At 38.7% G+C, this 72,089-nt stretch overlaps 1 protein-coding gene across 1 annotated transcript; it reads left to right on the forward strand.

Moving 5' to 3' along the window:
• Window positions 1–15,046: 15,046 nt before the first annotated feature.
• On the forward strand, window positions 15,047–16,249 carry LOC145093174 (LOB domain-containing protein 37-like). The gene is made up of 2 exons (XM_079031246.1): window positions 15,047–15,428; window positions 15,517–16,249. The coding sequence occupies exons 1-2, from the start codon at window positions 15,245–15,247 to the stop codon at window positions 16,032–16,034; spliced, it is 702 nt and encodes a 233-aa protein (XP_078887372.1). The 5' UTR covers window positions 15,047–15,244; the 3' UTR covers window positions 16,035–16,249.
• The last annotated feature ends 55,840 nt before the right edge of the window (window positions 16,250–72,089 follow it).

Consider the following 72,089-nt stretch of genomic DNA (forward strand, 5'->3'; position numbering starts at 1 on the left):
GGGAAAGTTAAACCCAACCATGCAGGTATTTACACTATCATTTTTAATAACTCACCCCGTTCTAAATCTTGGGTCCTTGATACCGGTTGTGGTATTCATATTTGTTGTGACTTGCAGGGACTAAGAAGAAGTGAGAATGTGGAGCAAGGAAGAATAAACTTAATCATGGGGAATAGGAAAGCCTTACCTGTCACCAAGATTGGAGTTTATACTTTATCGCTAAGTAGTGGGTTTAGTTTAGATTTGAATAAGAGTTGTTATTCTCCAGAAATGGCAAGAAATATTATTTCCTTTCATGCATTGTATAAACAAGGTTTCACCTTTTCATTTGATAATGAAGTTGGTTCGATTAATGCTTTCTTTAATAATGTTCTTTATTTCAAAGCATTACCTTGTGATGGTGTGTATGAAATAGTATCTGTGGTTGATAACTTAGGATTTAATGTATTGTGTATTGATTCTGTTAATAATAATAACTTGGATAAAGCATCATTATGGCATTGTCGTCTTGGACATATAAGCAAGAAAAGCATAGGCCAACTCCAAAAGGATGGAGTCTTGGAGTCATTTGACCTAAAGTCAGATGATAGTTTCGAATCATGCTTACTTGGAAAAATGACAAAGTCACCCTTCAGAGGCTCGTGTGAGAGGGGTGAAGGTTTGTTGGACCTTGTACACACGGATGTGTGTGGACCATTCAAACATGCCACAAGGGATGCTAATCGTTATTATTTGACTTTTACTGATGATTATAATAGATATGGATATGTCTACTTGATCAAGCATAAGTCAGAGACTTTCGAAAGGTTTAAGGAATTTAAACATGAAGTCGAGAATCAATTGGGCAGGAACATTAAGATGCTCCCATCCAATCGTGGTGGTGAGTATCTTAGTTCAGAGTTCCTTGACTATCTAAGGGAATGTAGGATAGTCTCACAATTGACACCTCCCAGGACACCACAGTTGAATGGTGTGGCTGAGAGGCGTAATCGAACCTTGTTGGATATGGTTTGTTCCATGATGAGTCGAGCTACTCTACCAATCTCATTCTGGGGGTATGCCTTAGAGACTGTCGCCCATATCCTTAATCTAGTCCCTACAAAGAAAGTTGCCAAAACTCCTCACGAGATGTGGACTGGTAAAGTACCCAAACTAGACCACATCAAGATTTGGGGTTGCGAGGCTTTCGTGAGATGCGAGACTCATGATAAGCTCGAACCCCGAAGCGAGAGGTGTATTTTCATCGGCTACCCACAACAATCCTTTTGGTTATCTCTTCTACAGACCTAGTGAAAATGTGGTCTTTGTAGCTAGGAGGGCTTTCTTTAGAGAGAGAGAGTTCATAAGCCAAGGAAACAGTGGGAGGCAAGTTGATCTTGAAGAAATTCAAGGGTCAAGCGGTGAAGGAACTTCAAACTCTAGCACTCAACTTGAGGAGGAAACTCATGTTGAGCCAATTGACAAGTCTGTACCTCTTAGGCGATCCACAAGGATTAGGAATGCTCCTGAGCATTACTATTGATTCCACATTACTACAGAAGGGGATACACTTATCAGTGATGAGACACTGATAGGTCTGGATGAACCTAGCATTTATGCGGAAGCCATGGTAGGCCCTGAGTCAGCCAAGTGGAAAGAGGCAATGGACAGCGAAATACAGTCCATGTATGACAATCAAGTTTGAAACTTGGTTGAGAATGTACCAGGTCGTAAGACAGTTGGGTGCAAATGGGTCTTCAAGAAGAAGACCGACATGGATGGTAAAGTACACACTTATAAGGCTAGACTGGTTGCAAAGGGCTTCTCTCAAATTCCTGGAGTGGACTATGATGAGACCTTTTCTCCAGTAGCCAAGATTAAGTCTATTCGGGTTCTGTTGGCCATAGCTGCATTTCATGACTATGAAATATGGCAAATGGATGTCAAAACCAATTTCCTTAATGGAAAGTTGGCTGAAGATGTTTACATGAGTTAGCCAGAGGGTTTTGTCAGCAACGAGTACCCTAATAGAGTGTGTAAGCTTGAGAAATCCATTTATGGATTGAAGCAAGCACCTCGCAGATGGAATCTTTGCTTTGATGAAAAGGTCAAGGAATTTGGCTTTTCTAGGAGTGAAGATGATTCTTGCGTGTATGTCAAGGCTAGTGGGAGTATAGTTAGCTTTTTGGTATTGTATGTGGATGACATACTACTCATAGGAAATGACATCCCAAATCTTCAGGAAGTTAAGTCCTGGCTTGGGAAGTGTTTCTCTATGAAGGACCTAGGAGAAGCTGCCTATATTCTAGGGATAAGGATCTTGAGAGATCGGAGTAAAAGACTAATTGGACTTAGTCAGAGTACCTACTTGGATAAGGTGCTGAAGAGATTCAGCATGCAGGACTCTAAGAAAGGAGAGTTACCCATCCAGAGTAACACCAGATTGAGTAAGACACAAAGCCCTAGCACTGAGGCTGAGATAGCAGAAATGAGTCGAATACCTTATGCTTCGGCAGTAGGATCGATCATGTATGCTATGACGTGTACTCGACCTGATGTAGCCTTTGCCCTGAGCATGGTTAGCAGGTATCAGGCGAACTCTGGCAAGGTACACTGGACTGCGGTAAAGAATATCCTCAAGTACCTATGGAGGACTAAGGAATGGGTCCTTACCCTCGGTGGGAGTGATGACTTGAGAGTTGTAGGGTATAGTGATGCTAGCTTCCAGACTGATAGTATAATTTCCGCTCTCAGTCGGGCTGGGTCTTTACCCTAAATGGAGGAGCAATTTCTTGGAAGAGTTCCAAGCAAGAGACAGTGGCTGATTCAACTTGTGAATCAGAGTATATTGCAGCTAGCGAGGCGGAAAAGGAGGCGATATGGCTGAAGAACTTCATTGGAGACCTTGGAGTTGTACTAGCTATTAAAGAGCCAATGGAAATTTTCTGTGATAGTGAAAGTGCTGTTGCCTTAGCCAAGGAACCAAGGGATTACGGGAGATCCAGACACATTGACAGAAAATACCATTTTATCAGACATCGGATAGAAGAAGAAATCCTCGTGGCAAAGAGGGTATCATCGGATGAGAACCCAGCAGATACCCTCACGAAGGGACTGACTCGGGTTAAGCATCTCCAGCAGCTCGGAGCATAGGGATGAAGGATGATATTAGATTTAGTAGTTAGATAACCTTGAAATTTGTAAAGTGTAATTGACATTAGATGATGAATAAAAGGTGTTTTATTTATGAGTAAAGTGTTGCTATCTCTTTTCGATCATTTACTATATTTCTTTTGCATGTTTTGACTTCCAGAATAATTTTGTTTGGTATAACATATTATTCAAACCTCCACAGTCAGTCATATGTTGGAAGTAGGTATGAATCAAGATTGTCATGATTGGTTGCAGAGGTCTAAGGTGTTGGACAAGGCTACAACAATCATGAGTGCTCATAAGTTCTGTGCATTGGACTCAACCCACGCTCACTGGAATCACTTCATGGAATTTATCTCGAGTGATCGTGAGACGGTAATATCATATAAGTCTTCAAACCTAGAGATATGATTTGTTACTTACAAGTTGGTTATGCATTGATTGTACAAAAACGCATTGGTAACTCGATGTTATAAAACGTGCTTTGGTGTATAATTCAATGAGTGGTAGAACAAACATATGAGTCGAAGTTTATCTGTTCCTTCTTGGATTAGAAGCTGATATCTGGGCCCCTCGATGATTTTGTTTTGACCTATGTACCGGGCCCGGTCAGAACTAAGTTGATGTGTTCAATTAAGTTTTTTGTCAAACAAATCGGAAATCGGGAAACAAACTGCTGGACAATAAGTAAGACATTGTTCCATGTATTTGTCCGGCTGATATCTAGAATAGAGGATTATATGATCACTTATCTTAAATGGCGTATCAACATCTTCTCACTTCCGAGAGACCTTGAAAGAGCTACGATTTCCGGTCGGTTCCTGAAGTACTGGAGTTATAGTTATTAGACTTATCCAAGTGGGAGACTGTTGGATAAGGTATCTAAGTCCATAACTATTTCTGGTCAGTACTTGACCCGACCCGGCATGGTCCATTTGGGTTGCATGGCACCATGCAATTGGATAGACTAAATGAGAGAAACAACACTTGGAGATTATTAATATATTATAAGTTCTAATATATTAATAATATTATTTGATTAGTTTGATCAAAGAATTAATTTGGAATTAATTAAGTGATCAAAAGTTAACTAATTAAATATATGGGTTGATTATGTAAATCATTCATATCTTGTATAGTGGGCTAAGAGGCTCCATGGATTATCAAGTTGGGTTCTACCCATAGGATGCTCCATGGGAGTTACAAACCCATGGGTCATGGAAATGAAGAGTCATGACACATTAGGGTTTACATGGTGTAACCCTAGATGTGTCAACACTATATAAGGATCCCATTCTCCACCAAAATCGGCTACACATAAGAAACTAGAGGGCTAGGCCGATTTCAAGAAGTGTGTATTCTCTCAAAAGTCTTTCCAAGAGCATTTGGTGTTGTGTGAAGCATTTGAGGCATCACACTTGGGGTGCTAGGCTCACAAGGTTTCAAGGAACATAAGCAACAACAAGGTAAGTTATTCTATCTTTCATTCAAGTTAGAAATTGTTCATCATGTATGCTAGATAGGAATATAACCTTGGAATTCAACTTTGCATGATAATTAGACAAACATAGATCCAAGGTTATTAGGGTTGCATGTACACTTAGGAAGTGTTAGAATGCTCAAAACCCATCAATAATTTGGTTTAAGTGTTGGTTACAAGGCACAAAAATTTCTAATTGTGACATCATCCCCCCGTTAGAGGGAATTTCGTCCCGAAATTCTTTTGAAAGCTAGAATAGGTGAGGGTACTTTTGCTTCATTTGGTCTTCGCATTCCCACGTGAATTCTGGCCCACGCTTCGCGTTCCACCGTACTTTCACGATCGGGATGCGGCTTTGCTTGGTACGCTTCACCTCCCTGTCCATGATTTCAATCGGTTCTTCAACAAACAAGAGATTCTCATTGATTTCAATCTCGCCAAGGGGAATGACGAGTGTTTCATCTGATAGGCACTTCTTTAGATTGGAAACATGGAACACGGGGTGTACACTGTTTAGCTCCGCGGGTAGCTGCAGTTTGTACGCCACTGGACTTATTCGAGCAACGATCTCGAAAGGTCCAATGTATTGTGGGTTCAGTTTTCCCCGTTTTCCGAAACGAATGACTCCTTTCCAAGGCGAAACTTTTAATAGCACTCGATCCCCGACCTGAAACTCTAAGGGCTTTCGCCGTTTATCAGCGTAGCTCTTCTATCGGCCGCGCGATGCTTGTAATCGAGCTCTGATTTGAACTATCTTTTCTGTGGTTTCAGGGATGATCTCCGGTCCCGTTAGCGCCTTGTCCGATGCTAGTGTTTTTGCTAGCTGGGTGTCACCCACCTCAGCCCAACACAACGGTGATCTACACTTACGTCCGTATAGTGCTTCGAAAGGAGCGACTTTGATGCTCGAATGGTAACTGTTGTTATAAGAGAATTCAACTAAGGGTAAGTGGATGTCCCAAGACTTCCCAAAGTCTATCACACATGCGCGAAGCATGTCTTCGAGCGTCTGAATGGTTCGTTCGCTTTAACCATCTGATTGTGGGTGATAAGCGGTGCTCATGTCGAGATGGGTTCCGAGTGCTTTCTAAAGGGATTGCCAAAAACATGAAGTGAATCTACTGTCTCTATCTGAGATGATAGAAACTGGTATTCCATGAAGTCTCACAATTTCTCGAATGTATAAACGCATCAGTCTCTCCATCTTGTAGGATTCTTTTATAGTGTCTAATCTATCCGACGTCTTGGGTAGCTTGGTCACAAAATACATAGAAATCCCTTCCCACTTCCACTCGGGAATCACCGGTTGCTGTAATAATCCCGAGGGCTTCTAGTACTCCACCTTTACCTTGGCATAAGTAAAGCACTTACTGACATAGGTGGCAATTTCTGCCTTCATGTTAGGCCACCAATAGTGTTGTTTAATATCCAAATACATCTTGTCCGAACCGGGATGGATGGAGTATCGCGTCTTGTGGGCTTCCTTCATGACTACCTCCCTAAATCCTCCGAGTTTAGGGACCCAAATACGGTTCATGAAATGGTATACTCCGTCCTCTCTCACCTCTAGGTTCTTTTCCATTCCGTGTAATTCTTCGCTTGCTCTGTTTTCCGTCTTCATGGCATCTGACTGGGCTACCCCGATCTGAGTGGTTAGGTGAGATTGGATGGTTATCGAGAGAGTTTTTGCACGACGATTAGAGTACTCCTTCCGGCTCAATGCATCAGCTACTACATTGGCCTTGCTTGGGTGATACTTGATTTCACACTCGTAATCATTTAATAACTCCACCCATCTTCGTTGCCTCATATTCAGCTCTTTCTGATTCAAGATGTGCTGGAGATTCTTGTGGTCTGTGAAGATGGTGCACTTTGTACCATAAAGGTAATGCCTCCAAATCTTCAAAGCAAAGACCACGGCTCCCAATTCTAGGTCATGGGTCGTATAATTCACTTCGTGCGTCTTTAGTTGGTGGGATGCGTAAGCTATCACTCTTCCACGCTACATGAGAACGCAACCTAAACCCTGATTTGACGCGTCACAGTAGACCACAAAATCTTCTGTTCCCTCTGGTAGAGATAGTACCGGGGCGCTACAGAGCATCTGCTTCAGGGTTCAGAATGCAACTTCTTGTTTGTCCGTCCATTTAAATGGTACGCCCTTTTGTGTAAGTGAGGTAATTGGCTTGGCGATCTTAGAGAAGTTTTGAATGAACCTCCTATAGTAGCCCGCTAGGCATAAGAATTGACGAATTTTTGTGGGTGTTGTCGGGACTGCCCATCCTTCAATGGCTTTGACCTTAGAGGGATCCACATGAATTCCATCTTGGCTAACAACATAACCTAGGAAGTTCATGCTGCGGAGCCAGAACTCACACTTGGAGAGTTTTTCGTATAGCTTTTCCGATCGCAGAGTTTCTAGGATTTGTCGGAGATGTTGGCCATGCTCTTCCTCGCTTCGGGAATAAACGAGAATGTCGTCAATGAAGACGATCACAAAGTTTTTGAGGAATGGTCGACAGATTCGGTTCATCAGATCCATAAATGCGTTAGGGGCATTTGTTAGACCGAAGGGCATTACGACAAATTCATAATGTTCGTAACGAGTTCGGAATGCGTTTTTAAGAATATCCTCTTCCCGGACTTTGAGTTGATCGTATCCGGACCGTAGATCTATCTTAGAGAACTAACTAGCTCCTTGGAGCTGGTCAAATAGATCGTCGATTCGTGGGAGTGGATAGCGATTTTTGACAGTGAGTTTATTTAACTCCCTGTAGTCGATGCACATTCTAAAAGATCCGTCCTTCTTTTTGACAAAGAGGACTGGAGCTCCCCATGGCGAGTAACTAGGTCGGATGACTCCCTTGCCCAGGAGTTCGCTGAGTTGGCTGGACAATTCCTGCATTTCAGCAGGAGCTAGCCGGTAGGGCGATTTAGCGAGAGGAGTTGCTCCTGGAACGAGGTCAATTCAGAACTCAACTTGTCTCTCTGGGGGTACTCCAGGAAGATCTTCAGGAAATACGTCTAGGAATTCACGTGCTACGGGAATGTCTTGAATGTTAACCTCTTTCTTGGTTTTATCCATTATGTAAGCCAGGAACGTCAAATCGTTCTTTCGTAGATGCTTCTATGCCTGGATGCACGATATGAGGCGAAGGTTCGTGCTAGGTTTGTCTCCGTAATAACTAGGGTTTCGTGATTGGGAAGATGAAGGCGAACGGCCTTCTCGTGACACAAAATTTCAGCATGGTGGGGGCTTAACCAGTCCATGCCAATAATCACATCGGAACACCTAATGGAAACAGGCATTAAGTCTATTCGAAAGACGTGTTGATTTAAGGTTAGGGTACATCCGGTGTAGATTTCCCCAGTGGATTCGGTTTTCCCATTGGCCATTTCCACCGTAAAGGTTTCATTGAGCTTCCACGTTCCCGTTCCACCAAGTGAGCGCTTGGTCGACAAAAGTTCATGCAGCAAACTTTACTTTCATCTCTTCAGGGCAATCGCATATCTCGAACACCGATTCCACCTTCTCGATCCATCGTTTCAGGGTGATCACTCCTCCGGTGCCATTAAAGGTTCATGGTTTGGCGTTTCTGAAGTCCTTGCAGGTACATGTTTTGGTGGGTCCTTGATTCATTCCATTGTTCGAACTCCCGGCCCCTTGCCTGTTGCCTCCTCCGTTGTTCCCTTGGTGAATTTGTGCCATAGCTGCGGTGACCGCAGCAGATACGGCTGCCTGGAATGCAGTGGAGTCAACTTCGGGTGGGGTTGGTCCAGGGTTTCCGCGAGTAGGTCGGCGAGGCATCTTTCTGTCATGAAACGGAAAGATGTTGAGTGCATGTGGTTTCTGTGAGGTTGCGATCCTACTGACTAGGTGCATGGTATGAACTTAAGTACTTCTACAAATTAGCATACAGTCATGGATTCGCAACACATAGCAATTTGTAATGTCATAATAAAACACGTAATAGTTTACTAATATTATCCGCATTTGATACATGAAAATTTTGCTCGAAAGAGCATACATAAGTGATATTAGTTCGGCAGCATAACGAATCTATGAGTAGTGTAGTCACTTAAACATAGAGTCGGGGTACATAGCATAGATCCTAATGGCCTAGTCAGACAAGCCTATCCCTAATCGTGATGAGCTGTGCCCGGGGGTGGTGCTAAGGAAGTGGATGCTCCCTGAAGAAGAGCCACCTATCGTTCTGCGTCCTGGAGTCGAGACTCCCACCTCACCTGCCTCATATGGAACTCTCGAAGGACGTCTCGTGTCTCCTGCTCCGCACGCTCGACCCTAGTCCACAGTTGGCGTACCTGATCGGCGGTGCTCTGAGCAAGGTCGCTAATGTTCCGTAACCGTCTCACCATGACCGGAAGGGCTCGATCGGCCGGTCCTCCGTCCCTCAGGTCAAAGAACTCGTGTGACATGCCGAATGGGGGTCGCTGTCCCTGCTGTCTGCTCTATCTCCAAAGATCAATACCCCAGGGGGTGTAGGACCAGTGGGGCCCACCCGGTAAGCAGGCACCCTAATCGGGTAAGGGGGGTTGATGACTTCGGACTCCGCGTCCGAATCACCCCCTTCACTGTTGTCGGGTTCCTCCTCAAAGTTTCCTTCATCTTCTTCTGGTTCGGCAGGCTCGCCCTCGGCTCCTGCCTCCGATTCCCCGTCAGATTCCTCCTCGGGGTCTTCCTCAGGCTCTTCTGCAGGCTCATCGTCGATCCATCCGTTATTTCCCTGGTTAGGGAAGTAAGGATCTCCGGGGTGATGGAAACCAGCCATGTTGTCTGCGAGAGTGTGTAAATATGCTAACATTATTCCTAGGATGCTACAACTATTGTACAGACTAAACAGACGTTCTCTTTTTGGTGATAAAGGGGTATGCTTTTAGGTTCCCTAGCTATCACGATTTCCTCAGGACGTGTGGTAGTGATACCTTGGTAGGAATGTAGTTGATCAGGCTACATCTGCTCCTTGATACAACTAAGAACAGCCTGGATTAACCGAGATACTAGCATTATCTTGTTTGATTCGGTGTTAGGTTCTCGTTCCTAATACAAGAAAGGGTGTTTTATTGTTATGTTTTACTTGTTTTGTTCAGAGTTGTGTTAGTCCCTCTTTTGGTTTATAGTTGCATATCAATGTGTGGCTAGATATGCTAGTTCACTATAAACAGAGCTCTGATACCAACCTGTCACACCCCCGAACCAGACGGTGGAAACGTACGAGGGCTATTGTGACTCAGTTGAATACCATCACAATGATTATACATGAATCATAACATCATTCATCACCATGCATTCAAATATTACAACCGATATTGTTTACATTCAGTACATTGTTTCAAAACATTACATTTCCAAAACATAAAACGTTCGATATTAATTAAACAAACATCATTACATAACTGGACACATTTTTCTTCGATTTACCTGTTACCTGAGAATACAAGTATTTTGGAAAAACGTCAACATATGAAATGTTGGTGAGTTCATAAGTAAGGTTTGAAAAGAAATGATTCGTATAGTTTTGAAAACCACAGAAATTCCGATATTTTCTAAAAAAAAGGTTGTATTAAGAAAAAGTGTGAAGATCCGTAAGTATGCTTGTTGATTATTGTAAACGTGAATAATTGTTAGACTTTGTATACATCACATAGTTAATAGTGTTGAATTCCCCAGGGAAAACCCGATGTTTTCCCCAATACATCAAATTACGTGTCTTAGTTTGTGTTATTCCGATACGACGTTGTTTTCGATAATTCCAGGTGACATTGGATTAATTATGGGTTGTGAGTCGTTATAATCACGCATTAATGAAAATGACTAGTTTACAACTAACAAATACAAACGATCCCTTAGGCGTCGTCCGTACTACTCACTTAATCCAACCACCCTGACTTCTCATAGCCCCACAACCGAGGAGAAAGGAGGGTACGAAGCCCCCGTTATTTCCATAAGTCGTTCAAGGCTATCGTGAATGTGAAAGGCACTTCGCCCGACTCGCATTTGACTTCTCGACTTTGCTAGCAGTACCAAAGGACCCTTGGGGCCCAACAGCAAAATAAAGCTATTGAAAGTCCTTTTACACGGAATTAGGTCATATAAGGCCCAATAACATGTAAGCGCATTCCCTTCGGGCCTAAAGATCATGTCATTGGGCTAGCTAGGCCCAACAAGCACGAGTTGAAACTTTTGTGCCCAAAGATTGTGTATTAACTTCTCGTAAATTTCCGCGTGTGTATTGAAGTACCATTGTTTATTGATTTTTGATTCGTTATTGATTCGAGGCCGAATCAATTCATTTGGTAACGATATTGGTGTTGAAAGTGTATTTATTATTACGTTTCGCCGGTAGACGTAGTACTCGTATTTTTTTAAGGGATTTATTTTTTAAGAATTAGAGTTTATCTTTTTAAGCCCCTTCTTGGAATAAATTTACACTTTTAACCCTTTGTGTATAAAAGAATTTCCATTTTAGTCCTTAAACTATTTTTCTTGACACTTTAGTATCAAAACTTATTGGAAAGACATTTTTAGCACAAATTTACTTGATAAACAACTTAAGTCCTTTAAAAATGAAATGTTCTCGGTTGAAACCTCCATTTTCGCAACTTTTACAATTTTGGCCCAAAATGGAAAATTTTTGCATCTTTGGTCCCTTTTTAATTCGAAAATCATTTTTGACTCTTGAAATAGATTTAGTATACTAGTAATCCCAGTTTTACAGAATTGTGCAGTTTCAGCCCCTATAATTCAAAAATCTCGCAATATGGGGCTTTATTGGGCCGAAAAGCCCATTATGGCCCTTTATGTTTAAAATTCACATTATTAACCCTTCAAAAGTGTTGATATTCAGAAAATACATATTAGAAACTGTTTAGACTCAACTCAACCTTCATAATTTATATTTTGTCGTTTTGGGCCCCTTAGTTTTGTATTTTTGGCATTTTGAGCCCAAAAATGGGTTTTAAGTCCAAAAAGTTTCATATTAACCAACTACATTATTTTTCTAGACTTGATTAGTGTGAAATGGTATAAGTTATACTTATTTCCTTCTTCGTATTGTAGATCTCGCTTTTTAGGTTCTTTTTGGCTAGTATAAACATCACAATCACATAAGATCATACATATAAGCATAAAAATCACACAAGGCATACATTTACTCATAGATTTACACATTTGCTTGTATTCTCCCCCCACAAAACTTATAAAAACCGAAAAAAGAGGTGGTATGAAGCTCACCTTTGGGTGTGGTTTCGGTTTTTGGAAGAAAATGAGATGAAATACGGCCTTAGCAACCTTCCTTGGAAGATTTCGAACTTGAATGCTTCTTATGTGCTAGATCATGAGTTTGAATGAATTAAGAGGTGATTTTTGGATGAAATGAAGTAGCTAGTTTAAGGATCTAAGAGATTTCTTACCTTAGATGATGATTTTTGTGTAAAAATCCCCTTGAACACTTCTTAGATCTCGAAATATGGATGAGATATGATAGAGTTTTCTTGAGAGAAAGGAGAGTGAATTGTGTGTGTGTGTGCTTGAACTCGACCGAGAGCAAGAGAGAGGGAGAAAAAGAGTTAGCTAGTCATGGAAGTATGTGAGTGCATGGATGTTTGGGTCTTCTTGCATGGGAGTCCCTTGAACAATGGTGAGGTGATACTCACAAAGTCAACTCTCCTATTCTTTTGGGCTTGGGCCGAGAATGGGGAGGGTGAGAGGAGGTTTTTGGGCTTTTTGCCCTTAAGCCCATGTTATAGCTAGGTTGGATGATTTTTGGCCCTAAAAAAATATAAATGTGATTTTTATGACTTATTAGGCTAGATTAGGTTAATTATGGTCCAAAATGGTTCATATAATTAATCTATTTCATTCTAGGCCCAATATGGCCTAAGATATTAAATTAAATGGATGTGGGTCCAATTAGAGCTCATTTAAGAGTTCTAAGCCGAAGATAGCCAAATTGGAAGCTTATTGGTCCATTGGGCCCAATAAGGAAGTCCTAGTCCAAAATGGACTTAAACAAGAACTTCTAGGGTTTACAATTGCTTAATGACTATTTGAATTGCTTGCATGAGATGTTTGATTGAAATTTTGTTGTCATAGAGTATGCATCATACATGCTCTTATGTTTTTGATTCATAATTTGGTTTAAGTGTTGGTTACAAGGCACACAAATTTCTAATTGTGACAACACGTATATCTATTCTTATCAAACAGTCACATAACTATACTCAAATAATACTATGCGATTCGGGCCCCGCCCATACTTGACTACTATGAGATTCGGGCCCCGCCCACACTCAACTATTGACATATCACATATATACAAGCTTCAAAACACACAAGAACACTAAAAAATGGCTCACACACTCACACAATACTCTAGGGTTTCGTGGATTAGGGTTTGGGACTTGGAGGCTGGAAATGAGACCAAGAGGTGGGGATTAAGATGCTTAAATAAGATGAAAAACCCCGAAATTTGGGTTTCACTATGGCAGACCTACTCGCTGAGTCGAGGGTTCTCGAATCGTCGAGTAAATAACTTAAAACACACGTACGAGACTCATTTCTACTCGACGAGTCTGGGGCTCCCTTTGTCGAGTAGCTCTATGAAAATGAATAATTTTTAAATAAATGCGTACCAAGAACCAGACGTTACAACCCAATTAGGAAAATTGGGCCATTGGTTGATTAAGTGGCCTTTGGGCCTTTTAGATTGTAGTTTGGGCCATAGTTTTGGATAAGGCTAGGTTAGGGTTACAATGGTCTTTTTACCCTAGGTATGGACTTGTGGTTATGGTTTGGAACCCAATTGTTAATTGGGTATTCTTTTGTTATTGGTAGTTTTGGATCTGTCAGCTAGCATCCAAGGGTTTTCTGTATGATTCAACAGTGCAAGGTGAGTGTCGTCACTATATCCATGGGTCGAAGACACCAATACCGACGCATTATGTGTTTTTTGGTATGCTAGTTGTCTCTGTGATGCTTGCATGAAAGACCCCGAATGGAGCCCGTGGCAATTGGATATCAGACCATGGGGGGAGCCCATGACATTCCAGGTAAAGATCATGGGGGAGTCCATGACACTTGGATATCAAACCATAGGGGGGAGCCCATAGCATTCCAAGTCAAGACCATAGGGGAGCCCATGGCAACTATATGTATGTTACATGATATTCTGTGGTTATATGTTATATGGTATTTTGGGGAATTTACTAAGCTTTGTGCTTACAATTTTCATCTTATGTTTCAGTTACTTCGGGTTTCAATTGGAAGAGCTCTGGATGATTACAGGGCACACACCACATGTTTTTGTATTCTGCGAATTACTCTGATTTGATGATATTATGTTAAAGTTTCGTTACCTTGGTTTTTGGGAAAACATGTATTAACAATTAATTAATCTAAAAAAAACAAAATTTTTATGTCACTATTTTTTGGGTCGTTACATAATCATGACGTCGATGAGTAAATAGGTGGCTTTGAGATTGGTGTGGGTGCCGATTATGTTGTCTAGATATCGATGGTATAGGTGTATCGTACAAAAGTTTGGTGTTTGTTTCGAGATCTTTGTTGATAATGAAAAACTCGATGTATGTTGTTAGTTAGGTTTACTTGTAAGATGAGAGCAAAATGAGTTGAGATGTGAGGGAATGGGGATACTATCATAGACGGAGGCAATTGGTTACGGGTTGTCCACATGATGATATGAGAAAAGATGGAGAGGACGAGAAACATAGTTCTAGAGGAAGACAATGATTTTTATAGTGGTTTTGGAAGGATGGAGGCATGGAGTGAGAACATGGAGACATTTTATTTCATTATTAAACCATTTATAAAAGAAAAAAAATACTATCAAAAAGTAATTTTGACATTTTGTAAAAAAATATTAAATTTCCACTTAGAAAATTGATTCATCTGTATAAAATATATTTTTAATTAGTTATATAATAGCTGCAAAAAATGTATTGTAACTTATGCATAGAGATTGATTTTCTAAATGAAAGTATCAACTATTTTCACAAAAACGAGGTTTTAATAATGTTAGCTATAATGACCATTTATATAAATAAACATTCATAAGGACCGAATATGATATGTTTTACCAAGTACAAGGATCATTCATGTAACTTTATCTAAAATCTATAACATTCTTAAAATTGAAAATGTGGAATGCAATATCAAACATGTAGTTGCTGTTAAAACATAAAACCGGTCAAAAAACTTATCCACTTGATCGAAAGCGAAAGTCCATCAGCATAAATCCATGACACACAAAAAAGAAAAAGAAAAAGAAAAGTTAAATCCAACGGTTGTGGAACACCCATTCGCGGAAACACGGAGCCGCTCTCGCCCAATACTTTGGAATATAAACCCAACCACTCTCTCTCTCTCCATCCATCATACACCCACCCACCCACTACCCTAACACACTTTAACTCAACCATGGTTAACCCAAACCCTCTGATCATCTCCTTTATATCCCACCATTTTACCCCCCATTTTCATCCTCAAATTCTCCTTCTTCATCAATCTTGCCCTTTCTTCACTCTCAAGTAGCCTTCTTTTCATCGCCTACGTGGTTGTGGATCACCAGAGCTACACCACTGGAGTTTTGAACGATGAGTTGCAATGGATGTCGAGTCCTACGAAAAGGATGTAGTGAGAGTTGTATTCTACGACCATGTTTACAGTGGATCCAAACTCCGGAAGCTCAGGCCCACGCCACCGTTTTCGTCGCCAAATTCTTCGGCCGTTCTGGCTTGATGTCTTTTATCTCCGCCGTTCCTGATCACCAACGTCAATGTAAGTTCGGTGTTAGAGTGTAGTTTTAGTTTATCATAATAAGTGTTGAATCTGATGTTATAAATCGTTTGGTGTTTTGTGCTTGCAGCTCTGTTTCAATCGCTGTTGTTTGAAGCGGCAGGTCGGACTGTAAATCCAGTGAACGGCGCCGTCGGGCTACTATGGACAGGCAACTGGCACGTGTGTCAGGCGTCGGTTGAGACGATCCTCCGAGGGGGTACGTTAAGGCCAATCCCGGAGCTTCTGAACGGACACCCAGCGATGCCGGGAGTCGGTGATTCATCGGAAACAGACGTAACGTGTACTGACATGTTCAAGCTTCATGATCATGATCCAATCGCGTATCCACGATCGAGTGTACATAAACGGCGGCGAGGCTGTGAGATGCAATCTAACATGACCCAGTTACAGGATCTTGATCTGAGTTTAAACCAGAGTTTTCAGGAGGAAAAACGACTGCCGGAGAATCAGCGACTGGGAAGCCCGTCGATGAACTCCGAAGATTCTGTGACTACGACGTGGTTGGATGGTGCTTTACGAGATTGTAATTACAGTCCAGGAACAAGAGGAGATGAAAACCTGCAAATTTTGAATTTATTTAACTGATTAACTCGATCGATACTATTTTTAGTATGATATACTGTAATTTTGTTCTTAGCTTTCCCATTTTGTTTGATAGAAAGGGAAGATGTTGTGCCGGAACTTTGGATTCCGGCGAGTTTTGTAGATCACCGGTGGTCACTGAGAAAGAAAGTTGGGCGGTGATATATTTTTAATATCTCTAATTAAACAAACTAAAGAGTTCGCATTATATTATATAATTGAATAATTCTTTCAAATACCCAATGCTTGTTTAACTTACTATAATATAAGAATATGCTCTATTTAAGAAGAATGTTTTGTATATTGATTTAGTTAATAAAATAAGGTAATTGGATATAGTCATAGTAAAAATATTACTATCTTTTCGTAACATCTAAAGATATGTATTTCAGTATTTAAGTCAAAGGCTGTCTAGAGATGTAGAATGCGACTTTTGGAATATCGTAAGGGACATATAACAAATAGTTGGTTGCCTTTTTATAATTATTTATCCTTACTTTTATGTTTAAAGATATTAAATGTTACATAGTTGGGTCACTTTCTTATTTGGATTTCTAGGTAAATTGTATGGGGTCAATGATATATATATATATATATATATATATATATATATATATATATATATATATATATATATATATATATATATATATATATATATATATGAGTAGTTAACATGCGAAAATTAGTATTACTAAAATTTGCCATGTTTAGTGGCTATTGTTGTTCCACGCCTAATTTGTTTTGGGTTTGAGTTGGATGTCTATAACTATATGGTGCCTATGCGCTATGGTTGTCTATGTGGCGCCTACATGGCAGTCGAGATTGAAGTAACCATTTCTATGATCTTGTCGTCTTCATCACTATCATCATCATGATGTTTGGGTCTAGGTTTCATAAAGAAAAAGAAATTTTCATGCAAACATATATCGATTATACCAAAACTTAATAAACTTAGGAAGCAACATTGTATCTGTCATACCCAACCATATAAAAATGAAAATAACGGATGCATTTTTACTTGAATTATGCAATAGATTTCTCTTATTCTCATGCCACAATGTGCTAGCTATTAAATTCCAAGTCATGCATCTGTTGGTAAAGTAAAGCTTGTCCAAAGTGATGCATGCCCCAATAGAAAGAATCCTGCGTGAGTGTCGGAAACAGAATCCTTAGACATCGGAAACAGAATCCTTAGACATGTACTTATCATGGAAGGAGAAGATAATAAAGATTCATAGTTTTGAAAACCTTTCCATTAATAAGGCATCAAGGTTTTTTATCGTAAGGTTGACCAAGCCAATGATGATTAGCTGGTCTTTTCAGGCGATCAACCGCATTGAACTAGTAGTTGTCGAGTTGCCATTTGTCGAACAAATATAGCGATATTAACTAAAATGTCATGCAAAACATAATAATTACAAACACACATAAGTTCTAGTGTTTATGATCTCATCTATACCATCATTAGCTACACTACCATTGATAAAACCGTTAAGATTATTCTCTAATCACCTCTATTTATAGTGGAATAAAAAGATTGCATATATAACGATCACCGATCAGGTTGTGACACCTAGGACCAAACACATGAATGTGAAAAAATAGACTACTCACATTAACATGCATCATTGGTGTGAAAACCTGGAATTTAGAGAAAATTGGCTTTTAGTTAAATTTTGACCATAAAGACAAAATGGTCAACTATGAGAAAGAGATGAGATTATGCAGTTATGACTTCATAAAATGGTTAAAAAGAGTTTAAACACTTAGAAGATTTTAAATGAGTAAGTTCAAGAAAAAAAAATGCATAAGAAGATGTATTACTGGTCAAAAGGGTTAAATGGGTATTTTATACTTTTTAGGCCAACTTTGTGACTTAATAGATTAAGACTCGTATTAAATCATTAAGATACGACTTAATAGATTTGTAGAGTATGTTCCCACCTTCGTGTGGATAGTAAAGTTAGAAGTTAGGACAAAAATGTCCCAAAGTTGGAATGGAATCAGCCCAATGGGCTGCTGTTAAACTGGAATTGCGGTGCGGTGAATAGATTTATGTGGCCCGGCAAGTGGTGAAAAAGGGTTCGGACGTAGCCTTCTTCATAAGATAGATATGGAAATGTACTTTGCCCTACAACATGGAGTATGGACGCCACAACACGGTGGCTAAAGTAGGATGCCTTTAAGAAAGAATACCATGATATGGCAAGTAGGTGGCCACAATGTGGCAATTACATGGAAGCCATAGACCTTAGGTGAAATGGTCGTCGCAACAAGGTGCATAGAATGTCGTGAGGTAGTTATAGCACTCAAAAAAAATGTTTTAACACGTTAAGAGCTCATTCGATCCATTTTTATGGCGAGATCGATTGGGGGCTTCAAGGGGCGATTTTGTTGTCCAAATGGTGCTACGAGAAGCTAGAGATGGTGGGTTGTTAGGATTGTTATCCTCTTCACATCAAGGTATGATTTTTCCATTTTGGTGAAATGTTTGAGTACAGTAGATTAGTTGAATTGATGTAATATTCGAAAAATTCTTGAAAACTTTAAACTTTTTAAACAACAACAAAACCATCATTTATTACAATTTGTATTCAAAATAAGTTTCACATTAGAGAAATCCCAAAATCATAAAATCAAAACATGAGGAGGTGCACGATCATGCCATCGCCTTGCCGCGATCCTCTGAGGTACCTGAAACATAATCCAAAACTATAAGCCCAAAGCTTAGTGAGTTCCCCAAAAATAATAATACATAACAAATATCACAGTTATAATAACACCATACTTTGGGCCCAATCAACCATCGGGTTAGAATACCCCAGGCCCTTCAACCATTGAGTTGGAATGCTAATATACTATGGGTCCAGTCATCCTCGGGATGGAATACCCCAGGTCCTCAACCATTGGGTTTGAATGCCAACATACTATGGGTCCAATCATCCTCGTGATGGAATTGTTGGATTAGATGTCTAAGCGCATAACTACTATTGGTATGTACTCGACCCGAGAGTAGCATGGTCCATTTGGGTTGCATATTATCAGGACAATTTATTAGGATAGATTCTTGAGAGAAGGTTATATATATGACTTATTAATATATTATAAGTTATAATATATTAATATGAAATCATATGTTTTAATTAGTATTGATCGAGAATTAATTTGTAATTAGTTTAGTGATCAAAAGAGACTAATTAAATCTATGGGGACTAATTATGGTAATTAGTAATATTTATATGTGTTGGACTTATGATCCATGTTGGAATAAGTTTATGTATGGATACATAAAGAGTTGGGCCACATGAACCATATATCATAAAACCCATGGGTATCGGTTTGGATTAACCCATAACCTTTGGAATCCTACATGTAAATATGTCACTTCATAGCCCAAATCACCACTAAGGTATTCTTGGAGGATATGGACGGTTTGGTGAGGCTAGGATTCTCTCTCAAATTCCACCTTTGTCCATGATGTGTTGTGATTCCATTTGAGGCTTCTACACTATTTCATCAAGTTCTACAAGCTACACGAAGAGGTAAACTTCTAACTAGTATTTTATGTAGTTTATATCATTTGTATGCTAGTTGTAGGCTTAAAGCTTTGTAACGCCCATAGATCCGGGCTAGTCAATTTAGAGACGATAAACATAAAAAATGAGTTTTTGATAGAAGATTATTTAGAATGAATAATCTTAACTAAGTTGTAGTGGTCGTGACAAGGATTCTGGATATATAAAAATGCCAAAATCCGAGTTATAACAAAGAAGTTATGACCTATCGAAGTTTCGCGACAGAACCGGCAGGACACAGCGCGACGTAAATAGTTAATTTACGATAGAACAATATTTGGCTTTAACAATATAAACGAAAGTCATAGAATACGTTAAACCGAGAGTGTGCATAAAAAGAACGTCCAAATCTGACTTCGTATGAGGAAGTTATAATTTTTCTAAGTTTCAGCTTAGCGGTATACAACCCAAAGTTCGAATATGAGATCGAGTGGTCTCTAGCCGAAACAATCTAAACGAGGATCGAAGATCTCGTTGATAGTAGTACAACAAAAGAAAGACAAACGAAAACGGACGTCAGATAAAGAAGTTATGAATTTCTAACGGAGTTTTCTTGTCCTGGCCTAGTAAAATTAATATAATAAAAATAAATTCAAAATTTGCCGACGGAATCTAAACGAGATTTGTAGAGCATAATGTCACCTTCGCGTAGATATAAAGAACGTCGAAAACGGAGCTCATATGCGAAAGATATGAATTTCTGAAGTACGAGGCACGCTTACCAAAAGGGGAACACCCCGCGTTCAAATAGGGAACACCCCCTGTTCGGAGCCCAGAGCCTGTCTCGTCGCAAGTCTGAAGTTCGTAAGCCATGACGCACAGTGGAACGCGCTGCGTTCGGGAACATGCTACGTTCATTCAGGGAACGCGCCGCGTTCGAGACCAGATTCACCCTATAAATAGATCACAAGGGCAGCCGAGTTTGGTTGCCAAATTTCTTCTCTCTCACCCGTATTACCTTGTTTTACGTGCAAGCTATATCCCCGAAGGCCCGTTATCAATCCTGACCCCCGAAGCAAGTCTCGAAGCCGCGAAGATTCCAAGAAGTAAAGTTTCCGACCCGAAACTTTGCCCGCGAGAGGCTCAATTTTCAAGGAAGCATCCCGGTTTCAACGAAGAATACAACATTTAGAGTCGTAGTGCTGTCTGATCATCGTATTATCAAGCGAGTGTCTAGTTACTTTCTTCTAACACATAGACATGCAGTATTTGCTATGAAGTACGTGCTATGTGTTTATACATTGTTTGTTTACTTGAGATGGATGTTGAAATAATGTTTTATATAGGTTTTAAAAGATTTAAACTGTATATGTGTTTGCATCGACAAATATGTTGGGTAGAACATGGGTAGATGAAATAGTTGATGTGAGATGAAATAATAAGTATTTTTGAACTCAATGTGTTCATTAGGTATTTTTGAACTCTATGTGTTCACTTGGTGTTTTTGAGCTCAATGTGTTCATTAAGTATTTTGAACTCTATGTTTTCACTTGGTGTTTGAACTCAACGTGTTCATTAAGTATATTCGAACTAAGGGTTCACTAGATGTTTTGAACTTATGTGTTCATCAGGTATTTTCGAACTGAGTGTTTAATAGATGCTTTGAACTATGTGTTTATCAGGTGTTTTTGAAACATGTGTTCATTAGAGGATTGTGTTCATTAAGTATTTTTGAACTAGATGTGTTCACTTGGTGTTGTTGAACTGAGTGTGTTCACTAAGTGTTTTAGAGCTAAGTATTCACCAGGTGTTTTGAATTTAGTGTTCACTAGGAGTGTTAGAACTAGGTGTTCGTTACGTATGTTGAATTAAGTGTTTACCGGTTGTAATTTGAGGACCTTGGCAGTGGTGGACTTTGTGTCAATTCCTTAGGTCAATCCTTAGGAATTAAATGAATAAATGATAGTTGATTCTTAGGGTAAATCCTTAAGAAATAAAGGAGATAATGGGGATGGGTAATTTGGATTAATTGATTGATGATTGAATATAATAATTATATTATTGTGGGTCGAAAATCCTATATGCTCACTAGGCTCCCAAGCCTGACCCACTCAGTTTTCTTTGCATTATAGGTAATGGCACAAGAGTATAAGTTGGTTGACTTGACGAGAGATTTTGGATTATAGACCGATAGTTGTAAATAACTGTTGTAAGGTTAAATTGTACTGTTTATGGTTTTTGGTTCTTATCGGAACATGACATCCCGAGGTTTTATTATTTAATGAAAAATACATTCTCTTTTAGAAATGTTTTGATAAAGTTTTATCATATTTTTTTGGGAACAAATTCCACAACTGTTTTCTTTAAAAGATTACTCTGATGTTAAAACAAAGCATACACAAATCGGTCCCTTCTGGCCGTAAAATTGGGGATGTCACAGTTGGTATCGGAGCATTAGTTCAAGCGAACTAGGAATTTGTAGGATTTCTAGACATAAACTTAGAATGCTAAGCGATTATTGTGTGATGAGTGTCTACTATATTTTAAGACACGAGCACTAGTATATATTTTAGGATAGTTGCCTAAAATGCTTTTATGTGCTAAATGTTATATGTTTGCCATATATGATATTATTTGTTCAGATCTATGGTCTGTTGTCGACCGGGTCTGGAAACCTTATGTGTTTAGGATTCTAAGCGTACAACTACGGTATTAGAACTAGCATGTAAACGTTTCAGAGTGATAAGGAGATTTATACGTCTATCGTAAATAAAGCTTTCATATCTTAAATTCTCGCCCGGTACACTAAATGTCTACTTGGGTGTACAAAATGTTATGGTGAAGACTCGTAGATAATCGAGTAAATAGAGGAAATTAAAGGATTATGATAGTGAATGACACCTATCGGAAGATATCGTAAGAGTGGTGTCTTGCCTTTAGTTTATGTCTAATAAAATAACGGAACGTTTAGAGGAGTACGGTACATCTGAAGTACACCTTCGATTGGTAGGATGGTGGAACGATTGGTGTAAATCTTGAAGTTTTCCCATCGTCTGAAATTTCCATCACCAACCAAGTTGAAGTAGAATTAATGATTGAAGATAAGCATGAAAGAAGTCCTAGTAGGGTCTAGGAAAATTTTATGATCAATTAGCCACATTCGTATGCGTTAAATTGTTAGGTGATTTTAGGACATGGGGACTGTGAGACAATACTTGGGACGAGTATGAGTAGGTGTGAATAGTAGTAGAGATCTATACTACTGGAAGCATAGGACTCACGCTTGGATCAGGGAAAGTCACAAGGTTACCAAGAAGCTAGTGATTGATTCCGTTTTTTATTCAAGTATGTCGTTACCATTGTTTCGGTAATGACTAAGAAGATGATTGATATTCTGACCCTAGTGGTCATATCAAATTTAGTCCGACTATGATGAGTTTGTTACGTGGTTCGGAGAACCACGTTTGATGTATCATTTGACTGAGGTCAGAAGATTGAAATCAATGCGACCGATAACATCACACTCATTGATAAAGAAGTTTGTCGCTAGAGATGCTACATGCTAAAATATGATTATATCACATTGGAATATGAGGGAAGGTATATTCCATTATGTAATTTGACTCTAGGAGACTTGAGTCTAAACGTTGCTTCATACGATGAGAGGTCGTTAGAACATGACCCATTGGTCTGTTACAATAGATAAGGGAAAGTACTTATCCTAAGAAGAAGAAGGAGACCTCAATAAGGATTTATTTTGTAACTCGAAGGTTACGATTGAAAGTACAACATAATACGAAGAGCAGACACATGATTGAGCAACTACCTGCTATTGAGAAGTCCAAGAGTTAGATACTCTTTCGAGGAAAAATAGAAGTTACGGTTATTACCTAGGATGAAGAGATAACGTAAGGAATCATTACACAAGTCCTATTTCGTTGATGATTCCGGGACGTAATCATCCTCAGGGGAGATAATTGTAACACCCGTAGATTCGGGATAATCAATTTAGAGACGATAAGCATCAAAAATGACTTTTTGATAAAAGATTATTTAGAATGAATAATCTTAACTAAGCTTTAGTGGTCATGACAAGGATTCTGGATATATAAAGAATGCCGAAATCCGAGTTATAACGAAGAAGTTATGACCTGTCGAAGTTTCGCAACAGAACTGAAACGACACAGCGCGACATAAATAGTGAATTTATGATAGAGCGATATTTGGCCTTAGCGATCTTATCAAAAGTTGTAGAATACGTTAAACCGAGAGCGTGTATAAAAATAACGTCCAAATCTGACTTCGTATGAGGAAGTTATGATTTTTCTAAGTTTCAGCTTAGTGGTATGTAGCCCTAAGTTCGAATATGAGATCGAGTGGTTTCTAGCCGAAACAATCTAAACAAGAATCGAAGATCTCATCGATAGTAGTGCAACGGAAGAAAGACAGACGAAAACGGACGTCAGATAAAGAAGTTATGAATTTCTAACGGAGTTTTCCTGTCCCGGCCTACTAAAAATAATATAATAAAAATAAAGTCAAAATTTGCCGACGGAGTCTATAAGAGAGTTGTAGAGCATAATCACACCTTCGTGTGGATATATAGAATGTCGAAAACGGAACTCGTATGCGAAAGATATGAATTTCTGAAGTACAAGGCATTAGAACGCCCCGTGTTTAAATAGGGAATGCCCCGCGTTTGGAGCCCAAAGCCTGTTCCGTCGCATGTCAAGTCCGAAGTTCGTAAGCGACGACGCACGGTGGAACGCACTGCGATCGTCTAAGGAATGCACTGCGTTCGAGACCAGATTAACCCTATAAATAGATCACAACGGTAGCCGAGTTTGTTTGCCAAATTTCTTCTCTCTCACCCGTATTACCTCATTTTACGTGCAAGCTATATCCCCGAGGCCCCGGTATCAATCCTGACACCTGCAGCAAGTCCCAAAGCCTCGAAGATCCCGAGAAGTAAAGTTTCTCAGCCGAAACTCTGCCCGCGAGAGGCCCGTGAGAGGCCGTAGTGTTGTCCAATCATCGTATTATCAAGTGAGTGTGTAGTTACTTTCTTCTAACACATAGATATAAAGTATTTGGTATGAAGTACGTGCTATGTGTTTATACATTGTTTGTTTACTTGAGATGGATGTTGAAATAATGTTTTATATAGGTTTTAAAAGATTTAAATTGTATATGTGTTTGCATCTACAAATATGTTGGGTAGAACATGGGTAGATGAAATAGTTGATGTGAGTCGAAATAATAAGTATTTTTGAACTCAATGTGTTCATTAGGTATTTTTGAACTCTATGGGTTCACTTGGTGTTTTTAAACTCAATGTGTTCATTAAGTATTTTGAACTCTATGTGTTCACTTGTTGTTTGAACTCAACATGTTCATTAAGTATATTTGAACTAAGGGTTCACTAGATGTTTTGAACTTATGTGTTCATCAGTGTCACACCCCAGAACCAAGAACGGCGGAAACGTTCAGGGGTGGAGGACGTCATGTGAAGTATCATAACAGTGTAAATTAGTAAACAAGCAACAACATCGTCCGTTACATTAAAAGTAAAGTTTTAATACATGTGTGTTCTTTGTTTATAATAAGACACCAAAATATGAAATCAAAATAAAAGACGAGTCTTGTATGTGCTCTGTCTTCTCAAAACCTGGTCATCGTACCTGTCTACTGGTGACCTGAGAGTATAAGTTATTTTGAAAGAGTAGATCAGCATAAAGCTGGTGAATTCATAAGTATTTAAGTGTCATTACTCTGTTTTGGAAAGCTGTTATGAATGCCATGTAAAGTTTTGAATGAAACATTTGATATAAGTGTGAAAACCCTAGATAATCCCATATTTCCTACTAGTATAAAAGTAGTCTTCTACCAAGAACCGAATGTTTTGAATGTAGTCTTCTACCAAGACCTGAATGTTTTGAATGTAGTGTTCTACCATGACCTGAATGTTTTGAATGTAGTCTTCTACTAAGACTTGAATGTTTTGAATGTAGTCTTCTACCAAGACTTGAATGTTTTGAATGTAGTCTTCTACCAAGACCTGAATGTTTTGAATGTAGTATTCTACCAAGACCCGAATTTTTTGAATGTAGTCTTCTACCAAGACCTGAATGTTTTGAATGTAGCCTTCTACCAAGACCTGAATGTTTTGAATGTAACAAAGATGGTTTTTCCCTCGTATGACTACTGTTAACAATATATATAGTCTACCTCATCTTTTATGTGAATGTATCACAAAATAAAAGTAATAGGAAATATATGGCCATATAAGTATTATCCTTTTGTATTAGGATAAAGCTGACATCGCGACTGCCGAAAAGTATTAACCTTGAACCTCCGTAGATGTTCATTTTCCTCTGTAGCTAACAACATGTCGTAGGAATGGTTAGTTCCGTAAAGGTACCCCTAATATAAGTATTAACTGTAGGCATCCGTAGATGTTCATTATCTTCTGTATCCAATAGCATGGTGTAGGAATGGATAGTCCCGTAAAGGTACTCCTAGTATAAGTATTAACCATAAGCATCCGTAGATGTTCATTAACTCTGTTGCTAACAGGTGGGTTCCGGAATGGTTAGTCCCGTATAGTATCCTTTTGTACTAGGATAGACAGAACTAATCTACATGTATAATATGTAATAGTAACTCATCATATAGTTTCTAGGTACAAGTATCCATGTAAGTGTATCCATGTAAGAGGATCCATGTAAGTGTATCTCATCATATAACATTTAGTATAGACTCATGAATGAACTGACTCTGGTGTGATTCCTTGTAATAGGAATAATGTTTTGTATCCCCTAAACTATCCCTATAATAGTTTACTGTAATGTATTTGTGGTCCAAGAAGGTTTATACACCCTTGCTACTCAAGAGTGTGGGAAACTGAATGAAGAATGAAAGTTGTCATATCAATATATATATATATATATATATATATATATATATATATATATATATATATATATATATATATATATATGAGCATAAGTGTATAGATATAGATTTGACCAAGGACATGAAAGAAGTTTTTTAAAACTTTTAAGAGCTTTGAATAATAAATAACAATGACTTGATGTCATTTTATAAACATTTCAAAAGTAATTCATTTGATAACAAAACATTTTAAGACAGAAAATCATTTCATGTATCACATTTTGAAGCATGTGAAATCAGTTGGATGAAAATACAGTTATGAATCACATATGATTGATTCTATAGCATGCTGTTTTCTACCTGTATTCCCCCCCATTAAAGCATTTAAAATCATTTAAAACATTGGTTAAGGGGTATGAACTCACCTGTAGATGGTAGTTTGGATGAACTGAACGATGTAGGATTGCTAAGTGTCAAGTGAAGACGTGTACAAACTCAAAGATCCTAGTTAACATATAATCACACATATATGTATCCAATTAGTCTTTAAACTACTAATTGACAATGTTAAGACATTCTAGAACATGCTAAACACCATATATAAGTGTTATAAGCCCTAAGGATTGCATCTAAGTTGTTGTAGGACAAAGCTATTGGGTTTAGGGTTTTAAAGAACCCCTTTCTTGAGTTTACTCCCCAAGGACCATAACATGATGAGTTTACAGTCGTAAACCCTTGAGTTTACGGCCGTAATCTCGTAAGCTCTTGATCCTTTGATGTTTTGAAGCCTTACATGTCCCTTAGAAGTGTTTCCACTTGATGGATTAGTCCTTGGAAGAGATTAGGGCACCCTTTACCTCCATTTGAGGAGTTCACGACCCTAAGACCAATTCCTTTAGGGATTGCGGCCGTAATCTCTCATGGACATGGTATTTTGTGCTTTCAAGTCCTGTACACATTAAGGTATGAGTCTAGGCTAGTTTCACAAGGAAGGGAAGGGACTAGGGCACACTTTTGGCCCTTAAAGAAGGGTTTACGGTCCAAGGTGTTCTTGGGCTGTAAACTCTTTGATCTTGATGTTTCCTTGTGATTTCTTGATGTTAAGACACATTACAAGCCCTATAACACTCTTAGATAGAAGGACTTACAATTTGGGATGAAAAGTTGAAGATCCTTGAGAGAGAATCGGGTTTTTATCTAGCTGGAAATGGAACAAATGAATAAATATGGCTAAGGACCATATATATACCCCTTGGGGTTTTGGACCGCAAACTCCATGTTTGGGTCGTAAATTTCCAATTTCTTGAAGTATGAAATGTTATTGTTGCAAAACAAACCCTAAGACATCCCCTCTCCTGGCATCTCTTAAAGTGTTAATCACAGAATACTCAAACTTATCCTAAATAGTCTGAAAATAAATAGTAACTGTTTTGACTTCTATTGACTTGATATGTTGTACAGAATGGAAATTTTGGGTTGTCACAATCAGGTATTTTCAAACTGAGTGTTTAATAAATGTTTTGAACTATGTGTTTATTAGGTATTTTTTAACTATGTGTTCATCAGAGGATTGTACTCATTAAGTATTTTTGAACTAGATGTGTTCACTTGGTGTTGTTGAATTAAGAGTGTTCACTAAGTGTTTTAGAGTTAAGTATTCACCATATGTTTTGAATTAAGTGTTCACTAGGAGTGTTAGAACTAGGTGTTCGTTAAATATGTTGAACTAAGTGTTTACCGGTTGTAATTTGAGGACATTGGCAGTGGTGGACTTTCTGTCAATTCCTTAGGTCAATCCTTAGGAATTAAACAAATAAAGGATAGTTGATTCTTAGGGTAAATCCTTAATAAATAAAGGAGATAATGGGGATGGGTAATTTGGATTGATTGATGATTAAGTATAATAATTATATTATTGTGGGTCAAAAACTCTATATGCTCACCAGGCTCCCATGCATTACCCACTCAGTTTTCATTGCATTATAGGTAATGACACAAGAGTATAAGTTAGTTGACTTGATGATAGATTTTGGATTATAGACCGGTAGTTGTAAATAACTGTTGTAAGGTTAAATTGTATTGTTTATGCTTTTTGGTCTGTATCGGAACATAACATACCGATGTTTTATTATTTAATGAAAAGTACATTCTCTTCGAGAAATGTTTTGATAAAGTTTTATCATATTTTGTTTGGGAACAAATTCCGCAACTATTTTCTTTTAAAGATTACTTTGATTTTAAAACAAAGCATAAACAAATCGGTCATTTCTGGCCGTGAAATTGGGGATGTCACAAGCTTTGGAAAAAATATTGCATGTATAATTAGAGAAAGCATAGATCCAAAGCTTTTAGGGTTGTATGTGCACCATAGGATGTTGTAGTATACTAAAACCCATCAGTGGTATCAGAGCCATGGGTTGTTTTCTATTATACTTGATGCTACATGTTTTTCCAAGGTTGAAATTCTGCCATTTTTGCATTTGACTGCTCACCACGACGTGGTGATGCACCTGTATGCATAATTTCAGGTTTTTTGCTTGCTATTGGATGAGGATGATTACTTAAACTGTTTTTTTGAACTTAGAAATCTGTTTTCGAAGAGGGTAATGTTCTTGCTTGTCCAAATAAAAGATAATTGTCATAATTTCAAGATTTGGATTAGTTTATATGTTTATGCTAATTTCTTGAAGATTGATGATATGAATTATTTTGCTCTTATGAGTTAGTTTAGATTGATCGAAAATTTATGTGATAATTGTTTTTAATCCAAATTGATCTAAAAGTTGTTCATAATATGTATTTTTGTAACTTTTCCTCAAGTTATATGAAAAGACTCATTTATGAATTTTAAAACTCATAAAATTTCCATAATTTATGAAAATAGAGAGTCTCATTTTTTTTAATGTTTTAAAGTCTTCCAAAACTTGTTCTTAAGTTACGGAACTTGAAGAGTTTTTCCATTAAACTACTTTAAATTCATAAGTTATGGAAACCAAAGGTTTTTTAAATTGTTCAAAACTTGCCCTCAAGTTTTGGAATTTGTAAAGTTTCCCCCATAAACACTTTAATTCCAAATTAAACCCTGATAATTTTAAAAGTTAAAATTCAAACCTTATACTATTATAATATTATAGGTTTAATATATATATATATATATATATATATATATATATATATATATGTATGTATAAGAACAAAGTCAGTCTTACTGTTAGTAGGCCGCATTTACAAAGCCGGTCTATAAGGGGGTGGGGTATAAGGTTACTGCCTATAATGTGGCAGTTTAATGGGTGTCCACTCTCACCCACCACTTCCTTGACTGGTGGAGGGTCGTTAGCCGAACAGGTAGGACACGACATTAATTCTCCTTTCATTAAAAGTATAATGATAAATACTAAGTAACTATAAACCGATAAATTCCCAATCTTAGTTACTTAGGAAAATGTGAATTTGGTGCTAACCCATGAAATTACACTTTGTACCTTACCAAGTTGTTGGTGGAGCATGTGTGGTTAACCGACACACTAACATGGACTAGTAAGAGTGGAAAAGGGTGACTTAATGTTTATCATAGATCAGCGGAGCACGTGTGGTTAACCAACAAATCGATTAGGTGATAAAAATAAAGGGTACCAAGTTAATTTGCATGGTTATTCACACCTTGTTTGTGATCCTCGGCATCCAAGTCACAAACTTGAGAGGGCACAATAGAGATTTAAACATGCCATTGAATATTTCAATGAATCTTAAAGGATCTAGGAGTTTCAATTCACTTAAGACCTAAAATTCCTTTTCGTTTTTGGTGGTGGAATTTGGTAAATCATCATTTACCTACCTTCAAATATTTTATAACTTGGAATACGACATCCCTCTTCCAAGTTATAAAATATTGTGTTAGGTCCTAGCCTTAATATTTCATATTGGGTGTTATATTAAGGACTTAAATCAACAAACTTGAATTTGACCCATTGTAGATGTTTGGTTCAGACAACTATGATCTTCCCGAATATCTTGGAACAAGCTTTCCTAATGAACATGATGTCCTGCGATTTGATCATGGAAATCATAATTTTCTTCCTCCACCTCCTCCAAATATTCTCCCTAACCCACAAGTTCTTGAAAATTTCAAGGTCACTTAATCCCTATTGACAAGCAAAGTCTATATGTGCTTACATCTTAGAGATGAAGTTACATATTGACAGGCTGGGAGAGTTGGTATCGAAGTCTCGAGGTAGCTGGTTGTTGACTTGGTTCTTCAGTCACTCCCTGATGACAGATCACGACATGACCCTTATTGATCTTACATATTTGCTTGTTGCTGCTGAATCAACAATGATTTAGGGAACTAGTAAAGCAAATTTGATTGGAAAATCTACTTCCCAAACTTCCATGGACATTGACAATGGTAACATTAGGGAGTGCAACCTCAACCTTTCAAGATGCATTTTCCATGCAAATTATACAACATACATCTAGGTAATCTCATGTTCCAATGCAACCATCACATCTCATATTCTCTCTTCTCTCTTCTTACTCTCGGCCTAAGGCCATTATCCCTCATCAAAGATCATTTAAACTCCATTTCATTTCCAAACCTTCAAGAAACTCCCCCATTTTCTTCCATAAACCCATGAGTGGTTGTGTGTGCGCTCAAGAAGGTCCCTCCAATTCACATACTAGGTAAGATACTTCACTTTTAACTTGGATAAATCCATCTTATGTTTAGATCTTCATCAAAACATCACAAATCTTGTGTTTATACTCCTAGAATCATCATATTTTCGAGGATCCTATCAAGAAAGCTTCTAGGGCTGAGATCCTTCTCAATCTTCACCCAAGACCAAAAACAACAACCCAAAGTGAGTTCATACCCCCTATTGTCGGTTTTTACTATGTTTTGGGGAAGAATACAAGTTGTTTGGTGTAGATCCATGTGTGTATGCATGATATTGTGTGTTTTTCATGATATATGTGTGATTATGTGTTGTAAACTCCATGAACTAGAATATCTACTAAAATGTGATGATATTTGTAGAACATAACACTCATTTCAACTTATTATGCAAAGAAAAGGTTATAAAATACATCAAAGTTACTTAAAACTATGAGATTTGCATGAAAGAGGCCAAAAGTGACAAAATAAAAAAATGGGGTACTTTATGTAACTCACGGTTTTTAAGCGACCAAAAGGAATGTATTTTGATAAATATGAATCTTGTTGATATTTTGGACCCTAAAAGGGCTAGAAGTGTAAAAATTCATAAATGGGCTTCTTTTGGGATTTTTTTCGAGTTTTTGTGCCAAGTTTGTAAATTTTTGGACTTTTGTGCGCTTAAATGTCATTTTCAACTAAACTGTGCCAAAAGTATAAATTTTTGATAAGAGGAACTAAAAATGTGAATTTATTAAAACTTGGGCCAAAAAGATGAATTTATCTATAAATGGGCCGAAAATGCACATTTTCATAAAAATCAAGCCAAAAATGATATTTTTGACAAAATTGGGTTAAAAATGTTATTTCTACTTAAAACTAGCCTAAAATGCAAATTTTTTCCTTAAAGGACCTAAATTGTCATTTTTACGAAAAAGGTTCCGTAATTGTAAATTTTCGGTTCTAGGACCAAAAATGTCTTTTTTTTTTTACCAAAAAATGGGCTTTACACGTCAGGTTGGTAACCAACAAAGCTTATACAGTCAACGTAACCAACAACGGATAAAATACGTCATTCTTACCCTTACTGGGCCTGAAACTAATTTACATGCTTAGAGGGCCTTCGTTGTCTACTTACATACTTATTGGGCCTCTAAATAATATACATGTTAAATGGGCCTTAGTTGTCCTTTTACACATATAATGGGCCTGGGATATATATTCTCATTCCTTTTGAGCCTAGAAATACTTTACATGCTTAGTGGGCCTTAGTTGTCCACTTACATGTTCATTGGGCCATGGATATACCTTATATGTTTCTTTTCGCGTAAATTCGATTAAGGATCTAGTGAGGCATGTTGGTTAACACCTATTTAGTGTACAATCGTAGCCTGTAGTTATAACTAGAGTCTCCTGGAGGGAGAGCGGGAGTTTTTGTATAGATCTATACGGGGGTGACACCCCACACCTGAGTTGTTCGCTACAGTTAGACTAGGTTAGTATAGGGTGACAAAAACATTACCTTATTCCTTTGGTGTACAAAAACTCCATGACAGGAGAAATTGTCATTATCTAGTATGGTTATAACGACTCACTTGGATGAATTAACGTTTTAAAATTTACGGGGAAACCATTTTCTTTTCTCTTTGGATTACTCAGTAACATACTCGCGTTGGTACTCAACCTCGGGGGTTGAGATACCAACATTCTCTTTCACAGAAAACATAAGGTTGTCTGGGGTCATTCTCTTTATAATCTCTTTATATTCGCTTATTCATTCTCTCCATACTTTCGTTGCATTCTACTAAACGTTAACAGAACTACATTAATACAAGATCGGATACAAACATACTAAACTATTTTCAGAAAATATAGGATTTTCTGGTGTTTACAATGTAATACAAATCATTTTCTCAAACATGCTTATGAACTGACCAACATTCTTATGTGGACCTTTTTAAATTAACTTGTATTCTCAGGAAACCGTTGAGCAAGTTGGTCAGAAAGAATTCATTGATACTTTGTTCTATTTCATCGTACTTTAACTATTTTGGCATGTAATATTGAAACACAATATTTGATGTAAACAATGAACGTTGTTATACTACAAAAATGAAGTCACCCAAGCCCCCAAACGTTTCTGCCGTGTTGTTCGGGGTGTGACAGATTGATATCAGAGCATTGTTTATAGTGAACTGACATATCTAATTATGCAAGATATGCAACTAGAAATGCAACGAGACTAAAACACTCTGAATCAAATGAAACCTAAGTGTGCATTAATACTGTAACGCTAAAAGTCTCTGGAGGAAATTGAACACCATTTGTTAAACCCGGATAGTTATGTAGTCGTATTGGGGGTAAATATAGCCTGATCAACTATATTTATTCAAAATACGAGCAACATGTGTTTGGGAGTGATCATGATGGGAAATGAATCTAGAAACTTACGTTGTATCCAAAAAGCTCAAAGGAACCCAAACATAAACAATTAAAACACTATAGGCGTATTTTAAATCTTATCTACATACACTTTCCTTACACACTTCTCACCCCTAAGTTTCTCGCGCAGTCGTCATGGAAGAACTCCAACAAGGTGTCCTTTACTATCAGGCCCTGGTGGCCAATGGGTTGATTGAAGGAGAACCTTCAACGGGACAAGAGGCGTGATAACTCTAAAGAGGTGGATAGGGAGAGTTGCGGATGCCCCGAGGAGTGCAAGATGAAGTTTGCAGCTTGCACATTCGTCGATCAAGCGCTTTCTTGGTGGAATGGTCACATGGAGGCCATGACACTCTAAGTGGCAAACACTATGCCATGGGAGGATCTGAAAGAAATGTTAATGACAGAATATTGTCCTAGAGGGGAGATCCAGAAGATGGAACAGGAACTGTGGAACCTCACAGTTTAAAACAATGACATCGATGCTTACATCTCAAGGTTTAGTGAGTTGTCACTCATGTGTCCGGGCATGATCACGCCTGAAGGAAAGAAGATTAAAAGATTCATTTGGGGACTAACCTCTCTAATTCAAGGATATGTAATCGTAGCAAACCCGGAGACGTATAACGGTGCTAAAAGACTAGCCAAGAAGTTATACGATCATGGCAACAAGAAGGGCGCTAAAGCTGGAGAAACTGAAGGCAAGAAAGAGGGGAAAGATAACAAGAAGAACAAGGACAACAAACGAAAGAGGCGAAAAAACTAAGAGTCATCGAAAAAGCAACAAATTGTAGCAGCCCATGCTGCAACTACCCAGGTTGCCTCAACACCACATGCTCCAACGTCATCTACACCAACTACTACCAGACAATACTCAGGAACCCTACCCAAGTGTAACAAATGCGGTTTTCACAACCATGTATAGTGCTGGGAGATGCAATGCACAAGTTGCAACTGTAAGGCTCATACCGCACGATACTGCAGATCTCAACCCCAACAGAACCATCATCATCAACAACAACAACAACAACAATAACCGCAACAACAATAACAACAACAATAATGCTAGGGCTAGTCACACTTGTTATGGGTGTGGAGGAACTGGTAATTTCAAACGCGATTTCCCTAAAGCTAACAACCAGGGGGCAGGAGGATCAGGAAAGGTGTTGACGTTGTTCAAGGTGAAGCAGTTCAAGAGCCAGCGGTTGTTACTTGTACGTTCCCACTTAACAACACTTACACATGCATTTTATTAGATAGCGGAGCCGAGCAAAGCTTCGTTAGTAAAAAATTCAAACATTTACTAAACCAATAACCCCATAAGCTAAACGAAGCCTTCACGGTGGAGATGACTAATGGGAAAACCGAAACAACCGAAGATGTTTATGTAGGGTGCACATTAACACTAAACAATCATCCATTTCAAATAGATTTGATGGCAGTAAATATTAGGAGTTTTGGTGTGATAATCGGCATGGATTGGTTAAGCCACCACCATGCTGATATTATGTGTCACGATAAGAACATTCGCCTCCCTATTCACGAAACCCTAAAAATCTATGGTGATAAACCTGGTGCTAATCTTCGCCTTATCTCATGCATCAAGGTACAAAAGTTCTTGCGCAAGAAAAACTACGCATTCCTGTTGGAATTGTGTCTAAGGCCGTAACTGTATTTGGTATGTAATTGACCCGGTTGTGCATGGTCCATTTGGGTTGCCTTCTCTAAAGCAACATGACAAGGTAATTTAAGGAGAGAGAGAATACTATGATTTATTAATATATTATAAGAATAATATATTAAAGGATAAATCATATTTGTTTAATTAGTATTGGTTATAATTAATTGGGAATTAATTTGGTTACTAAAATAGATTTATTAAATAAAGGGGTATAAACTGTCAAATGTATGATAGTTGGGTTTTTTGGCTAGGAAACCTAATGGAATAAGGGGAGAACGAAATTATGATGGGGATCCATCATATTTTCGTCCAAGGCCTTATTCCAGAAGGTTCCTTGGGCTGCTTGGTGGCTAAGCTGTCCATTAGGGTTTAGAATGAAACGCTAGCAGCCTGCAAGTATAAATAAGACCCCTAGGCTATAGAAATCGGCTACACTTGATTTCCAGGGAAACCTAGGGCCCATTCTTAGTATCTCTCACCCTCTCTCATATTGCCTTCTTGCTTGTGGGGTTTGTGAACCATTAGAGGAGTTACAATTGTGACTCTAAGCTCAAGATCAAGAAGATTACAAGGATTCAAGCTAATTGAAAAGAGGTAAAACACTTAGATCTGTTTTCTTTAGTATAATTTTGAATTATATATGAAAGATCTATGTTTGTAAGTCTTGGATTCAAAGCATGTACAATAGAGAAACCTAGATCCAAGCATTAGGGTTTGTATGAGCACATAGGATTGTTCTTATGCTTAAAACCCATCAGTGGTATCAGAGCCTTGATTGGTTTCAATTGTATGTGATGCTTAATTGTTTTGCTTGCTAAAAGTCGAGTTTTCTTGCCTCTGCCCGACTCAACTCAGCGAGTCAGTATATGGACTCGGCGAGTTTGTGCGTCAGGCAGAGGATATTTCGAGATTTAGTTGCTGTTTTGTCTTGGATTTGATGCCTAAATCGTTTTTTGAAGTTAAAATCCTAATTTTATCTTAATTAAATGATTATCCTTGCCAAAACAATAGATAATTTCAAATCTTTTGCATATTGGTTGTTTTTATGATAAATATAGATTATTTAAAATTATTTGGTAATTATTTTATGACTAAAATTGGATTAGGTCAAATGTAGATAATTATGAAATTAATTGTTTAATTTAAATTATTTGTTATTTGATCCTTTATGTTTTGAAAAGTTCAAAACTTGCCCTGAAGTTTTGAAATTTGAATTTTGTGATTAAAGTTTAATTTTGAGTAATTTAAATTTCAAACCCTTAGAGTTTTACAAGTTTATAATTCAACCGTATACTATTATATATTATTACAAGCTTAATAAATATATATATGTATAACTTAAAAATGCTAGTCTTACCGTTAGTAGGCCTCATTCACGAAGCCAGTCTATAAGGTGGGTATAAGGTTGCTGCCTATAAAATGGCGCTTATTGGGTGTACACTCACACCCACCGTTTGCTTGACTGGTGGAGGGTCGCTAGCCGAACGGGTAGGATAGGGAAACCCTCCCCTCATTAAAAGTATAATGTAAGATACAAAGTAACTACATGTTTTACAAATGCCCAATCTTAGTTACTTTAGGGTAAAATGTGAAAATGATGTTAATCCATGGAGTTACACTTCGTACCCTTGTCAAACGTTGATAGAGCACGTGTGGTTAACCGACACAACAATTTAGGGATGACATTGGTAGCGAAGGGTGACTCGATGTTTGTCATGGATCAATGGAGCGTGTGTGGTTTACCGACACATTGATTAGGTGATAGAGACATTGAGTGCACCATGTTGATTCGCATGGTTATTCACAACTTGTTTTCGATCCTCGGTATCCCAGTCGCAAATTTGATGTGCATATCGAGATTTAAACATGCCATTGAAAAGTTCAATGAATCTCAAAGATCTAGGAGTTTTCAATACTTTTAAAACCTAAATTCCTTTTTGTTTTTAATGGTGAGAATTAGTGAATCGTCATTCACTTACCTTCAAAATATTTACTTAAAGAGTACGACATCCCTTTCTAAGTTGTAAATAATGTTTTTGGATCCTAGCCCTAATTTCTCTGTTTTGTGTTTAATTAGGGATTCATTTCTAATCAAACTTTGTTCCTTTCTTTTTCAGATGTCTGCAAACAACAACAACAACAACAATGCTTCTGGGACATTCTCATTGATGAGCCTATGTCAGAAAGTGACATTTGATGGGTCAAACTTCAACGAGTGGATGAGGTATATTCGCATGATCACACGCTACGAGGACACAGAATATGTCCTCGATGAAAAGCTTGAAAAGATCATCCCAGATGTTGCTACTGTTGAAGAGCTGGCCGCCTTTGAGGCCCATGAGCATGATGCTACGAAAGTTCACTACATCATGTTGGCCACTATGAACCTCGAACTCCAAAAGTCCTATGAGGACATGTATCCATATGAAATGCATCAATATTTGCTAGACATGTATCACCAGAGCGCGAGGCAAGAGCGCTATGAGATCATTACTAACATGATCACCGCTAAGATGTGGAGTGGAAAATCCCTAACTTCTCATTTACAGAAAATGTAGTGGTATGTTGATCGTCTCCTCAAACTTAATGTTAAGTTTGATGAGGATTTGGCTATCGACATTATCCTCCACTCCTTACCCTCCTGCTACAACCATTTTTGGATGACGTACCACATGAACAAGGAAGAGGTCTCCTTGAGCAAGATCCAAGGACTCTTGAGGACTGCTGAGAGCAACCTCAAAGACAAATCCGTTGCACCATCCCCTGCTGTGGCCACTCCTGTGATGGCAATAGGTCAAGGAAAGGGTAAAAAGAGGAAGGCTCCATGTAAGATCCACCATAATGGGAAGCCCCGTGATGGTTCATCCTCAACTGGGACAAAAACAGGCCGTGCTAAACCCTCCTACGATCCCAAGGAAGCAAAGTGCTTCTATTATCACCAAAAGGGCCACTGGAAATGAAGCTGCCCTCAGTATCTGCAAGATATAAAGGATGGGAAGATTAAGCCCACCTTTGCTGGTATGTATTCTATTAAATCTAATAACTCATCATTTTCTACTTCATGGGTTCTTGATACAGGGTGTGGTTACCACATTTGTTCTGATATGTAGGGCCTAAAAAGAAGTAGGGAGGTGGAACATGGAAAGATGAACCTGATTATGGTAAACAGAAGATCGTCTCCTGTGACCAAATTTGATGTTTATTCTTTAGTGTTAAGTAATGGGTTAAGGATAGATTTAAACAATTGGTGTTGTTCGCCAAATATGGAAAGAAACGTTATTTCATTTCATGGGTTGTTTAGACAAGGTTTCATATATTCTTTTGATAATAGTAATGGTTCTATTAATGTTTATTTGAATGGTGCCTTTTACTTCAATGCATTACCTTGTAATGGGATTTATGAATCTGTGATGGTTGTTGATAATTTAGGAGATAATGTTTTAAATATTGATTTGTCTACCAGTCTAGAGAAAACATGCTTGTGGCATTGTCGCCTTGTCCATGTCAACAAGAAACGCATAGCCCAACTCCAAAAGGATGGAGTGTTGGAGGCATTCGACGTTAGGGACGATGACACATGTGAATCTTGTTTACTTTGGAAGATGACCAAGTCACCCTTTACTAGCACTTGGGGAAGGGTTGAGGGTCTATTGGATCTCATACACACCGATGTATGTGGGCCCTTTAGATCCACCACAAGGGATGCTTGGCGCTTCTACATGACTTTTACAGATGATTATAGCAGATATGGATATATTTACCTAATCAAGCAAAAGTTTGGAAACCTTTGAAAAGTTCAAAGAGTTTAAGAATGAAGTGGAGAATCAGCTGGGCAGGAAAATCAAGATGCTTCGGTCAGACTGAGGAGGAGAGTACCTAAGTCTTGAGTTTCACGACTATCTAAAGGAATGCAGAATTGTTTCGCAATTGACGCCTCCAAGGATGCCGCAATTGAATGGTGTGGCTGGGAGACGTAATCGGACCTTGTTGGACATGGTTCGTTCTATGATGAGTCGGACTTCATTACCAATAGCTTTCTGGGGGTATGCCTTAGAGACTTTCGCCCATATCCTTAACTTAGTTCCCACCAAGAAGGTTACCAAGACTCCTCATGAGATGTGGATAGGGAAAGCTCCCTCGTTAGCACATATTAAGGTTTGGGGTTGCGAGGATTTCGTAAGACGAGAGACTCACGAAAAACTCGAACCTCGTAGTGAGAAGTGTTATTTCATCGGCTATCCGTAGAGGTCTTTTGGCTATCTTTTCTGTAGACCAAGTGACAATGTTGTCTTCGTTGCTAGAAGAAGAGTTTTCTAAGAAAAGGAATTGATAAGCCAAAAAGACAGTGGGAGGAAAATTGAACTTGAAGAGATTCAAGATCAAAGCGATGAAGGAACCTTTGACACTAGCACTCAACTTGAGGAGGAAACTCCTGTTGAACCTGTTGATGAGTACTTACCTCTTCGACGTTCCACTAGGGCTAGTGTTCCACCCCAGTTGTATGGATTTCATATTACGACTGAACGGGATACATTTATTAGTGATAGTACACTAGTAAATTTGGACGAACCTAGCAGCTACAAGGAAGCCATGGCAGGCCCGGAGTCTATGAAATGGAAAGAGGCGATGGACAACGAGATTCATTCCATGTACGACAACCAAGTTTGGAATTTGGTTGATAATGTACCGGGTCGTAAGACGGTCGGGTGCAAGTGGATCTTCAAGAAGAAGACGGACATGGATGGGAAAGTGCATACTTATAAAGTGTGATTAGTTGCGAAGGGCTTTACTCAAACTCCCGAAGTTGACTATGATGAGACCTTCTCACCAGTTGCGAAGATGAAGTGTATTAGGGTAATGCTTGCAATAGCTTCATTTCATGATTATGAAATATGGCAGATGGACGTGAAAACTGCTTTCCTTAATGGAAAGTTGGATGAGGATGTTTATATGAATCAGCCAGAGGGTTTTTTCGATGCGAAGCATCCAAACAGATTATGCAAGCTTGAGAAATCCATTTATGGATTAAAACAAGCGTCTCGCAGATGGAATCTTTGTTTTGACGAGAGAGTTAAAGAGTTTGGCTTTCTGCGAAGCGAAGATGAATCTTGTGTGTATGTCAAAGCCAATGGGAGTATAGTGAGGTTCCTCATATTGTATGTCGACGACATACTACTCATAAGACACGATGTCCCAACCTTGCAGGAGGTCAACTCCCGACTTGGGAAGTGTTTCGCTCTGAAGGACCTCGGAGAGGCTGCTTATATTCTGGGAATAAGGATAGTAAGAAACAGAGAAAAGAGACTGATAGGACTCAGTCAGGATACATACTTGGATAAGGTACTAAAGCGTTTTAGTATGGAAAATTACAAGAAAGGGGAGTTGCCAACCCAAAGCAATACCAAGCTGAGTAAGACTTAGAGCCCGAGTACAGAGGCAGAGATAGCTGATATGAGCCGAGTCCCTTATGCTTCAGTAGGAGGCTCTATCTTGTACGCTATGACTTGTACTCGCCCTGATGTGGCCTTCGCTTTAAGCATGGTCAACAGATATCAGGGGAACCCTGGTAAAGCCCATTGGATTGCAGTTTAGAATATTCTTAAGTACCTGAGAAGGACCAAGGAATGGTTTCTAGTCCTCGGTGGGAGTGATGACTTAAGGGTACGAGGGTACAGTGACGCTTGTTTTCAGATGGATCGGGATAACTACCGATCGCAGTCAGGCTAAGTCTTTACCCTAAATGGAGGAGCAGTGACTTGGAAGAGTTCTAAGCAGGAGACCATAGCTGATTCAACATGTGAATCAGAGTACATTGCGGCAAGAGAAGCGTCAAAGGAGGCTATGTGGTTGAAGAACTTCATTGGAGACCTTGGATTTATGCCATCCATAAAGGAGCCGATGGAAATTTTCTGTGATCATAAAGGAGCGGTTGCTTTGACCAAGGAACCGAGAGATCATGGTAGATATCGACATATCGACAGAAAATACCTTTTTATCAGACATCTGATAGAAGAAGGACACCTCGTTGTGAAGTGGGTATCATCAGAAGAAAACCCAACAGTTCCCATTACGAAGGGACTGAGTAGGGTCAAACACTTGCATCACGCTAGGAGCATTGGGCTGAAGGATGATATAAGTTTGGATTAGATAGGAAACGGGTAATAGATAGTTTGTACTTGACATTTGATTAATAAATAAAATTGTTTTATTTATGAGTAAAGCTACTATCTTGTGTTGGTTATTTATCTATTGTTTCAATTTTGCATGTTTTGACATCCTGAATGATAGGATTATTCAAACAGTCCACAGTCGGTCATATTTTGGAAGTAGATATGAATGAAGACTGTCATGAATTGTTTGTGGATTGTCGAAAAGGTTTTGGGCATAGCAAAGGTTTGCTTCAGAGTTCATGAGTGCTTATGAATATGATTTGAGCATTGGAATAAACCCAAGTTTGCTGGTATCACTTCGTGGTGTTTTACCTTAAGTGATCGCAAAGCGATAATATCATATAGTCTTAAAAGATAGAGATATGATTATTGTTTGCTGGTTGGTTATGCATTGATGATGTGTAAACGCATTAGTAACTTGATGTTATAAAACACGTTGTTGTGCATAATTCAATTAGTGAACAATGAATGCATATGAGTCGAAGTTGATCTGTTCCTTTTATTCTATGAGAATAAAAGTGATATCCTGGCCACTTGATAATTTGGTTTGACTTATATGTCGGGCCCGGTCAGAATGAGGTTGATGTGTTCAACTAAATTCTATGTCAAACAAATCAGAGATCAAGGAACACATGTTGGACAATAAGCATTGTCAGCACGATATCTAGAACATAGGATTATACTATCCCTTATCTGAAGGACAAGTTGATCAGAGTTGATAGCGAAGTATAAGAGCTACGATTGCTTATCGGATTCTAAAGTCATATGTGATATATAGTTACTAGATTTATCTAAGTGGGAGACTGTTGGAATAGTGTCTAATCCCGTAACTATATTTGGTATGTACTTGACCTAGTTGTGCATGGTCCTTTTGGGTTGGCTTCTCCAAAGCAACTTGACAAGGTAATTTAAGGAGAGAGAGAATATTATGATTTATTAATATATTATAAGAATAATATATCAAAGGAAAAATCATATTTGTTTAATTAGTATTGGTCATAAATTAATTGGGAATTAATTTGGTGACTAAAAGAGATTAATTATATAAATGGGTATAAACTGTCAAATGTATGATAGTTGGGTTTTGGGGCTGGGAAACCTAATGGACTAAGGGGAGAACGAAATTATGATGGGGGTCCATCATATTTTCGTACAAGGCCCAGAAGGTTCCTTGGGCTGCTTGGTGGCTAAGTTGTCCATTAGGGTTTAGACTGAAACCCTAGCAACCTGCAAGTATAAATAAGACCCCTAGTATATGGAAATCGGCTACACTTGATTTCAAGGGAACTCTAGGGCCGATTCTTAGCATCTCTCACCCTCTATCATATTTCCTTCTTGCTTGTGGGGTTTGTGAACCATTAGAGGAGTTACAATTGTGACTCTAAGCTCAAGATCAAGAAAATTACAAGGATTCAAGCTACTTGAAAGAGGTAAAACACTTAGATTTTTTTTCTTTATGATAATTTCGAATTATATATGATAGATCTAGGTTTCTAAGTCTTGGATTCAAAGCATGTATAGTAGAGAAACCTAGATCCAAGCATTAGGGTTTGTATGAGCACATAGGATTGTTCTTATGCTTAAAACCCATTAATTCCTCGCTCATGTTGTGGATAAAGCCAAAGAAGAAGTAACCATTGAAGACATCCTAGTGGCATGCGACTTCTCGAATGTATTTCCTGAAGACCTTACGGGAATACCTCCAGAAAGGTAGGTTGAATTTCGAATCGACCTAGTACACGGAGCCAAATCAATTGCCAAATCACACTACAGGTTACCTCCCACAGAAATGCAGGAGTAATCAAGTCAACTAAGCGAATTGTTAAGCAAAGGACTCATCAGACCAAGCTTCTCACCCTGGGGAGATCCGATCTTATTTTTCATGAAGAAGTATAGATTCTTCTGGATGTGCATCGACTATAAGGAATTAAATAAGCTCACTATCAAAAACCGATACCCACTCCCTCGGATTGACGATCTATTTGACCAGCTTCAAGGAGATAGTTACTTCTCCAAAATAGATCTAAGATCCGATTATCATCATCTTCGAGTCCAAGAAGATGATATTCCAAAAACTGCTTTCCGAACTCGATATGATCATTACGCATTTGTTATGATTCCCTTCGGTCAAACAAATGCCCCCGCAACATTTATGGACCTCATGAATCAAGTCTGCCGCCCGTTCCTTGATAATTTCGTGATTGTCTTCATCGACGATATCCTTATATATGAAGCAAAGAGGAACATGGTCAACATCTCCGTCAAATCTTGGAAACTCTAAGGGCTGAGCAATTATATGCAAAACTCTCCAAATGCGAGTTCTAGATTCGCAGTGTTAACTTTTTGGGTCACATAGTCAGTGAGGAAGGGATTCACATAGATCCTTCCAAGATCAAGGCCATTGGAGGTTAGGAAATCCGGAAGACACCAACATAAATTCAACAATTCTTCGGTCTCAATAAAAGCGCTCTATTCTAAGTTTGCATGCATGCAGCTTAAATACTAAACCCTAATAGAAAATAATGCACGGCTAGACAGGCCCAATACCGACGTTTAAACTAGGCTATGGACCGAGCCCATGATGCAATCCATTAGACTCAACAATCTCCCCCTTTGCGTCAAATGAGGCGAGAGAATATTTCTTCTGAGCAGGTCTCACCGTCTTTATAACTTTACATTTTTTGGGAATAATGGCGAGAAGAGCCTGTCATAATAGAATGTACCACCTCAGCATGTCGACGAACAACTTTTTATCAGCAGCACTGTTCTGGTAGCACCTTTGTATGATCTCCAAGATATGCTCGAGACAAGTCGTCGAGAAAAGGTGTTTGTCAACAATAGCGAACATACACTTTTGACCTTCGCCCCTGAGAAACGTTACTGTGTGATACTTGGAATCAATCTTCCCCTTGATCATGGAATAAACATTGCCGGCTCTGCCCATTGGTTTGATCGTTGGTCGCTTATGTATGGCAGATGCAATTTCCTGGTCCATCTTCGCTACCTCGTGTATGTAGCAAACAAGCATACGCTTGACATGATCAATAATTGGCTGATACTCCTAAGGATTTGATAGAAGAATGTTGTTCAGGAGTATCCAATCATGGGGGTTGAGGTTCAGTAGATTAGCAAGGCAAAAGTGGTGAACTGAGCCTTTGGTTCCTCTAGTCACCCTGAACTTGACATTGATGAATTTCCCTGTTGAATAAGGCTTCATCACCTTGACAGTGGTTATCTTCTTCGAACTCCATGTCTGGTATTGAGGTTGAGCGAACTCCAAGTAAAATTCTAACAGATCCCTATCTACCTTCGGGCCTGGAGATGGAATGGCAACAGTGGAGTTGAAACAGTGAAAGATTAATGCCTTTCGAGTGATTGGCATATCAAACTACGCATCCTTGGAGTTATCAAGGATGAATGACATTATCGGCTCGGGCCATAGAATAGCTGGCTCGTCAATTGCACACCTCTGAATCGAATCTTTAGTCCATTCAGGGAACATGGCCTTTTTATTTTCAAGGAGCTCCGCCTCCTTTCGCTTCTGTTCTAGCTCAGCTCGCTCCTTCATTGAAATTTCTTTAGTTTGTTTTTCAGAATAATCAACCTTTGGGACAGGCTTTCTGGGAATATCAACGTAGACATCATCTTCGTTGTCGGTATCATCTTCACCGATTTTCTTCTTTTTCTTTTCCTTTTTACTGACCGAAGCTTCATTACCCTTCGGTTCAGCAGCTGGCTTGGAGCTAGATGGAGGAGGTTGGTTCGTCTCTTGTTTCTATTGCTTGAACTCTTTCTCTCCCTCTTGTTGCTATTGGACCCCAGTCACTGGAACGCCCTCGATACGGCTGAGTACGTCTAGTGCCGGTCTGAGCTTGTCTACCAAATGCCTTCGGGTGGTAATAGTGACAAGTGGATCATGACCTTCAGTAAGATGAAGAAGGATGGAGTGAACGTCTGCAGCAGAACTCCTTATAAGCTCCCTCTCCGACTTGAGGTCATCAATATCAGCATGGGCAGTTTGCAGCTTGTGAGTTTGCAATTTAAGCTGATTTGTGCGTCTGGCAAGCTCATCCATAATCCCATTTTCCATAGCTAAGTCCGCTTGTAGTTGAGATAAGCGTTCATTGACATTGGAATGGAACACGTCATTCACCTGTTCAATAGCAAGGCGTGCTGCTTCAACCTTCGAGCACTCAGACTGAAGAGTCTGTTGAAGAGTTTTTATAGAAGAAGTAACTATAGCAGCATTCTTGGCAGCAGCAGCCTGCAAAGAATCTAAAAATATGTGAGCCTGGGAAACTAGTTTATCGACTTTTGTGGTCGCTTCCTTGCACTCCTTTGTAGAGGAATCAACAGCACGAGAGGCCTGTTGACACTGAGAAGTGGAGGCTTCAATAGCCTTGGCTGCAGCAGTTAAGGAGGCTGAATGTTCAGCAACAACGGGAGAGAACAAGGCCTTCAATGCAACATCTGAATAAGAGCCTGAGGAAGAGATGGAAAGCAGTTGATCCAGCTTGTCGTTTACCGCTTTGAGATGACGTTTGGTGATAGGCTCGTCGTCATCATCCTCACTCTGTACTCGATATGGACTGAAGTATGTGGAGTCAAACTCCAAGTCCTCACTGCCCAAAATTGGGGTTCTTTCTCTAGAAGGTGTTGGAGATAAGGGTTTTGAAGAAGCAGGAGGTTCGGTTGTAAAGGTAGGTTCGGTTATAGGTGGTTTGGGAATAGTGAAGGTAGGTTTTGTAGTGGTGGTCGAGGTTGTATCTGTGAAAATGGGAGTGGGAGTAGGTATTGAAGTGAAGGGTTGAGAGGTGGTTATTTGAGAGATGGGAGGGATAGAAGCAGGAATTGTAACAGGTAGAGGTGAAGGAGGCAAAGAACGAACTGGAATTTTTGGAGTAGGGGAGTGAGGTGGAGTATCCCCTCGGCCCGGAGCCTCTTCATCGGAACTTTCATTCTCAGAATCTGAAGATGAAGCGTTCTTGTGCTTTGGAGGAACGTATTCTTAATCCGACTCGCTTGAGGATTGAAGAAGGAGCTGCTTTATCAGTTTTCCTCTTCTTGGGAGTCTGCCCTTTGGATGGCTTTGTTACATGTCCCTCCTTCTATGATTTAGGTTTCTTGCCCCTTTTGGCTGGTTTGTCAGCTTCTTCCATGGAACGAAGCATTGTAGGAGTAAGCTCACGTGGACCAACTGACTTACGTTTCCTGTACTGCTGAAGAAGATTGCTTGATGCTGAGATAGAACCAAGAATGGTTTCAGGAATAGAGCCAATGTATGAGAATTTGGTTGGATCAGTGACGATGATCTTCGTCGTGTGAAAGGCGACGATGGAAGAAAGCAAGGAATCTGCCATAATTGGGACACGATTGCGATCCATTGCCCACTTGGTGATGATGGTCCAGAAACTCCCACATGAAATTTCCGAGTGCTTTGATGAAGAGAGTAGACTTTAAAGCAACTACTACCAAATTATAGACCCATAGTCAAGGTTGAGCCCGCTATACAACCCATACAGCACCGTCATAAAAGCCTTGCTAGCACCATGAGAACCAGCACTTCGCTCAGACAAACCATTGAATAAGAGTGTGAATAGGCCATTCCATTGAGGAGGAAGGCAGGACTTCTTGAACTTCGTGACGGTTGTTAGGGTTTCAGTATACCCCATCTGATAAAACATGGTAAACAGTTGGCCAATAGTAATGGAGTCAGGGTTTACCAGAGACGGTTCTTGTGAGAGACCGATTAGGGCACATAATCGGCTCTTCGAGATAGAGACCTTCTCATCGTGAAGCTCGAAATGGATACGTTCAATTGCCTTGTCATAGAACGCCGTAGAGTAGACATGGGATAAGAACGACATGGGCGCAATTTCAACCTTTGTCAGTGCATCGACAAGTGGTGAGTATTTGAGATACTCAACCACATATAACATATACGACTTATAAACGAAGGGAGTGAGATCGATGATTAGGTTTTGTTGGGGTTTTATGGTGAGTAGGGGTTGATGAACTGATGTATCATGAACAGATAAAGATTCTGCCATTGTAGGAGCTCGAGAATGATGATGAATAGTTGCAGAAAATAGGCGGGTTTCATTGACAGCTTTTTGGAAGTGATAAAGGTTGAGAGAGTACCGTTCCAATTCCTTTTATACGTACAGGGAAGAGAGAGAAGAATCCGGATGAAATCTTGGATTATCTCTAAAATCGCGCCTGAATTGATGTGGGAACAGTTGGCACGCCGAAGATGATGCAGGAGGGAGAAAAACGTTTCCCCTTTTTCATGCCTTTTGATAAAAATCACCTTTATCAAATCGCCAAACCGTTTGAATTTTTGCTGAGTCAGCGACCTTTTCATCCCAATCGTTTCACCTGATGACACTTGAGTGTTTGTGCCTTGATAATCTGTGTAAAACTTAGAATTGTCGAAAATTAAAAATTTTCGTGCAAAGGGTGTAAAAGATAAAGAAATAAAACTAGTATTTTGGGATTATCTGTGATGTCGTATTTAGACATGAAACAATTGATTCTAGGCAAAAATTACTTCCTTCAAAGTCAAGAGAGACATTGAAGTGCTTGCTTGGTTACCCATGAAATAACGATCAATAACTTGTTCAGAAGTTTTGAAAGGCATCTTTTAAAGGATAAAGTGGGTGGCTTTCACTTCAATTCATAATTTCGATACTTAACATAAGATCAAAATAGAATGAAGTACTTGTGAGATCATTGTGATCTGTTGAACAAGTAGGTGAGAAATAATTTATAGTGACAAGAGAGTTTAAGAAATCTCAAAAAAATAAACTGAATCTTTTAGGGTTAGAGGCACCTTGGTGAAAGGCAATCTCATAAAGATTACTCAAAAAGAGAAAGAGATTTCATTGGGTAACAAGTAATATCTTGAATTATTGAATTCACCATCAATTCATTAGTGGTGTTGAATTTTGGGTTTCACTTAGTACATAGTGGCATGAAACTAAGATCATGAACGTAGATTTTGTATAACCATAAACCTCAGTGGTTAAAACCGAGAGTCTTAGGGGTTATATTGATGAAGCGAAATATAATGGAGAAAGAGGATGGATATGGTGTAAGAAACGAATGTAGCTCTGCTTATTTAAGAAAAGAGGGTCCAAGCAGACAACTCTAAACTCAGTTTGAGTATAGTAAGGTAGCTCATGATTAGAGTGAACTTGATAGCCTGAATTGGGAAAACATGATTGGTGTTGATCATGTTATTAAGGCTTCACTCAAAATAAGTTGAGGCTTGAGTGTAACGCCCCGGGTTTTCTCGGTACGTTTGGTTATTTTAATTTAATTATCCTTGTAACTTTGGGTTAATTTATTTAACCAATGTCTAATTTCTTATGTTATTGGACTCTTTTGATCATCTTGTAAACTCCTTTTATTGAAGTCCATGGGCTATGGGCCTATTTGCAAAGTCCATCTAGTTAATAGTACTTAATGTGTAAATTGAATCATTTGGAACACACACAAGGAAAACACTCTAAACCCTCCCTCTCTCTCAAAAATCGTCCCTCTCTCTCTCTTTGGGATCAAGAGCAGCCAAGGGGCTGTTTGGAGCTTAATTCTTGTTCATTTCCAGCCTTGATTCGTATTGGTATGAACCTCCTTATCCTTTCTTACGACTTGATTCATAACCTTGTTCTAGTTTTATGATTTCATCTTCACCTCTTCTCCTTCTTATTTTATTGTAATTGTATGTTATACATCATCTCAAGATCCTATCTTCACCCCATATATGGTGGATGATGGATCTAGGGGATTACGTGTGGCAAAAGATCATGGAAACCCTAAAAGGGAGAATGATGATTTTATGTGCTTATGTTTATTTTCATGTTGATTATTATTACATCCTTGTGGATAAATGAAATCCTAATGATCCCTAACCCTTTTTAGTACCACCATTATCATGGGGACTGAATTGGGATGATGAACACATCTTAAAATGTGTTTCAAAAGGAGAAGGATGGATAAGCCAAAAAGGAATCACGGGTGGCTACGATTCTGTTTTCCATCAGATCTGTAGTCATTTTGTAAAAATCATATCTGGAGATCTAGAACTCAAACGGACCCCAAACCAGTTCGAAAAGTTCAAAATTTGAGTTGTCTAACTTTCTTAAGAAGGCCAACCTCACTGATAAGGGCTTTATCTATGTGAAAGAATGACATCTTTGCTGTTAGGTCTGATCCGGGTCTGTTCTGATATGTCATTTTGTTTTCATCATTTCTAAGGCTTGGAAAAGGATCCAGAGTGATTCCAAGTTTCTATATGTTCCTTATATTATGAATTTAGGATCTGAAGAATATGGGGTGTTATTTCCAATTATAAATTGGTTATAATGGATCCACACTCCAGGTCAGTGGGCAGTCACCAGCTTTTGCTAGTGCTGTGATTGTCCACAATGTGAATTTTATATCTGGAGTTTGAGAGATGTTTTTCATTCAATTCCAAATCTGAGACTTTCACTTGTACGTCCTTTACTTCTCTTAATTTTCTTTTGGACTAATTCTACTCACAAGTTGGGTAGAATTGGCCAACATCACTTGACTGTATTGTTGGAGACAGAAGTGATACACCATTTTGTAAAATTCATATTTAATTCATCTTTTGGAGTTAGAATGAGTTCTTTATAGTTGTGGAATCCAGAGCAATCATAGTTTCCTATAAAATTTAGTTAAAGCTATGTTTTTGTTTTAGATTTTGGAGTAAATCCGTTTTGAACAGCAGGTCTGTTTTAGAGACCTTGCTGTGATTACTCTTTTCTCAACTCATAGCTTCGTTACTTCTCCTTTCTAACCTTTAGTCCTTCTTAGGTGAGGTTTTGAAGTTTGCTCAAGCTTGGTAGCATTATTTGATTGTTAGCCATCCTTAATACTCACTCAAGGTGAGTTCTCTCACACCGTTGTATTGATGATTGTGTTTGCTAGTTAGCTCGTGTGTGATTATTTGAATTTATTACAAAAGCATGCTATATAAGTATTGTTTTAATTCGTACATGTGCACTGTATGTAACTAATTATGGATATGGGGACACCACCAAAGGATACGGATTTACCGGTGCGGTGGGTAGGTAAGATCACCAACGTAATACTCTTCGTGAGGTGCGGTGATTAGGGCCAAATGATACGGGATCTTCCCGGTGCGGTTCAAACCTACAAGTCCTTCTCGTAATATAGACATTGATTCGTTCTTTGCCTTTATCATTATAATTGGAAAATGGATTAGGGCTAGTAAATATGAATGTTAGTACAATGTCTGTGTTTGAATTCACTAAGCTTCGTGCTTATGTTTTTCCCTTATAACTTTTCAGGTGCTAAGATTAAAGAGGCTAAGGCTTGACATGGAGCATCGGGACATCGCTACTAGTTATTTTGTTGGGACCTTATTATTATTATTACTTCCGCACTTATTTTATATGATTATTAAGTTGATGGATTATGTTATGACTATTTCAGTTGTTTTAATTTAATTTAAGATGGGTTTTAAAAGTTTAAAATTTTTGCAAAAAAAAATTGGGTGTCACATTGAGTCTACATACAACAGCATGCTTCTAGGGACACCTAGCTAACAAAAAAAATTTACCTGCCGTAGATGCGTCATCGAGAGTCACACTTAGACAAACATAAAAACGTTAGAAATAGGGAAAATAGAAAAACAAAGAAAATATTTTTGGGTTTTTGTGAGAACAAAATAATTGAACAGAACAAAAAAAATATTTTTGGGATTTTATTAGTAAAAAAATATACAAACAAATACCCTTGAAACACCTTTAAAATTAGCAAGTTCAAAAGGACCAAACCCGAAATAGACTGAACGCTCGGTTCATTTCGGTTCATATAGGTTCGCTCTATTTCGCTTGTTACCTTTATGAGAGCGAAGGCGATTTCGGTACTGACTCGGCTTGCATCATCCCTAGGCCTTGTAAGATCTTATTGAAGCTTGCTTCAGGTAAAGCCTTTGTGAATATGTCTGCCAGTTGATCAGTCCTTCTTACGAAGTGAATTTCGACGTTGCCATCTTCGACAAGATCCTTGATGAAGTGGTACCTCAGTGCGATATGCTTTGTCTTCGAGTGTTGCACCGGGTTGTGACAAATTTTGATTGCGCTTTCAGAGTCACAGTATAGGGGGATTTTCTTCATGTTTAAGCCATAATCCCGAAGTTGACTTTGTATCCATACGACTTGAGATGTACAAGATGCTGCAGCAATGTATTCAACTTCTGTAGTGGATAACGAAACACAAGTTTGTTTCTTTGATTTCCAACTGATTAATTTTCCATCTAGAAATTGACATCCTCCTGTGGTGCTTTTTCGATCCATTCCACAGCCACCCAGATCAGCATCTGAAAATGCTTGCACGAAGCATCCAGAGTTGGCTGGATACCATAGACCTAGAGAGGAAGTTCGCTTTAGATAGCGAAAGATGTTCTTCACTGCTTGAAGATGAGGTTCTCGTGGGTTGGCCTGAAATCGAGCACAATAACAGACAGAGAACATGATATCAGGTCTACTGGCTGTGAGATACATGAAAGACCCGATCATCTATCGATAAAGCGTTGTATCAGCTGCTGGTTTCTCCAATGATGGTGTGAGTTTTGTTCCAAAAGTCATCGACACTTTTACCTTGGAGTCTCCCGTCATTCCAAACTTGGTGAGCAAAGTCTTGGTATATGCTTCCTGATTAATAAAAATGCCTTCGGGTCCCTGTCTAATATTCAACCCAAGAAAGAAATTAATTGGACCCATTGAGCTCATCTCAAACTTAGTATCCATCAACTTTCGGAATTCAGCTGTTAAGATAGGATTCGTGGAGCCAAAGATGATGTCATCAACGTAAATTTGGACTATCATAAGGTGGTTACCTTCTCGCTTACAGAAGAAGGTTGGGTCAACCGAACGTTGTCTAAATTTAGACATTTTTAAGAAACGAGTAAGAGTTTCATACCATGCTCTGGGAGCTTGTTTCAGGCCATAGACAGCTTTGTCGAGGATATAGCAGTGATCAGGATACTTCTCGTTCACAAATCCCGGCGGTTGCTCAACATATATAGTTTCTTCAAGTTCACCGTTGAGGAAGGCACATTTGACGTCCATTTGATAGACTTCAAAGTTCTTGTGAGCAGCGTACGCCAGAAAGATACGAACAGATTCCAATCTAGCCACTGGAGAGAAGGTTTCTTCATAATCGATTCCCTCTTCCTGACAATATCCTTTGACCACCAGCCTAGCTTTATTACGAATAACATTTTCTTCTTTGTCCATCTTGTTTCTGAACACCCATTTGAGACCGACAACCGAAGCATCCTTTGGTGTTGGAATAAGACGCCATACCTTGTTTCTTTCAAACTCATTTAGCTCATCCTTCATGGCTTGAACCCAATCTGAATGATCAAGAGCCAAATTAATAGTCTTTGGCTCGATTTTGGACATGAATGAATTGAACATACAAAACTCGACTTTTGAAAATAGAGCAGCCTGTTTCGCTTTGATTTGAGATCGTGTCAACACCTTTTCAGAGGATTCCCTAATAATTTGAGTATGAGGATGATCTTTGGTCCATTTCACAAGTGGAGGAAACTTTGGATCATAGATGGGATCCAATTCAACATTGATTTCTTCTTCGAGTTCAGACAGGTTGTCATCTTCACTAACTGTTTTCTCCCCCTCGAAGAATGATTCCTGTTCAGGACCAACATTTGTACCTCCTTCATTTGTTGGAGTTTCAGTGGAGGTGGATGTACTTGTGGATGAGTCCTCCCCCTGGAAAGAAGAACCTTGACCATGATGAGGAGAAGAACCCTCCCCCTCGACAGTAGGATGGTCACCAGAAGGTTCGCTTCCGTCTGCACTTTCGGTTCCTTTGGATTGATCATCAGCCATTTTTCTAGCAGCATCATGTATAACTTGTTTTATGTTGTCAACTTTGTTGTCTTTCGCAGTTGATTCTGATTCAATTGCTTCCTGAAGCTCATCAAACAAGAGCATGAATTGGTCGAAAAGATTTGAGATGGAGATAGTAACCTGACCATTCTTTGGAAATATGTCTTGTGATGCATCTTTGGTTGTTTTTAACTTCTTAACATAACTACCGTCAAAAGTGACATATTATGTTTCTTCAATTTTCTTTGAGCGTTTATTGAGAAATCTATATGCCTTGGAGTTCAAGGAGTAACCCAAGTAAATTCCTTCGTCTGACTTCGCATCGAACTTGTTTCGATTCTCTTTGGAGTTGAAAATGAAGCATCTAGAACCAAACACATGAAAGAATCTCACGTTTGGTTTTCGATTGTTCAGAATCTCGTAAGGATTAATGGAAAACCGTTTATTCAAGTAAGATCGATTCTGAGTGTAGCATGCAGCCGCAATTGCATCAACCCAAAAGTATAATGGCAAGGATGCGAAGCATAACATGGTGTGAGCAACTTCACACAAGGATCGATTTCTCCTTTCAACAATGTCATTTTGTTGTGGAGTATAGGGGGCTGAGAAATTGTGAGTTGTCCCCTTTTCAGCAAGAAAACTTTAAAAATCTTTGTTTTTGAATTCCAGGCCATTATCGCTCCTTATATTACGAAAAATCTTTATGAGTTGCGTTTCTATCTGTTTAATGAAGAGCTTGAGCTTAGTAACAGCTTCAGACTTTTGCTTGAGAAAGAAGGTCCATGTGAACCTTGAGAAATCGTCTACTATAACCAGAACATATTTGTTTCCTCCAATGCTTTCGATGGACGATGAACCACATAGATCAATATGCAGTAACTCTAATGGTTCTATTACCTTAGTGTTGATTATTGAAGGATGGCTCTGCCAACTCTGCTTTCCCATTTCACACGCTGCACAGAGATGTTCTTTATCGAATTTCAGAACTGGCAGCCCTCGAACATGATCACCCAAAACTAATTTGTTGATGTCCTTGAAGTTCAGGTGTGAGAGTCTTCTGTGCCATAACTAGCTTTCTTCGGAGTGTGCCTTTGAGAGTAAGCAGATTGCTGGTCTACCTCTTATCGGATTGAGGTTTAGTGGATACATTTCTCCTTTTCTCTTGGATCTTAATAGAACGTTGCTTGATTTCTTCTCGACAATTTTTGAGCCTTCATCATCGAAAGAAACTTTTAACCCGGTACCAACCACCAGCTGTGATACACCGATGAGATTGTGATGGAGGCCTTCAACGTATGCTACCTTCCTTATGGAGAATTCTCCATTAGTGATCATTTCGTAGCCTTTAATAGTTCCAAATGAGTTGTTGCCATACTTTACAATTTCACCATCTTTGAGAGAGCGAAACTCCCTTAGTTCCTCCTTCCTTCCTGTCATGTGACGAGAGCAGCCACTGTCAATGTATCATTCTTCGTCAAACTGCTCGTCACGTATAACCTGCAAAAAATTAAGCAGATTTAGGAACCCAAAGTTTCTTGGGTCCTTGTGAGCCTTTTACAGGACATGGTATAGTAAGAGAAATATCAACCATATATGTGCGTTTAATTAAAGTGGTTTCATCTTTTCTTTTGATGGTGAAAACTTTAATTTTTTTTTTTGACTTAGGAGGGCTAGGGCTTTTGACAGAAGGACTGTAATTTAGGGATTTGGAATTAGGAGAGATGTTAGGTTCTTGGTTTTTGTGATTAGTATTGAAGGTTTGAGGACCAAAACTTTTCTTTCAGTTGGAGTTGGATGAGGGACCGAAACTTCTCTTTCGGTTGGAGTTGGATGAGGGACCGAAACTCTCCTTTCGGTTGTAGTTGGATGAAGGACCAAAACTCTGCTTTCAGTTGTAGTTGGAAGAGGGACCGAAACTCTCCTTTCGGTTGTAGTTGGAAGAGGGACCAAAACTACCCTTTCGGTTGTTCAAGGATGTAGGACCGAAACTCTCCTTTCGGTTCCTATCGTAACTGTGCTTCTGGTTCCTTGAGTTTTCTTCCAATTTAGAATTCCTTTCAATCCTTACAAAATCAGGATTATGAGAGTTCCAAAATCGCTTTCTTTCGAAGAGATTCTTCTTGTATCTTACGTTTCGTTGATGCTTTCGATCAGCGACCTGTTTTGGATTTCTATGAATGTTGGCCTTTTCTTTTAGAATCATGAGCACAACATTCACTCTTTGATGAAGAAGTATCGCTCGTGGTTTGCATCGGTTCATCCACAAATGGTTTAGTTCCACTTGTACTCGGGACATAGTACTTTGTAGGCTCATTTAGTCATTCAGGTATATATCTACCTTTCACTCTCCATGAGGTTTTCTGAGAAAGACCGTTCGTCTCGTCTGCGTTGTCGATTGGGGTTGACCAAAAGAATTCATCACATCGACCAGCATTGTCTTCTTCCACCATCATGATTAACTCTGCAGTTTGTTGTGGAGTGACTCCCGGCACAGTGTGAACTTGATTTGGGGTAGCCTGAACCTTTTGGTACATGACAACTTTAGCTTTGAGAACTTTGGACTTGTCGGTAAAGGAACGAGCAAACTCAACGGAGTTTTCAGAAATAAGGTTCTTATTGGACTTAGGTTCATTATTGGCTAATTTAGAATAGTCTACCAAATCTTCTACATAAATTTCACTCATATCATCATCCTCATTAAGTTCAGATGTATTTTCAACATCAATTTTATTTTCTAAACTTAAATTAGGATTCAATGAGTCAAATTTTTGTATAGTTTCAGCTCTCAGTTCCAATCTGTCATTTTCATCTAGTAGATTTTTTAGCATGTCCTTGTGGTCCTTGGACTTTATATAAGATTCAATTTTGTCCAGACCCATCCACATTCTTCGTTCCTCACTCTTTGATGAAATCCTGCTGATTTGATCAGTTAGGTTAGAATTCGTGACACGGGTTTGGGTGAGACTGCTACTTATGTTAGAGAATTTTGACTTCAAATTATTTAATTCTTTTTCATAATTATTAGCAGGTATTTTTAGAGAAGCAAGAATATCTTGTACCTTTTTGATCAATTCATCACACTCATTGATCTGAGCACTGACAGACTTAGCAGCGAAACATCTGCCCTCTCGCTCTCTTTCTTCTTCAACTCCCCCATCAGTTGTGTATCCTCTCTTTTGGGACACACCCTCGGTCACTGCAAAGCATCTTCCCATTGACTGTTCAGCTTTCGCCATCATTGCTTTTCCTTGAGTTGGCTTCCTAACTTCATCATCCTCCGAATCTGTAGACCAGACTTCCACGCCTCCAAACTCATCTCTGTTGGTTGAACCTTGCACAATCAAAGCATTCATAGTAGAGTTATTAACATCAGACTTTCTTTTCTTTATCTCCTCCAATCTTCTTAGGAGGCTCGCTTCCTCATCATCTTCGCCTGTCTTCTCTTCTTTCTTTCTTAGCATGGAGTCTTTGGCAAAATGATTTTTGCCTCCATAGTAATGACAATCAAATCCTGAGTCGCCTCGAATTTTAGCTTCCTTCTTTGACTCTTCGGATTTTGAACCCATCTTCGGTTCCTCCTTGACCCGTTCGGCGCTATAACTTCCCTGCCAATTTCGGTTTTTGTTGGCTGGGAATTTTTTCTTGCTGAATTTTCTGGGGTTTGACACCATCATTGCATATTCTTCTCCGGTTAGATCAAAGTCAACAAGATCTAATTCCTCTTCTTCTTCAATCGAACTTTTTCCTTTGGAGACAAGAGCCAAAGAACCAAGACCCGAAACTACATTCGTTTCCTTCGATAAGGAATTCTCATGGGATTTTAAAATAACCACAAGTTTTGCCAAAGAGTATGACTTGAATTGTTCATGAGCTTTGACAGTTGAAACAACGGCCATCCATTCAGGTCTGAGACCATTCATGAAAGTGACCATTTGTTCAATCACCTTTCTTTCAATCCCATGCTTTATCATCTTGCTCAAATGAAGATTGAAACGATCGAAAGTTTGGATAAGCTTTTCTTTAGGATTTTGCTTAAAATCACCAAACTCTGATAACAAGAGGGTTTGAATGGAGTGTTCCAGATCTTCATCTATGGAATATAATTCCTTCAATCTATCCCAGATCTCCTTGGCCGTAGCATAGGAACTTACCAAACGAAATGTATCCGATTGCAGCGCAAACCTTATCATCCTTAGAGCTTTGATGTTGCACTGAAACTTCTCTTTTTCATCCTGAGGAATGTCTTTGACGTCATTAACAAGATGATTGTATTCTTTCTACATTTTAACAATCTTTGACGTGCTAGAATGAGCGAATGGGCCTGAAGTGATTGCTTCGCTGATTAGATACCCATTACCCTCCGATCCAATCACGTAATCTTCAAAGTGATGCGTCCAGACTTCATAGTCTTGCGTATACAAGATCAGTATTCTTGTTGTAGACCCTATGCTGTTTGAGATATTTATCGTATTGGTTGAGAATCGTCCATAGACATTGTGAATACTTTTGATTAAAAACCTGTAAAAGATCAGGCTTGTAATATTTCGATTAAGGTTGGATTAACAATTAATGAGATACGCCAATAAGGAATGATGGCTCAATAAATATCAATCAATGGGGAATAAGAACCCTATGAACTTCTTCGACAGAAGAGGTGTGTATAGATTACATAGTCTCCTGCTCTGATACCAATTGATGAGTTCAAAACTCTTAGATCATTTAGATCTTTCACAAGAATGATAAAAGAATTCAAACAGTTTAAGAACAAATTAAGAACGATGAAGAACTTCCGTTGTAGAGGCGAGCTACGGTTTACAAGCTATGAAAACAAAAACAATAAAAGCGCTCTATTTTAAGTCTGCATGCATGCAGCTTAAATACTAAACACTAATAGAAAATAATGCACGGCTGGACAAGACAAATACCGGCGTTTAAACTAGGCTATGGACCGAGCCCATGACACAATCCGTTAGACTCAACAAACTTGTTGCATAGGGGAAGGTTACCAGCATATCTACTAGTAGGTGTTTGAGCTGTGGATCCCACTGCAGAAGCAGTAGCAGCAGGGATAGTAGCATCATGGACTGCTACAGTTTGTTGCTTCTTCGAGGACTCCTGAGAAGGCTAACTTTTCTTATTCTTAAAAAACTTTCTTTTCTCACCGCTTCTCTCTGTCGGCTCAGGAGTGGTGGCTGCTTCCTCTAGGTCATCGCTATGGTCGATCAGGGTTTGTGCTAAGCATTTGGCGCTGTCGTAGGTGTTTGGCTTCGCAACAAAGACATTTCCTTTGGTTGGCTGAGTCAACCCCCAGATAAATCTCTCAATCTTCTTACTCTCCGGGGTAACCATTCCCGGATAGAGTAGCGCCAAGTCATCAAATCTTGAAGTGTAAGCGGCGATATAGGAACCCTTCATCTTCAGTTACCAGAGTTCGTGTTCTAGCTTTTGCATTTCGCCCCGAGGGCAGTACTCTACAAGAAGAAGTTCCTTCATGGCCTCCCAACCCATGACATTGGCTACGGGTAGGGTTAGGTATTTGACTCGGCCGTTCCACCAAGTCAGGGATTTATCGGTGAAAGTGCAGGCATCGAACTTCACCTTATCAGCTTCAGAGCAAACTCAGATTTCAAAAATAAATTCAATTTTCTCGAACCATCGGGTTAGGGAAATGACACCTCCAGTGCCATCGAAATATGTGGGTTTCGCATTCAGAAAGTCTTTATAGGAACACTCCTTCCGGTGTCCCTGGCTACCTTCCTGGTTTTGGGATTGGGTACCACCTCCTGGACACCTGGGGCCACCAGGGTTTATTTGAGACATGGCGGTTGCCACTGCGGCAGCAACAGCTGCCTGGAACATTACGGGATCAAATTGGGGAGGAGGTGGTGGTGGAGGATTGTTGTTCTTTGAGATGGGTCTCTTTCTTGGAGGCATCTTGATCTAAAAGAGCAGGAAAGAGAGGATGGTAAGTCCTCTGAATTGAGTCAAGAGATATGATACAAGGGATATCTCGTTATGACAGATATCGAATTCTATTAAGCGATAAAGCAGGAAAGAGTTATCAAAGCAGATAAACTATCGCTATAGGAATGATTGAGGAGCAACGCTGGAATGAGGATTTCTATAATGGAGTTGGCTCTAGAAATACTCCCATAGTATTTCATGTTTCGCTGCGGCGACGACTCGTTGTTTGGGTATTGGGTAAGCTTTTGGCATGCTGGACACCACAGACACTCCCAAGCACATGTTGGCCGTGTCTCGAATGAATATAGTTGATCAGGCTATATTGACACTAAACATGACTACATAACTGCCCAGGTTTAACTACAACGTGCAACACCCATTTACTTATATTTTGTTCTACTTATAATTATGGAATCCGACGGTTAGGTATACTTGTATACTTTTGAAAATACTTATATTTTAAAGTATACTTTTAGTTCAGAGCACTTCGGCCCCTTAGTGTTTATAGTCTTATACCATGTAAGGTTTGGTATACTAGTTCACTATAAACAAGGGCTCTGATACCAATCTGTCACACCCCGAAACCGATGCCAGAAACGTTTCGGAGCGGAGGACGTCATGTAGTATCGCAACCAATGTACATAGTAAGCATAGTAAACACAAAACATTACATTACATTTGAATAATTAGATTTGTTTGAAAGCAAAGTGTTCCAAGTGTTATACATATATATCATATGAACAAAAGTTAAGACGAGTCTGATAAAACGCTCCATCTTCTCCAAAAGATCGCAGGTACCTATCTAATGTGGACCTGAGAATACAGGCAGTTTAAAAATCAGCATAAAGCTGGTGAGTTCATAAGCGGTTTGTTTTTCTGAAAATGAATGAGTTTCCTTTGGTTTTCTGTAAAAGTTATGAATCCAAGAAAATCCCATATTTTCTTAAAAGTAAAGTTTAGTTATCCATTAGTTACACGGTCTAGTTAAGAACAGTTCAGTTATCCCAGGAAAAACCCTTATTTTCCTAAAAGTTTGAGTTTGGTTATCGAATCCAAATGTAATGTACAAGTATCTACCATACTTAAAATGTTTGTGTGAAGTTTCCTGAAAGCCTGGTTATCCTTGAAATGTATGTTAGTTTTAAAACATATATAAAACTATTGTGTGGAAAGCAAACTAATTCTTAAGGTTATTAGCTTACTAAGTTCATTATTACCAACAAGTAAATCTCCGTTATCTAAATTGCGAGTTCCATAACCATACAATAGACTAAATATGGCAATAATTAGTCCATCATCAATTTATGACTTTCGTCACCCTTGAACCTTTCGGTTCGACTGTAGCTAGCAACTAGGTGCAGGGTAGTCAGCCCCGTATAGATCCATACACTCAAGTCACGCTCTCCCTCCAGGGGATTCTGGTTACGGGGGCGGTCCTCCACTTGCGTATCTCTGTGGAGTGTTATAGAGGACGCGTCTCCAATTAGTAAGATTAACAAATTTACAAGTAATAATGCGGAAAATCATGTTTCAGATTCTAATTACAAAGGGAGGTCCTCCACTCGCGTATTTCTGTGAAGTGTTACAGAGGACAAATCAAAAGTACTAAACTAATGACTTTAACAATAATGAAGTACAAAATCATGTGTGAAACATATATTAGAAGCATGTGGAATATGAAACATTTCAAATGAAATAATAAGTTTGAGTACAAGATATCCTTGTACTTTTGCCTGTATTCCCCCCTGTAAACATTGAAAAACACGGAAAAGGTGTAGGGGTATGAACTCACCAGACGAGAATCGTGTCGGTTTGGATGCTAAACGTCAGTTTGGGGCTTGAACGTGTGCGAGGTTCCGATGTAATATGAAAAGATACACATTTGTATCTAATTAGGCTTTGTACTACTAATTAGTTGAGGATATACACTTCTAGTCACGAAAACACTTCATTACAAGTGTTTGGAGTGACCCGGGTGACATCTACGGACGTATAGGGCATAGATATGGAGTTTGCTCTTCAGGAGTAAACTCCTAAGGGAGTTTTCGGCCCTAATACCATGTCCCCATGATTTTACAGCCGTAAACTCATGGTTGATGGGTTCTTGGTTGCTAAACGGCCTTATAACACTTGGGGAAATTAGCTAGGATCAAATCTAGGGTATAGGGAAGGATTAAACCACCAAAGGGACCATTTAATGGAGTTTATGGTCGTCAACTAGGATTTTACGGACGTAAGCTCCTAAGTATACTTTCCTTTCATGTCTTGGTGGCCCTAGACTAATCACATGTGATTTAAACTCATTTTACAAGTCATAGGGTGAAGTTAGGGCACATTTTGACAAAGTTATAGGAGTTTACCGCCCAGGAACCCATCCGTGGGGGGTTTACGGCCGTAAACTCCTAAGGGAGTAGTTTTTATCAAGTTTAAGGCTCCTAACTCTTTTGAGGTTGCTTCTAGACTTTATTCCAAGGCTTAGGGGTGTTTAAGGGGCATCTTAACACCTAAAAAGGAGTTTACTGCCAAAGAAATGGTGTTTACGGTCCAAGCATGTGCTTGGGCCGTAAACTGATGATTACCTTCTAAAATTTGAGGTTTAGGTGTTCTAAGTCCACTCTTGAAAGCCTCTAAGTCATATCTAAGCTCTAAAGGTGGTTTGGAAGGGTTTGAAGGCTCAAAAACCCCATTTGCATGTGTTCACGGCCTAAGGCTGTTCCAGGGCCGTAAACACATGTTTATGGTCCTATTTCATAATCTAAACACGAATTTGAAGGCTAAAGATGTTATACTATGAGCTAGGATAATTATCTTACCGATTTCGAGCTTGATTTGGATGATTTTTGGATTAAACTTGGCTTTCTAGTAAGAGAGTAGAGAGAGAGAGTAGAGAGAGCATACAAAGTTTCAAAATGAAGTTCTTTGAACTTTATATATGGGTTGAGTTTGAGACACGGTGGAATTCTACCCGATACTGACGTTAAACGAGACTTTTGGTCGGACCCGGTTAAGTTGTCGTAACCCGATATGGTCGAAACTAAAATTTTTCCAATTACTAAATAGGGGTGTTTTCATGTGTTTCTAACGGGTTTGGATACTTACAAGGGCATAATAAAAGTCTTAAATTAATTGACGTAATCCAAAAACGAAATCGGAAAAATTCACAAAAGACGAGTTTTTATGGACAGAATGTGTTACAGCGATGGAATAAACTTCGGGTTGTCACACGGTGCATAAGGGTCGCTTCTGCGTTTGGAATGTTTTCTCTTCCCAGTCAAAGACCACACGCTTCTGGGTCAAATTCATAAAGGGTTTTGCAATTCGAGAGAAGTTCTGGATGAACCTACTATAGTAGCCAACAAGACCTAGAAATTGGCGAATTTCTATAGGCATCTTCGGTGCTGACCAATTCTCAATGGCTTTGATTTTGGAAGGTTCCACATGAATTCCCTCTTTACTAATAACGTGACCCAGGAATTCGACTCTTTGAATCCAAAACTCGCATTTATAGAACTTCACAATTAGCTTCTCTATTGTTGATGCACATACGAAACGATCCATTTTTCTTCTTGGCAAACAAGACCGGACCTCCCCAGGGTGAGAAGCTTGGTCTTACAAAGCCTTTGCTGAGTAGTTCGTTAAGTTGACCAGACAGTTCTTGCATCTCTACAAGTACTACTGGGGTAGCCCCTGGAATTTAGTTGATTTTGAACTCGACTTGTCATAGCGGAGGTAAATCGTGGAAGTTCTCCTGGAAAGGTGTCGGGGAAATCTAAAACAAAGTATGATTATTCATGAATTAGAGAAAGGATAAGTACTTCTGTTCTATCTTTATCTCTTGTTCCGATCGGCGGGAAGGGCATTTGTTTGGTTCCTATGTTTATTCACATGGTAGCACGATCGCTCGTAGACTTGAGTAGTCTCCGTCCTGAAGTTCATATTAGAAGTCATATTTGGTTCATCAATCAAATCTTTGTGTATACGAGTCGTATATAATTAAGATTGAAAAGGAAGTCGAATAAATGATTCTTCTCTAAGCTCACATCCAAACAAGTAAAAGAAGTTAAAGCGGAATCATCAATTCTAAGCCTGTAGAACCTTGATTATATACCACCCTTGCATATACATTCCTCAGCGATAGATTAACCATATGGGTCTTCGGATTAAACTTGAAGTATTGTACGAGCGGTATACCGGGGAGGTTTGCTGATGTTCCTTCGGGAAGGATACGAAACATAATATACTCTACACTTGACTACCTCGGAGTTCTGGAATGACGACTTCTCTAGAAAGGCGATTACGGGGAAAAGGATTTTTGCACGAGACTAGTATTGTGAGGACTGAGTTAACTCAAGTTATATGATAATATCAGACGACTCGGAATATAAGGCGTTAGACTAGATCATAAAGGTGTTACAAAACATAATGGTGAAATTTTGATAGAGTTTTAGTATTTTAGTTTTATCTATAAAACTACCAATACAAACAAGGTGTACTACAAAAAGCAAGTATACGCAGCATTAGAGTCCCTTGACTGACAGGATCTTCCAAAAGATAAGACACGAGTTGCACTAGTTTTTTACAGTTTATAAGTCTACCATATCGAAACGCCCTAGAATTTCAATGTGGGCCGGAGTAGTCTCTTTTGGGGCACTGATACTTAGTATCTTCCCATCTGCGCCAGAGTTCTTTCTTATGGGACAATCCTTCTTGAGATGTCCTATCTCACTACATATATATTAAATATACGACTAATTTCGACATTGGTGGTTGAAGTAACGTGCTGGGTTCGAGTTCTGCAGAAACGGGTAGTGTGTCCGTTCTTGTTGCATCTTTGACAATGTAACACTCAACATGCACCCAGGTGATGGAAATAACACTTTGAGCATTTGGGTAGATTTCCGACATAACGCTTTGCAGGGATAGGGGTAATAGACATCGTGGCTGCAGAGGTCGGCCTTGAATTTTGTCTCTTGGATATCTTTTGAAATGTTTTACCAATCTTCTTATCCCAGAATATTTGTTTCTTGCTCTTTAGTTTGTGGGTTAGGATGTCCACCTATGTTGGCGTTCATTGGTTTCCTTGGATGTTATTTCGTCCTGAGGGGTTGATATTGCCTTTAATTTCGTTTAGTCTGTTGGATTGGAATTATGCCATCATAGCGGTCACAGCAATTGTTACAGTAGCTTGGAATGTAGTGGTGTCTATATGGAGGATCGGGGTTTCTACGATTAACTGACTATTTCTGGATGACGACACTATCTCTTATACGAAATAAAAGGAGTTCATGAGCTGTTTATGGTTGAATCTAGACGTATTCTACTCTTTTACATAAATGTAACGTTTTCGTTTTACTAAACTGTTCTCAGTGGTTTGACCTACATCACTATGATGTAGTACTGGAAAAGAGTTGAAGTAAGTTCATAGAATGGTCACTAGACGATTGATATTTCGAACTAGACTATCATTCGTTGGTGGATAACATGATCGAACCTTCGACAAGAATTGGAAGTGATCCTTGAGCTAAATTACCATAGCTCAATAACTTACCAAAATGAGTTTTAGATAGAATTCTATTGATATTAGAATGAAGGAGTTTGGACAAGGATCGTCATAGTGATTAGCCAATTGTTAATATCCTTGATATTTACGATGTATTAAGTTCGGGAAAAATTTACCTTGGAGCAGGTCTTACATCATATATGAAGTAGAAATGTTTTGAAAGCATACTTGCCTAACTAAAAAGTACTTACAGTACAGTGACAGCTACATACAAAAGTGCTACATGGGGGCATAGATAGGAAAACGATTCCTTATACCAAAGGAAGAAAGGTAGAGTCTTTCCTACTGGTGACGGTTATCCCTCTGGTGAACCCTTAGTTCAGCCAGCTGACGCTCCATATCAAGCAGGTGTCTTTCGTACACCCTCTGGCGTACTCGGAGCTCTATGACTTCAGCTCGAGTTTCAGTTAGTGCTTCTAGCAGGGCCTCGTGGTCTCTCCTAGACCTCTCACGAGCGTATTCAAGATGAATGGTTCCAATGGTATGCATACTTGCATTAGTATCAACCTCCGTGATGCGATGGAGAGCTGTCCTTCCCTGGATTTCATTTCGGGCAACCCTGCGGACTAAGATTTGCAAGACCCTGTCTACTGAGCTTCCTTCGCTCTGGTCGTAAAAGTTTCGGTCTCCATTAAATGGCATAGGTTGATCCTGGTCTTGGCTCCGTGTTTCCATGCTTTCCACCCAAGGAGGCGTCGGGCCTTCAAAAGCTGGACGAGGGTTAGGATTGGAATGGGAACCATCGGGGGTAGGTTATTGACTTCAGGTTGGGAGTCAGAACCATCAGAAAATCCTTCAGCATGGTGATCATCCAAAGAGATTGGATGGTCATCTTCTGGATCTTCTTCAAGCCATCCAACATTGCCTTGGTTAGGGAAGTACGGGTCGCCGTGGGGACGGAATCCATCCATGTTATCTACGCGAGAATAGGGATAAAGAAAAATTTAATAGACGTACTAATTAGATATTTATAAGATGATCTTTATTAGTTACTTCAATACTTGTATAGTGCATACCAGTTATATGTACTTAATACAGGATAGTGCTTCGAATAAGTGACACTAACTCTAAACCCACAACCAAACAAGGAACAGGGAGTAAAGCAAAGATCACATATTCTCAGTCTATGACATCTTAGTTACATAAAACCTTAGCGTATCCACTTAGCAACTATTGACCTACTAATAAAGACCTTTTTAGTTCTCAGATAAAAATTATTGTAACACAAAATATTCCTATAGTATTTTAGGTTTATGTTATGTTCAAATGTTATCATGGTAGTAGTGTTGGTAAGTTTTTAGACTTGTTGCCACATCACAACCATTCTAGGGCATATGCTAATCACTTCTCGGACCAGCATAGTTGATCAGGCTATGCCACTCCCAGAACTGACCATACATCCACGAGCCTACTTGTGATACTCAACAACCGTAATACTTTTGTTCTGTCCTAGTGACACTGATTTTAGTGTGAATGCAGGTTTGTATAGTTAGTTTAATATTTTATTATTTAAAATTATAAACTCTTGGTCAGATTATTTTAATCCCATTGTGTTTATAGTTAGTATATCTTTTATGGGTTGATATACTCAATTCACTATAAACAATGCTCTGATACCAATCTGTCACACCCCAAAACCGGAATGGCGGAAACGTTCTGGCGCGGAGGACGTCATGTATAGTATCACAACACAAAATAATAGTAAACAAGTAAACAACATCATCCATGGCATTAATAATGTATCTTAATATGAGTGTGTTATGTATAGTTTATAAGACTCCAAAATATGAATCAAAATGAAAGATGAGTCTTGAATGTGCTCCATCTTCTCAAAAGTTGGCATCGGTACCTATCTACTGATGACCTGAGAATACAAGTTATTTTGAAAGAGTTTATCAGCTTTAAAGCTGCTGAGTTCATAAGTATTTTAGTTTCATTGTTTGTATGAAAATGCTTTTAAGTGTTAAAATGTAGAAGTTTGTAAATGTTTGTAGAAAATGTTTATAGCAAATGTTTGTAGTAAATATTTGTATCTCCTAAAAAATCATGTATTTCCTACTAATAGTAGCCTTCTACCAAGGCATCAAAAGTATTGTATGTTTGTTCATTGTATAAGTAAGTATTCCTCCCAAAGGTTACTAACATTAATAAAATATAGTTTTTACATTACTGTTTATGTTAAATGATCACCAAGTATATGTAATGGGGAAAATAATGAAGTGTATGATGTTATAGTAACTAATGTTGTACTAACTAACTTAAAACAATTGTTAATTAAGGTATAATGTGATATAATTGTAACTATACTAAGTGAATAGTATAATCACGACGCTGTAATACGTCAAACAGTAATGACATTTGTCACCAGAAGACCTGCAGATCCCACTGTAGCTAGCAGCATGGTGTAAGACGGTCAATCCAGTATAGATCTATATACGAATTCACGCTCTCCCTCTAGGAGATTCTGGATACAAATCGAGCCATGGCAGGTGATTCCATGCCCCGAAACAGTGGTCCACATTTATGCTATAGTATACTTGTATATGTATTGTATGTATTAGAGTATTGTATGTTCTCTCTGCTTCTCATCCTAGTATGTTCTTTTGTATAGTGTATAGTGTGTATGTATTCTATGTACTAGTGTAAGTTCTCTCTGTATATTGTATAGTATGTATTGACTCTTATATGAACTGACTCTTTGTATGTTTCATTGTACTAGAAAGTAGTAAGTAGTACACCTCTAAACTATACCTATTATAGTTTGATAGAAATGTTGTTTGAATTACTTAGTAAATATATACACCTTTGCTACCTAAAGGTGATGGGATTGAGGTAAAAGATTTATATCTATACCTATATACACAATATATAACTAAGGATCAAACGACACTCGGACAAACAACATGATACTCTAAGTTCACAACCAAACAAGGAACAGGAATTGAAGTGAGTTATTAGTCCTAATTCCATAAAACCTTACTTATATAACTATATATGTATTAGACATGATTTTAACAATATATAAGTATAAAGAATTGAAATTAAAGATTTGGTAACCACGATAAAGCTTTATAAAGATTTTAACATGTAAAAGAGTTTGATAATCATTTGGAAGTAGTTTTGTTGACAAAACAGTTAAAAGTATAGTAAATCCATTTGTTTGATAGTTATAAATGAGATGTGATTGATATTAGAACTATAATGATTCAACTTGTATTCCCCCCCCCCCCCATAAAAGCATTTAAAAACATTTAAAAGGTTAATTCAGGGGTTTGAACTCACCTGTTGTGAATGGTTTGGATGAAAGAGTTGGATAAGGTGCTATGTGTCAAGTGAAGACTTGAACACACACATTGATCCTAGTTAACATATAATGACACATATATGTATCTAATTAGTAATTAAACAACTAATTAAGCAAGTATCGACACTCTAGAACATGGACAACACTTGGATTCAAGTGTTATAAGTGCAAAGGGGTTGCATCTAAGGGTTGTAGGGCTTCACCTTGGAGTCTACAGCCCAAGAGTAAACACCACATGAGTTCACGACCAAGGGTTTGCGGGCCCAATGAGTTTACGGCCATAAACTCATGGCAAGTTGTACCATTTTGAAGTTTAAAGTCCTTAACTCACTTTGGAGGTGTTCTAGACCTAGTTCTAAGGATAAGAAAGGAAATTAGGGCTCATACACACCCATCAATAGAGTTTACGACCCAAGGAGATTTCCTTGGCCGTAAACTCCAATTTGATCTTGATTTTGTGTTTTTTTCAAGGTGTAAACTAAGTGATTTAGTCATATAACAAGCTAGGGTAAGAGTACTTACAATATAGAAGCTTGTAAATGTGTTTAAAGTCCAAGAACACTAGTATGTATTCTTGGTGAAATGAACACTTGAAGATCTATGAAAATGAAAGGATTTCATGGATGAAATCATGAGTGAATCAATAAGAAGTGATGTATAACACATAGATGAAGTGATTTACATACATTTTTGGAAGATTTGGAAGCAAAAGTCTCAAGATCCTTGAGATAGAATTCTGAGTTCTTGGGTTTGAAGGGTGAAAAGTGATTAAAATGACTATGGATTATATATATACTAAGGGGTTTATAGCCACTTTGATTTTACGACGGTAAACTCAAAGGTTTTGGCCATAAATTCCTGTTTTGAGGGCTTAGGGCTTGCTTGACAGTTGAGAAGTTCAACTGATACTCCCTTTCACTTATTCCTTTGATGCATTTAAGATTAAAAACACCCATACGGACTCCAAAAGTGCTAAAAGTTAGCAGAAGCAAGTTTGACTTAAATTGAAATGTGAGGTTTGTACAAGATAGGAATTTCGGGTTGTCACACTCACAACATGAGGGATTCCTGTCACATCGTGACGAAAATGTCCAAAACGCACATCATCTTTGGTGCTCACGACATGAGAACATATGGATCAGAACATGAGGCCTATCTGAGAGGCAAAACCTATTTTTTAGGGATTCTTACCGTATTTAAAGGGAGTGAGGGCTAGGGTTAGCTCACCCTCAACCTCCATCACCTCTCAACACTCCCCTTTGAAACCCTAGAACGTCATAGTTGATTTTGAGCTCATTTGTGGTGATTTCTAGCAAATAATAAGAAGAAGAGCGTCTAGCCATCATCTGAACACTCAAGCCTCTCTGGTATTCATTTCCACACATTATGTATGACTGTGAGTTTTCAAGATCCTAGCTTTATGGGTTTATAAGCTTAGATCTACGTTTCTATATATTTTCTTTCATGGATTTGGTGATATGGTGCTTGTGATGGATTTTGATCATTCTAACACTCCTATGGTGTACATGCAATCCTATAAATCTTGAATCTATGTTTTGTCTAATATACATTAAAATTTGATTTTTCAAGGTTTACTTCCTAACTAGCATGGCATGGGGAATATGTAATATAAAAACTAGTAAAAGTACATACCTTTCTTGTTGCTTGGATTCCTTGAAGACTTTGTGAGCCTAGCACCCCAAATGTTGTGCCTCAAATGCTTCACACAACACTACAAGACTTGCAATAACTTGAGAGAATACACTTGCACTCAAAAATCGGTTATGCCCTCTTAGAACTAACTAGTAGTCCGATTTTGCTAGCTATAGGGCTCCTTTTATAGTGTTTTCACAATTAGGGTTTACACATGAATGCCCTTAATTGTCATGACTCTACGTTTCTAATGATCCATGGGTTTGTAACTCCCATGAACTATCCATGGAGCTCCAAATGGTTATAACCCAACTCCATAAACCATGGATCAAAAATCCACCATAAAAGATGTGACAACCCGAAATTTCTATTTTGTACAAACATAGCAAGTCAATAGAATTCAGAACAGTTGCCGTTAATTTTCAGACTTTTTAGAATAAGTTTGAGTATTTCAGGATTTACAATTTAAGAGATATCAGGAGAGAGGATGCACTAGGGTTTATTGTGCAACACTGTTATTCCAAAACTCCAAGAAATTAGAGTTTACTGCCTGAATAAAATATTTACAGCCAGAAACCCTAAATTTGGGAGTGTATATATATATATATATATATATATATATATATATATACATACATATATATATATATATATGTATATATATATATATATATATATATATACATATATATATATATATATATATATATATATATATATATATGACAATTAGTCATTATTTACACTTTTTCCAAATTTCAAGATCCAAATCCATTTCTCTCTCAAGTATCATCCAAAAGTTTTTCAATATGTTCAATCTAGTAAGTGTTCTAGCCTTCTTAAGTTATTATATGACTTAATATAGTGTTTTAACATACTTCTAACCGTTAAATCATTCCAAAAGGTTGATTCTTCCATTTTCACCAAGAACACCAAGAACACACACTAGTGTTCTTGGACTTTTAGCTGATTTCAAGCTTGAATATAGTAAGTGCTTCTATCCTAGAGTCTTATAAAGCTTGTTACATTCCCTTACATCAAGAAATAGTCCCAAGAACACCAAAAACAAGGTGTTTACGGTTCAAGAATTTCTTGAACCGTAAACCCCAAATAAAGGTACCAAAGTGTGCCTAAGTCCTTCACATGCCTTAGAAACATGTCTAAATCCTTTCCTTGATGCGCTAAGGACCTGAAAAACCCCAAAAGACCATAAACCATATAAGTTTATGGTAGTAAACTCAAAGGAAAATGGTTTAGGAACCGTAAACTCCAAATAGGAGTGAAATAGTGCCCTAATTACTTCCATAGCACATACATCAAGTAGAAAAGTTTCTAGGGACTTTTAAGGGTTCAAAACAACAAACAGTCAAAAGTGTATGAGCTTACGGCCGTAAACTCATGGGTTTTGTTTGAAGTGGTTTGCCGCTGCTGCTCTGGTAAAGCAGTACGCTGGAAGTTTCCCCAAGTGCAACAAATGCAACTTCCATCATGTCGGTGTCTGCCGGGAGATACAGTGTCTGAACTGCAATGGGAAGGGGCAAACTACCTATTTCTTTAAAGCTCCGGCGAAGCCAATCAACCAAGCCCCCGGTGCTGGAGTGGGCCAAACTTGCTACGGATGTGGCGAGGTAGGCCACTTCAAACGATCGATCTCATGCCGGTCTCAATTAAAAGTTTCGATGTCATTATCGGCATGGATTGGTCGAGTCTTCATCGTGCCGACATCATGTGTTACGAAAAGGTTGTTCACCTTAATCTACCGTCTGGCGAAACCCTAGTAGTTTATGGTGACAAAACCGGCACAAACCTTCATATCATCTCGAGCATTCAAGATCAGAAATTCTTGCGGAAGGAATGTAGAGCATTCCTTGCTCATGTGGTCGATGTGAGCCAAGAAAGGAAAGACATTCAGAACATTCCAGTAGTACACGACTTTCCAGACATCTTTCCAGAAGAACTCCCAGGATTACCTCCGCAACGTCAAGTCGAGTTTCGAATCGACTTAGTTCCAGGGGCTACCCCAGTAGCCAAATCGCCCTATCGACTAGCACCTGTAGATATGCAAGAACTGTCCGGTCAACTTAACGTACTGCTCAGTAAGGGCTTTATAAGACCAAGCTTCTCACCTTGGGGAGCTCCATTCTTGTTCGTCAAGAAGAAAGACAGATCGTTTCGTATGTGCATCGACTACAGGGAGCTCAACAAACTGACCGTCAAAAATCGTTATCCGTTGCCTCATATTGACGATTTATTTGACCAACTTCAAGGGGCGAACTGCTTTTAAAAAATCGACTTGATATCCAGATATCACT

This window comes from Lactuca serriola, chromosome 3 (assembly GCF_051521515.1).
Source record: "Lactuca serriola cultivar US96UC23 chromosome 3, Lser_US96UC23_V15, whole genome shotgun sequence".
Lineage (NCBI taxonomy): Eukaryota > Viridiplantae > Streptophyta > Magnoliopsida > Asterales > Asteraceae > Lactuca > Lactuca serriola.

What these genes read in the sequence shown, in the direction of transcription:
- LOC145093174 (XM_079031246.1), top strand. Translation starts at nt 15,245, where the DNA reads ATGAGTTGCAATGGATGTCGAGTCCTACGAAAAGGATGTAGTGAGAGT. An exon ending in TCCTGATCACCAACGTCAAT is followed by an intron (nt 15,429 to 15,516) that starts GTAAGTTCGGTG and finishes TTGTGCTTGCAG; the next exon opens with CTCTGTTTCAATCGCTGTTG.